We start from the raw sequence: 72,089 nt of genomic DNA, 5'->3' as shown, positions 1-72,089 counted from the left end.
CTCAATAACATAGAACTTTTACGTGGTTCAGTGATTAAAATCCACCTAGTCCATGAGTCTATATTATTGTTGTTTCTCTCTCTCTATTTTGGCAGAGTTTTGGTATTACAGAATAATGGTCCCTCTTCTTGTCCAATATTCCCAGTATTTATAAGGGAATTCCCTGGATAGGTTTAGGTAACCGCGTGAGTCAATCACATATTTACATAATTATTACATTTAATACAAATAATTCCCATTTATATTGGGATATGATTTGATCACAAGATAAATGTACTCCTAATATCTGGGATATTAAGTATGAAGGCTTGGTCATAAATATGCGTATAAATGGATCCCGAGTCTCTGGGGATCCGCAGATATGCAATATACTAGAACTACCATGAGCTAGATATCCCCTCCAAGCTCGTGCTTCAACAGTAATTTTAATATTCTGAGCTCGCACTTCACAGCCTTCGTGTTTGTAGCTCGAGTTAAACCCAGGATGCCTAATCACCATGCATGACCACATGACACTGGAGTTGCCCATGTGGATAATAAGCAAATATCATTCCCTTGGTTATTTCTCCGTATATTTATTTGCCAACTTTACCCGAGGTGAGTGGATGAACTAGGGGTCAAATTAGGGTACAACACCTAATGTTATCCCTGTTTCCTCCCTTCATTCGCGGCTCCACACATTGAGCCCATGGGCCACCCTGAAGGGACTTAAGGCCCAGATCGGGCCCAATAGATGAGGAAGGAGTGAGTCCCGACGACCCAAATATCAGTAAAGCCCAAACGTTATCTCAGAATGAAAGCCGGGACCATGAAGTTGGCATGTTTCATCTTCCCGGACCCCTCGTATGGTGTTTTCCAGGGTGCGATAAGAATATTGTTTCCTCCAAGTCTAAAAATGGACTGATACGATAGCAGATGAACCTAGATCCCAGTAAAAAAACCAGGGTCTTGGTAAGAAGGATGTTAGTAAATGAACCCGGACCAGGCAACCAGGTTGGGCGTGATAAGTCATCCCCGATACTGACATTGCCCCAAAAAATACGGAGTTTTGTCCCCATAACTAACTTGTAGAAGTGGTTACATACGGAATGTACATTGTTATTTCAAAACCGTACTGCCACTATTCTGATGGATCATGTCCCCCAGATCTCCTTTGAAGCCCACGCGAACCAGACTGAAGCTACGTATTGTTGTCAGTCTTATAGCGTGATTACGCTCAAACCGGCCCAATGGGCCCTAATTAGTGCATTTTATTTATTAAGATCCTTTGTATTAAGCCTCCATTAGTGAGCAAATAGCCTTATTGGGCCTAGATTAGTCCGACCCAAACCAGAGCACCCAATTGCCTATAAATATGAACAGTTGTGCACTGTGGAAAGGGTCAAATTTTTCTCTTGTATGCATACACTCTGCTCAAACTCGGAGAGAACTCCATTACTAAAGCTCCTTAAGCTCTAATACAACAGATTCGTGGACTAAGGCTATTTAACGCCCCAACCACATAAAATCCCTTGTGTGATTATTTCTAATCCTTTCGTTTTAAGCGCTCTTATCTTTTATAATTCTAGTTACTGAAAAACTTGGCAAACATTTTGGTGCTTTCATTGAGAGCCGAAGAAAGCTTTTTTAAAAAAAGAAAAGGAAGATATCAAATATATACAACGATGGCGAACATGATATATACTACGTTCGATCCTACTCACTAAGAACAAGGCAATGGAGAACCACTTCCTAATCAACCTTTCCCTCAAAACCAACCTGAGGATACACCCTATCAAATGCCCCAGCCTGAAGAGTCTCAGAACTATGAAGATGGGGCAGATTACCAGGAGGGTTACTATGAGGAAGATGAGGAAAATGAAGGGGGATACCATGATCACAAAGCTAAGGATCTTGCGATCCCTGAAGAAGAAGTAGACCGTGACCAGGAAGACCCAGAGGTGTGCAATAGATTAAACCAGATAGAATCACACAACCATTATTCATAATTTAAGTACAATCATAACTACTTCTAGATAATAGGACCGGTGCCCAACACATGCTGCAAGTGCCAATTTTCTTACCTTAAGTCTTGAGCAAATTAGCGAAGCGACCCTGAGTACGATCCCTTTCACCCGAGCTTTGCAGAAAACCCTAGTCACAACACCAATGGTACATTTATTAGGGCTAATTCGGATAATGGGCTCCAAGACCAAGCCCTAACTTTCGGGACGTCGGATTCCACTAAACGAGATAGCAGGATCATCCCCCGAGCCTCCCAAGATAACTCCTTGAAACCCTAAATAAAATGCACCCTAAACTACATTAGCATCGTGGCTCTAAAACTAAGCGAGAAGCCCCAATGTAAAACTCATGCATTTTGAGCTGCGGCGCTCCACCAAACAGAGAGCTTCCCTGTCATTTTTCTCCATTTAGGGCCGCAACGCTCTTCCCAAGCGCCGAGGCACTACTGCAAAAAAAAAAAAAAAAATCAGACCTGTGTTTTCCCCTGTGATAACCCAACACCGAAACTAACCCAAAGCTCTATTCTACTCTGACTAGCACAGAATTTTGACCTCAGATCACTAGTACCAACCACAAACAACATAGAAATATCCTCAAAACATACCAAATTCCACCAGAACCCTAAATTTGAAATTTACCAAGAACACCAAAGAAATAACTAATAGAACTTAAATCCTAAAACTTACCTCTCAAAATCAAATTCCCAACTGGTAAGGTAGCCTAGACAACTCCTATCTTCAAGAAGACTTCAAATCTTTACTAGGATTCCTCAAAATCCCGCAACCTTAGGCCTAGCTTGAATGTTTTGGTCTTGGAACCAGGAAGAGAGCAAGAGGGGGAGAGAGAGAGAAAGAAAGAAAGAAAGAAAGAGTGAGAGAGAGAGAACGAGAGTTGAACGTGAACTATGAGGCTGATTCCATACTTAGCCAAAAATCTACACCAATTGTTCAAATGACCAATCTACCCCTGGTTCCTTTTTAACCTCAAAAATATACCCGAAGGGCAAAATCATCATTTGCTTCTATTTTCCACTAAGCCTCAAATTATCCCCCATAATCTCCAAATTATTCAACTAATTCATCAAATACAATTTATTTCCCTATCAAATACTCTCGTTTAACAACCAATCCAAAAATGTGTAAAATTACCAAAATACCCCTTGGCTCACCTCAAGCCAGGTATTAATCCGCGTTGTGACTTTTCCGCTAAATTGTTAGAAAGGTTCGACTCGTGGAGAATATCATGAATATATCCACATAATAATGTGGTCTCAAGCACATAACATACTATATTACAGTTATACCTTCAATGGGACAAAATTATGAAAATTTCCCTTCTAAACCAAAACTGACCTATAAGCACATTTAATACACATAAACATGCATAGATAGTCATATCATAATATAACTTATGACTCATAATCACATATATATATATTCAATTAAAATCACCTAATTCACCAATAATCCCAATTATTCCCTCCTGACACACTAAAAAATGTACTAAACCTCATTAGGAGTTTTGGGACGCTACAAAGCAACTATTCTAGTACTGAAAGCAGACTAATAAGCACTGAATCCAATGGGAGCTGCTCCGTACCAGGTGGGAATTGCATTGTAGCAAACTTGCAGAGTAGTGAGATTGTACTGTGGAACACTCATTACACTCGTCTATGAGGGAGTGTATGGCGAGAAGTGGGAGTTTTGCATTGTAGCCGCTTAGATAGTAGGAGCTAGAATGGAGAATGGTCCTCTAAAAGCTCAAATATGGGTATCTTCCCAGTGTATGTATTCTTAGGCCCAACGAATGAAGTCATCAAGCATGTGCCATCATCGTCACCTAGTCGGATACTAGCCTGTAGAGCCATTAGCTGATGACCATCATCAGCCCTCTTGGTCCTCGCAACTTCATCCTCAAAGCGCTTAATGTACGCATGGAGGTTCTTGAGCAACCCTTGATTTATGTTAGCCAAGGCATTGACCTCAAAGCTAACCTTCTAGGCTTCTATAAACTGTCTCCGGAACTCAGAGGACAGTTAGGACCAGGAATGAATGAAACCTAATATGTGCTTCTTGAACAATTCGTTTACTGCTCCCGTCAAGGTTAACGGGAAGCAGTGACATCTCACATCCTCAAAAATGCGGTGCACTGACATCAACCAATTGAACTTGGACAGATTGTCAAATGGGTCTGTCATCCTGTTGTACGGGGTGATATCGAGAATTTTAAAGCCTCTGGGTAATGGGGCTTCGAATATGTGATGGTCACATGGCCATCCCTCTCCGTCCTCGGAGTCTAACTCATGGCTCTGTTTCTTAGCCACCTTAAGCATAATCTTTTTCAGACTCTCCAGCTCTACCTGGAGAGGGTCGTTGTTGGGCATTGCTTCTTTTCTCCGAGCATTCAGATTATCTCAGAGATCTAGTTGAGGGTATCTCCCATGGAGGTCCTCGGGCTCGACCCTAATCTTGCAAGCGTTGAAATGGTCTCGCAAGTCAGGTTGCGTGCATCTGTGGCAACCATCCTCGGAGAATCCAACTTCTTAGTCATTGTTTATCGAGATGATGATGTGGCATCCTCGGTCCATGGAGACTTCTCTCCTCTTGGCTCTCAGCCCTAGGTTTTCCTAAGGCTACTGGGGCATGATAGACTCTCTTTCCCAAGGCCTGACATGGTCTGTCGTGACACGCTTGGGCGGAATGCCTTGGGCTCCTCAAACATTGTGGGCCTGGGGTCTCCTCAAACTCTGTGGACCTCTTCCAGATTATGCACACTTCTTGGAATTTTGAGAGGCTCGAAATCTCATTGAGCTCTCTTCTTCTTGTGGGGAGCCTTAACTATTTCTCCCCCACATGAGCTGGGTGAACTGGTGTTACTCCAAATGGTGCATGGGTGGCACTCCAGCTGGCAGTTCTTGTGCCATGTCAGTGGGTCATGCATGTGGCACTTTGACTTGGGGGTCCACTTGCTGCCCTGGGGCTGCCAACTTGGCCCACATGGCATTTACCACCTCCTGCAAGGCGGTGATGTTGCTTCTCTATGCCTCCATTTCTCTTTGTTGGGAGGTGATTTGGTTCTTCAAAGTCACCACTTCTGAAGGTTGTTAGGACTGAGACGACTTTGAGAACTCATTGTCCCCGTCATATCCTTCATTGTCGGCCACCTCCAAAATTATTGTAGGAGGTGGGCAATGTTGGGGTTTTATGCCCTAATTAAAACCCAAATTCTTTGTAATCTCATTTTATTATCAATAAAAGAATAGAAATCATTTTTTGACTTGGTCAATCACTTTGCTCACATGTTTTATTTTCATGATTATTTATTTAATATAAACTTCTATTAAATCCCGAGCATATAGCTAATCTTATTTATAGTGACGTAATCACAGTGGAATATAAATATGATTATATGTTCAAAAATAAGTTAGTCCTAAGATTAGTCAGTGCACCGGATTTACACTGACTTGCCAATCTACGATATGATCTACTTACACATTACAGTGTTATGTTCTTTCCAGAACATTAGCAAAGTAGATAAGATCGGATGTATTTGTTACATCGGACATGACCGATATTGACAGTTGATAAGATAAGTAAACATACCGTTATTATCTATTCTAGTCATATCATATAGTTGACCATAGGTCAATTCAATCTCAATTCTGAGTGGTTAGTATTCTAACTGATTGTATTATTTGAGTTCTTTGACTTGTTCGTTACCAGCTTACCCTACGAACTAGCCCATACTTACATCTTGGGAACTTGGTAGTATAATTGAGTGGGAGTGTTAATCATAGATATGAACATCTATAGCTTCTGATGAAGAAGTGAAACGATGGTTTCCTTTTAGTTTGGTTCAAGGTGTTAAATGATAGAGATCTCATTTCAGTAATTAAATTAGTTTACTGAAATATCATTTACAAGGAACTAAGTGTTTTAAGGATAAAATACAATGAGGGGTAAAACGGTATTTTAGTCCTATCTCATTGTAGACCATCTATAGAGGATTGAGTGACAATCATGGTTGTAACAATGGATAATTAATAGCGTATCTATATTTGTTATAGAGCGTTCTATGAATTCAAGAGTGCAATTCCAAGTCTATAGTGGAGTCACGAGGAATTAATAAGTTAGTAAATTTATTTGTTAGATTTATGATAACTTATTGGAGCTTGATTTCATAGGCCCGTGGTCCCCATTGTACCTTGGATAAAATCATCTAGATAGTCTCAATTAATTGATTTAATCATCAATTAGAATTATCAAAGTTGACCAGGTCAATTTTGGATAGTTTCACAGAGTTGTGTAATTTTGAGAAGAAAAGAGAAATTATGGCAGATTTATTAATTAAGATAAATTGGTATCTAAATTAATAAATAAATTTAAATCAAGGTTCAAATTATAAATAATTAATTTGATAAAGGATTTAAATAATTATTTAATTAATTAAATCAATAGAAAATAATACAGGCCTTGATTTTAAGTCCAATGGGCTTATAATCAAATGGGAAATTTCACGGGCCTATAGCCCATGATAATTTCGACCTAGGGCTTCAAAATGGCTGTTATTTTATTGATTTTTTTAATTAAATTAAATTGCCTAATTGAGTCTATAAAAGGAGTGCTTAGAGAGAAGATTTTAAGAGACGGCAGATAAGTCATAAGTCAGATTTTCTGATAGTTTTATATTATCTCTAAACACAAGTCCTTTTCTAAGCCTCTTTGTATTTTCTCTTCTTCTCTCTATATCTATCTCATGTGTTGAGAATTGCCCACACTAGTCTAGGTGGTTCTAAGGATACATTGGAAGATCGTGAAGAAAATAGAAAATCGGTTCAGTTTCTTGATAATACTCTGCGACAGAAAGGATACAAGAGTTAGAGAAACTGAAGGAATGACTCTTAATTCCGCTGCGTATACTGTAAGTATTCTATTTTTGTTTCTCTTTGAATTCAATTTTAGAAACATGTTTTAGGCTATCTCGTATTAATTTGTTTAATATCAGATATACATGAAAATAAATAAAGATCCTGTATAAGCTTTTTCTAACAACTGGCCTCAGAGCCTTTGGTAATCTTTATTTTCATGCATGAACATGTTTAAAATTGGATTATTTGATATGTTTGAATAATTGGATGGTTTTTCATGTTTTTATGAACATATGGATTTTATGTGAATTTTAGCAATTTTTAGGTTATTTTGTTGTATTTTCTATGCTATTAATTTTTATATATGCTTTATTTTGTGTAAAACATGGTAAAAATTAATTAGAAAATCATTTTGGTTTGAAAAATTGCTCAAAAAAAATTTTGGAAATTTTTTGGCCTGGCTGCCCATGCGCGCGCGCACGCCCGCGCGCACCCCGCGCGCCACCCGCGCACGCCCGCGCGCCCCCCGCGCGCGCCCATGCACACCAGCACAATGAACAGTACCCGTGAACAGTACCACGGGTACTATTCATCCATTTTTTTTTTTTCAAAAATATTTTTTTTTAAATTAAAATTGTAGAAATTTATTATGTATAATCAAAACCAAAAATATCTTTTTTGTTTTATCATTTAAATTTTTTAAAATAAGATGTTTTGGTTAGTTGAGATTTAAATAATTAGATATTTTCTACAAAGATTCAAATTCAAATTTAAAATTAGACTAACAACTTAATTTTAAATCTTTTAATATATTAAAATATTAGAATTATGATATCAGATATTTAAGATATTTTCATTTAAATTCTTGATATTTTTATTAAATCTTTATTTGAAAATATAAATATCTTTTTATTATATAGTTTTTAATATTTAAATTATTTGAAATTTAATATTGTTAGTTAGATATTTTTATGGATATTTGAATTTTTTTAACTATTTGAGATATTTTAGGCTTGTTATAACTATTTGTATTTTATTATTTTTAAATGGTTAAAATATTAGATAATAGTTGTAACAACACAAGATATTTTTTGAAAATAGTTTAGATATTGATTTTAAAATTTAAAATTGGTTAAATTTTGAAAAATATCAATTTTTTTTTCAGCCAATTAATAAAAATATTTTTTAATAAATGGGATTTAAATTAACTTTGGTTAATTGTTGATAAATCCTATTTAAATTAAATTAATATTTTTTTTTATCAAATTAACCTAAAACCAAGTTGATTGTTGATAAATGAAATTTAAATTAACTATTGTTAATTGTTGATAAATTTCATTTAAATTGACTTATTTTTGTAAAAATTTAATTAATTTGAATTTTTTTTATAAATTCTAGATAATTAATTGTGGTATTTTTGCAAATGAAATAAATTGTGGTATTTTTGAATAAATTCATAGAATTGCTCATATAGTAACATGATTAGGCCCATCCAATTATAACATGTCTGTTTGCACTATATGTGGTATTTTTACAATTGGGCTTAGATACATATAGTGGCCCATATGTTTGTTAGATATATGGTATTTTTCCAAATAAAATATTCATAAAATGATAGGTTTTATTTGGGCCCATTAGAAAATGTAAAGTTTAAATTCCTCTCTTGTGGGTGATTCCACTTGTGAAGGCCCATTTGCTTTGCATGATTATAGTGGGCCTAATCAATTAATAACAATTAATAAAATGAAGGTTTAAATTCCTGTCTTTTGGACCTTGTATGGAAGATAGGAGGCCTTTGTAGTGGGAACGATATACTGGACCCAGCCCTCCTCCATACAAGCCCAATTGTTAAGGCCCATTTACCTGAGTTAGACTTAATTGTATAGGTTCATTATATTAGTTAAACCTAAATATTGATTAGCAACAAATTAATTCTAAATTAATTGAATTTGTTTCAATGTGACACTTTAGAATTAATAAGAAATTATAGGACTTTGGTTTTAAAAATTTTAATCTGTTTAATTTTTTTGGAAAACCATAGTCATTAATTTTCTAAAAATAAATAATAAAAATACTATTTTTAATTTTATAATGAGCTGATTTTAAGAATTTGATTCGATCTCCACCGTTGGTTTAACATAGTCAATAGCTTAATGGGGCCTCGAGGCGCTTTGATTCGTCCCCCTACGGAAGGTGTTCATTAGTTATTTTGACAATGTTAGATTTCGAAAGATAGATAATTATAGGTCAAATTCTACTAGACTCACCCCTACGGTGACTACTAGGACTAAATCTATGATTATTGAAACCGTGGGTCTAGCTCATAAAATAAGAGATTTTGTTTTCTTATTTTGATCGAATAGTAGGTTGTTAATAGTGGTGTCCATTATTAAATGAGTTTACAACTCTATTTAACTAGTGGTATTTTTTACTCTCGCCAACCGGGACAAGGGTATCATAGATTAGTTAAAAACCTAAAGAAATTGAGATATGATTGTTTTTGGTATTTTTTTTCATATCTTACATATTTTTGGTATATGTTGTGCTATTTCTTGAAATTTGTGTGAATAGAAGTTTTATTGAGCAAATGTGATTGATTTCTATTTTATTGATAATTTGTAGTTTTAAGTTAAGTAGTGTCTGTGTATACTCCTATCCTTTCTCAACTTTCGATGGAGAAACTCACTAGAAAAAACTTCCTCAATTGGAAGCAGAATATCAACATAGAGTTGATTGGTGACAACTCCGAGTTCGTCATGATTGAGAAATCCCTAGAACGAGCATCGTGTCCGCACATTAGTGATGGCACCGTCAATGCTCGTGATGGTACCGTAAATGCTTGGATAGCACTGTCTCCACACGTACGTGATGGCACCGTGAATTCTCGGATGGCATCGTGTCTTCACGTTCGTGCTCAACTCAACTATGGTCTGACGCACTCATGAACGAGCTTCATATTATTGAGCCTGTCATGGGTGGACCTAGTAAAGGAGGTGAAAATAAGACTACTGATGTTGCTGCTCATCTAGCTAAGGCTGAAGCTAACCAAGCTTCGTCTTCGAAAGCTGGAAACAAGAGGAAAGGTGGACAAATAAACAACCCCAAGCCTGCAAAGGCTGCAAAAACGAGTGCACAACCACGTGCACAGACGCCTAAGGGGAAGAACATGAAAAACAAGAAAGGTAAAGATAAATGTTTTCACTGCAAAGAGAAGGGGCATTGGAAACAAGATTGCCCTAAGTTTCTAGCAGATAAAAACAAAGGTAATGATTATAGTTCATTTATCTTAGAAACATGTGTTTTAGAGAATGATAACTCCGTTTGGATTATTGATTCTGGATCTACTAACCATGTTTGTAACTCTTTACAGCTTCTTGAATCGTGGGAGGAAGTGGACGAAGGCGGCTTAAAGCTTAGAGTTGGGAACGGAGCGTTCATTGCGGTCCAAGCTAGAGGAAGAGCTCGTCTGAAGTTCAGAAATAAATTTTTAATTTTAAAAGATGTATTTTTTATTCCGGATTTTAGTAGAAATTTAATTTCAGTTTCCATGTTGCAATTAGAACGATTTGTTATGACTTTCACAAGTTTTAATATATCTATTTCTTTCAATGGATCACAATTGTGTATTGCATGTTTGGAAAACGGGCTTTATATTCTGCGACCTAACGAACTCCTCGCTCTTAACAATGATTTATTCAAAGTAGCTAAACCTAGGACCAATAAACGTCAAAAGACCGATAACAATAATATGACGTATTTATGGCACTTGAGACTAGGTCACATTGGCTATGATAGGATTCAAAGACTTACAAAGGACGGACCTTTGAGGGAACTCACCTTAGGTGAATTTCCTGTATGTGAATCTTGTCTAGAAGGCAAACTGACCAAGCGTCCATTCTCTGCAAAGGGTGATAGGGCCAAAGAACCACTTGGTCTTGTGCATTCAGATGTTTGTGGACCTTTGAATATACAAGCCAGGGGTGGTTTTGAGTATTTCGTCACTTTCATTGATGATTACTCTAGATACTCATGTCTTTACCTAATGCATAGGAAATCATAAACATTTTCAAAGTTTCAGGAATTCCTAGCAATGGCTCAGAACCAATTAGGTAAAAGGTTAAAGATCTTGCGATCTGATAGGGGTGGAGAATATTTGGATATGCAGTTCCAAGATCATTTAACTGAACTTGGGATTTTATCACAACTTACTGCCCCAGGTACTCCGCAACAAAATGGTGTAGCGGAACGCCGAAACGGAACTTTATTGGAAATGGTTAGATGCATGCTTAGTTACTCAACTCTACCAACTTCGTTCTGGGGACATGCAATTGAAACCGCAAATGACATTCTCAATGTCGTGCCGTCAAAATCAATCCCCAAAACACCTTTAGAACGCTGGAATGGTCGTGAACCTAGTTTACGCCATTATAGAATCTGGGGGTGTCCCGCTCACGTCCTGAGGAAAAAGGAGGGAAAGCTAGAACCGCGAACTGAAGTTTGCATGTTTGTTGGCTATCCTAAAGGTACTCGGGGTGGACTTTTCTACAGTCATTCAGAAAAGAAAGTGTTTACTTCTACAAATGCTACTTTTCTGGAAAATGACTATGTCCAGAACTTTAAACCTCGCAGCAAAGTAGTTTTAGAGGAGATGGTTAAAGAATTGACTCCAACCAATGTTCCATCGTCATCAACGCGTGTTGATGATGAAATTCCCACTCTTCATGTACAACCGACGCAAGTCGATTTAAATGAAGAAAGTACCACTGTTCCTGAGCAAACAGTCACGAAGCCTCGTCATAGTGGGAGGGTTTCTAGAAACCCAGTTCGCTATGGTTTGGATGGTGAAACCAATATGGTTGTTGGTGACACTAATGATGATGATCCATTGTCTTTCAAACAGGCAATGGCTAGCCCTGAAAAGGAACTAAGGCTCGAAGCCATGAAACAGGAAATGGAGTCTATGTACTCAAATTCCGTCTGGGATCTTGTGGAAGCACCTAGTGACTTTAGGGCCATTGGGTGCAAGTGGATCTACAAGAAGAAATGAGGTGTTGATGGAAATATCGAGACTTATAAAGCTCGATTAGTGGCAAAGGGTTATACCCAAAGAAAAGGCGTGGACTATGAGGAAACTTTTAGTCCGGTAGCCATGCTCAAATCCATTCGCATCCTCCTATCCATAGCAGCCGCTCTCGACTATGAGATTTGGCAAATGGACGTCAAGACATCTTTTCTTAATGGAAAGCTTGACGAGGTCATTTATATGGATCAGCCAGAAGGATTTAAAGTATCTGGACAAGAAGGAAAAGTTTGTAAGTTAAATAGGTCCATCTATGGACTTAAGCAAGCTTCTCGTTCCTGGAATCTTAGGTTTGATGAAATAATCAAAACCTATGGCTTTGAACAAAATATTGATGAACCCTGTGTTTACCAACTGAAGGCAAATCAAATAGTGGTATTCCTGGTTCTTTATGTAGATGATATCTTACTCATTGGAAACAATGTTAAGAAATTATCAGATGTCAAGAATTGGCTGAACACTCAATTCCAGATGAAGGATTTGGGTGAAGCAAGTTATGTTCTAGGTATCCAGATCATCAGGGATAGAAAGAACAAACTTTTAGCTCTATCTCAAGCAGCTTACATTGATAAAGTGCTTGAACGTTTCTCAATGACAAATTCCAAGAAAGGGCGTCTACCGTCCCGCCGTGGAATTCATCTTTCAAAGAAGCAGTCTCCCCAAACTCCTGAAGAGGAAGATGCAATGAGAAAAGTTCCTTACGCATCTGCAGTTGGAAGTCTGATGTATGCCATGTTGTGTACTAGACCAGATATCTGCTATGCAGTGGGAGTAGTGAGCAGGTATCAGTCAAACCCAGGACCGGAACAATGGATAGCAGTTAAGCATATCCTGAAGTATTTGAGACGGACTAGGGATTATATGTTAGTCTACAAGGGTGGTGTTCTGAACCCTGTAGGCTACACCGATTCATATTTTCAGACTGATGTTGATGACAGAAAGTCTACCTCTGGAATGGTGTTTACTCTTGGGGGTGGAGCTGTGATTTGGAGAAGCATAAAGCAGTCTGCAATCTCAGATTCCACCATGGAGGCTGAGTACATAGCCGCGTCAGAAGCAGCTAAGGAAATAGTCTGGCTAAAGAAGTTCTATTCGGATCTTGGTGTTATTCCAGAAATGGATAAACCGCTTGTGTTGTTTTGTGACAATACAGGAGCGATAGCCAACTCAAAAGAACCTCGAAGTCACAAGAGGAGTAAGCATATAGAAAGGAAGTATCACATTATTCGAGAATATGTGGCCAGGGGAGATGTGAAGGTTATGAAGATTGCAACTGAAGACAATCTTGCGGATCCGTTTACAAAGACACTACCATAAGCTACATTTGATAAGCATATCAAGGAGATGGGATTAGTAGAATTAAGGCATTAGTTTCAATTAGTGCAAGTGGGAGTTTGTTGGGGTTTTATGCCCTAATTAAAACCCAAATTCTTTGTAATATCATTTTATTATCAATAAAAGAATAGAAATCATTTTTTGACTTGGTCAATCACTTTGCTCACATGTTTTATTTTCATGATTATTTATTTAATATAAACTTCTATTAAATCCCGAGCATATAGCTAATCTTATTTATAGTGACGTAATCACAGTGGAATATAAATATGATTATATGTTCAAAAATAAGTTAGTCCTAAGATTAGTCAGTGCACCGGATTTACACTGACTTGCCAATCTACGATATGATCTACTTACACATTACAGTGTTATGTTCTTTCCAGAACATTAGCAAAGTAGATAAGATCGGATGTATTTGTTACATCGGACATGACCGATATTGACAGTTGATAAGATAAGTAAACATACTGTTATTATCTATTCTAGTCATATCATATAGTTGACCATAGGTCAATTCAATCTCAATTCTGAGTGGTTAGTATTCTAACTGATTGTATTATTTGAGTTCTTTGACTTGTTCGTTACCAGCTTACCCTACGAACTAGCCCATACTTACATCTTGGGAACTTGGTAGTATAATTGAGTGGGAGTGTTAATCATAGATATGAACATCTATAGCTTCTGATGAAGAAGTGAAACGATGGTTTCCTTTTAGTTTGGTTCAAGGTGTTAAATGATAGAGATCTCATTTCAGTAATTAAATTAGTTTACTGAAATATCATTTACAAGGAACTAAGTGTTTTAAGGATAAAATACAATGAGGGGTAAAACGGTATTTTAGTCCTATCTCATTGTAGACCATCTATAGAGGATTGAGTGACAATCATGGTTGTAACAATGGATAATTAATAGCGTATCTATATTTGTTATAGAGCGTTCTATGAATTCAAGAGTGCAATTCCAAGTCTATAGTGGAGTCACGAGGAATTAATAAGTTAGTAAATTTATTTGTTAGATTTATGATAACTTATTGGAGCTTGATTTCATAGGCCCGTGGTCCCCATTGTACCTTGGATAAAATCATCTAGATAGTCTCAATTAATTGATTTAATCATCAATTAGAATTATCAAAGTTGACCAGGTCAATTTTGGATAGTTTTACAGAGTTGTGTAATTTTGAGAAGAAAAGAGAAATTATGGCAGATTTATTAATTAAGATAAATTGGTATCTAAATTAATAAATAAATTTAAATCAAGGTTCAAATTATAAATAATTAATTTGATAAAGGATTTAAATAATTATTTAATTAATTAAATCAATAGAAAATAATACAGGCCTTGATTTTAAGTCCAATGGGCTTATAATCAAATGGGAAATTTCACGGGCCTATAGCCCATGATAATTTCGACCTAGGGCTTCAAAATGGCTGTTATTTTATTGATTTTTTTAATTAAATTAAATGGCCTAATTGAGTCTATAAAAGGAGTGCTTAGAGAGAAGATTTTAAGAGACGGCAGATAAGTCATAAGTCAGATTTTCTGATAGTTTTATATTATCTCTAAACACAAGTCCTTTTCTAAGCCTCTTTGTAGTTTCTCTTCTTCTCTCTATATCTATCTCATGTGTTGAGAATTGCCCACACTAGTCTAGGTGGTTCTAAGGATACATTGGAAGATCGTGAAGAAAATAGAAAATCGGTTCAGTTTCTTGATAATACTCTGCGACAGAAAGGATACAAGAGTTAGAGAAACTGAAGGAAGGACTCTTAATTCCGCTGCGTATACTGTAAGTATTCTATTTTTGTTTCTCTTTGAATTCAATTTTAGAAACATGTTTTAGGCTATCTCGTATTAATTTGTTTAATATCAGATATACATGAAAATAAATAAAGATCCTGTATAAGCTTTTTCTAACAGGCAAACATGTTCTCCTCCTATCGCAGCGAGGAGATCTTCATCAAGGAGTGTTCTGCGAGTATTCAGTGTTGTTGAATCTCTACTTTCATCAAGCTCTCAATTAAATCACCAAAATGTTGACTAGTTTTTTTTGCTAGTCACTAAAATAATAGAAAAGCTTAAAGAAAATGACAGAAGAACCCAGATTTTATGTGGTTCAGGTTATTAATTAACTCTGGTCCACGAGTCACTTGTATTAGGATGATGAAGAACTTGTAAAGCTCAAGTTCTCTTGGGGTTTCCCGGAAACGTTTGGGGTCACTCTGAAAAACTAAGAATCTTAAAATTTACAATGTGTGTCCTAGCCCTATTTATAGGCAGCTGTGAAAATTAAGCTCATTAATTGGAGCTAATTACAATTATCATCTCTTAACAGAAGTTTGTTACAAAATAAATGGACATTCTGTATTATATAAGCTGGTGGGCCCCAGCATATCTCAGTGGGCCTAATACGAGGAAGTTCAACCCACAACTTCATTGGGGAAAATGCCCCTGACATTGTCATGGTGGTAGCTACACATTTTCTCATGTCAGGCAGCGTCGTGGGATATCCTTTTAACTGCTTGTACGGAGTCGACATCACGATCCATGTGACAGTAGGTGTCAGAAGGTAGCTTTAGCCCAAGGTCTCTTTGCTTAACACCTGACGATCTCCTCCTGGTTCGAAGAAGGGTTCTCGCGCGCCTAGAGGAATTGATCTCGTTATGAGACTTGGAGCAGTATCTTTTGACAAGGTCCTCCAGAAGCAGGGACGGAGGCAATAAGGCCAATGTGAGGGCTCAAGCCCCACCTCAAATTTTTTTATTTGAAATTTTAATTAAATATTTGAACATAAATAAAGAAAATAACATAAAAGCCCTCACTAAAACTCTAAATCTATTGAAAGCCCCACTTCTTGCCAAAGTCTGGCTCCATCACTGTCGAGAAGTAATGTTTTTCAGAGGATGTACTCCCCCGGTGATGGTGAACCGTGACAAGAACTGGACCTAACTCCCGTGAAGGCTTGAACAAATTCCGGGGAGCCTTAACTAGCTTCCGGGGAGTCATAATCAATCTTAATTTGTGTCACGTATCACTTGGTGAAAACATGGACAATAGTTATCTTGTTTGTTATTAAAATTTTATGACCTTTGTTGTATAAGTAATGTTGTATTGAGTCTTATCCACTTTTAGGGTTAAGGTTTTTTTATAATATTATTTATATTTTTATAATAAATATTTAAATTTTTACGAAATGAGTATATATCTTAACAAACATTATAATTTCAATATTAATTTTTTATTTTTAATATTATATTTTACCTTACAAAATCTACGTAATATAAATATACAATTAACTTTAAATACACGAGAATTACGTGCCTTAGGCTGGTTTCAATCAACTAGTTTCTCATTTTGTGTATTAATATAGTTATTTTCTTTTTTTAAGAAAATCCTTTATGTAGTGTGTTTTTTTCAACATGGCACAATTAATTTCTTCACTTTATTTAGTATAATTTAAAAGCCAGAATGACAAAAAATAACATCACACGTATTGTACTTTTCACAAGTCTCTTCCCTTCAACAGCACAACATTTAATATGCTATATTTTTATAATATATGATATTTACATATTCTCTTAGCAAGTGAGATAAAAAGTACTTCTTAATTTATTTACTTAAGGCTAATTCAATTGGTTGAATATATGTCAAAATTCAATTATAACTAAAACAAAATAAAATAATAAAATAGTATAAACTCTCTATTTAATATTGTGAGAAAAATATATCGTAATTAGATATAATATTTGAATAAATGCAATATGATAAAACAATATTTATATCTACTAAATTAAAGATACATAAATATTATAATTATAAATAACTATAATATAAATAGCAATTATAATTAATCTAGACAATAATTATAATGAACAATAATAACAACAAAATAAAAATCGATGGCTGTTTAGCACACAGTTTCCTTAAAACAGATTTGCTGCCTCCAGGAGGTTTTGACGTCTGTCTCCCAAAATACAACGAAAAGACAAGTAACTCAATTACTTCCCCGAACCAAAAAAAACTCTACCACACTAAGAATATAAAACTTTTAACTAAAAATCATAATATAAATATAATAATATATTTATATACCTTAAGCAAGGATTTTCTCCTATCTTTAACTACTCAGCCATGAACCCTTTATATAGGCTAAGTGAAAAGAGAAAATTCTCTTAAAACCAATGTGGGACAAAAATCCCATTTGGTTTTTCTATTCAACACAAAAAATTCTAACAATCCCCCACATGAATGAAAAACTGACTCAAAGAAAAACAATAAAAGAATTAGGCCTAGGTGATAGAGTTCAACGTTAGAAACCCGCATAGGATAGGTAGGTGTTATCCTTTGAACCTTCCCTTGTGTAAGTATATTCACTTTACCTGGCTGATCAATAGACGCGATGTCTTTGAACTGTTTTGTCATTCGTGTAAACGATGATATACCACACACAGGAATCTTTCCTAGCATATTTTGGTTCTCAATATTATGTTCGTTTTTGGCCCTGAACATTTTCCTGGTTCTGCAACAGATATTCCAGGAATTGAACCTTATTCAATTCCTATAGAAGCGACCCATCTTCTCTCTCACATAAGTAATTTTCTTAATTAAGAGTAACTCGTATTACTTTGCTCGACATTTCGACGCTTAAGAAATCATTAAAAGCATAGCTTAACTTTTTCCTTACAGTTATCACTGTTTCATCATAGGAATGGACAATGAGGATAACTCCCACAGTGATCCAACATATTCTTTACAGTTTTAGTTGTCCCTTTGAACCTAGATATTAGGATCTCCAATCAGCTAGGTTTGGTATCTACTGTATTGATTTTTCATTCATGGGCTTTAGTCTCATTCCCCTTGATGACAACCAACTCTCTATTTAACCATTTGGTTAGCGGATCCGCAATGTTATCCTTTGACTTCACATAGTCAATAAAGACTACGACGTATATGTCTAGACTTACCATTATACAAATTATTATGTGCCCTACCAATTGCTTGACTATCCCAATGTATGCCAATAGCTGGCACTGGTTTAGGCCATTTTGGAATATCTTCTAAAAATTGACGAAGTCATTCAGCTTCTTTGCCACACTTGTCTAAGGCAATAAACTCAGATTTCATCATGGATCTAGCTATTATCGTTTGTTTAGAAGATTTCCATGATACAGCTGCACCACCGAGTGTGAACACACATCCACTCGTAGATTTTGAGTCTTTCATATCAGATATCCAATTAGCATCACAATACCCTTCAAGTGCTGATTGATATTTAGCATAGTGCAGCCCATAGCTACGAGTAAATCGCAAGTACCTAAGTACTCTTGTTATTCCTTTCTAGTGGTCAGACCCTATATTACTCGTGTATCTACTCAGTTTACTAACTGCATAGGCTATATCAGGTCATGTACAACTCATTAAGTACAATAGACTTCCAATAATTCTAGAGTACTCTACCTGAGAGACATTCTCCCCTTTATTCTTGAAAAAATGTAGACTTGAATCTACAGGGGTTCTAGATACACCAGAATCTTCTTTGTTGAATTTCTCAAGAATTTTGTCCACATAATGTGACTGACTTAGAATGATCTTATCAGATGTCCTTTAGATTTGAATCCCCAAAATGACATATGCTAGACCCATATCTTTCATGTCAAATTTTGAGTTCAACATACTCTTGATAGATTGATCATCTTATCACTGTTTCCAACAATGAGCATGTCATCTACGTAAAGACACAAAATGACATAGTCATTATCTATTTCTTTAACATAAATACATTTGTTGCATTCATTGATTTTGAAGCCATTTGCCAACATTGTTTGGTCAAATTTCTCATGCTATTGTTTTGGTGCTTGCTTTAAATCATATAAAGATTTCACCAATTTACAAACTTTTCTTTCTTGTCCTAGGGAGGAAAAACCTTCAAGTTGTTCCATATAAATTTCTTTATTTAAGTCTCCATTTAGAAAAGCAGTTTTCACATCCATTTGATGTACTTCAAGATTGTGCAACGCAGCAATAGCAAGTATCATTCTAATGGAATGTATTCTCATCACAGGAGAATAAGTGTCAAAGTAATCAAGGCCTTCACGTTGCTTATAACCTTTAATTACAAGTCATGCCTTATACTTATCAATTGAACCATCAGCTTTCTTTTTCCTCTTGAAAATCCATTTGGCCCTTAAAGGCATACATCCTGGAGGAAGATCGACTAACTCCCAGGTGTGATTTTGAAGTATGGATTCAATCACACTATTAATAGCTTCTTTCCATAAAGAGCCTTCAGTGGAGTTCACAGCTTCATCAAAGCTTTGAGGTTCACCTTCTAGCAAATAGGTCAGAAAATCTGGACCAAAAGACTTTTCTATCTAATTCTTTTACTACGTCTAGGTTTATCTTCACACTCTTGATTTTGATCCTGACTATTTTCAACAATAGTCTCATGTGTTTGTTTTAACGAACTTGAATCTTCTTTTGATCTACATGGAAAGAAGCATTTCTGGATTCCATTATCGTGTTTTTGTGTATGTCAGATATTTTAGACTCATGCACCAGAAACCGATATGCGCTACTATTATGTGCATAACCAATGAAAATGCAATCAATAGTTTTTGGACTTATTTTTACCATTTTTGGTAAAGGTACAACCACTTTGGCAAGACACCCCCACACTCTTAAGTATTTGAAAGAAGGTTTTGTTCCTTTCCATAACTCATAATGGATCTTCTTTCTTTTTGGGTATTTTATTTAAAAGATGACTAGCTGACAAGACAACTTCTCCCCACGTGTTCTGAGGCAATCCAGAACTAATCAACATTACATTCATCATTTTTTTCAATGTACAATTTTTCCGTTCAGCAACACCATTTTGCTGAGGTGAATAAGGTGCAGTGGTTTCATGGATGATTCCATGTTTAGCACAAAATTCAAGAAATGGGGATTCATACTCACCACCTTGATCACTTCTCAACACCTTAATCTTTTGGTTAAGTTGATTCTCAACTTCGGTCTTATAGAGAACAAATTTCTCCATAGCCTCGTCTTTGCTTTTTAGCAAATACACATAGCAATATTTAGTGCTATCATCGACAAAAGTAATGAAATACTTATTGCCTCCCCTTGTTTGAACAAATTTTAAATCACATACATCGCTATGTATTAAATTTAGGGGTTCATTATTCCTTTAAAATCGTTTTGAATGATGACCTTGTTAGTTTTGTCTCAACACATGTTTCACATTTATGATTTGAATCAATATGAAATCTTGGTATTTGATTCAAGTTAATTAATCTCTGTAGAGTGTCATAATTAACATGTCCTAGTCTACCATGCCAAACATTAGAAGACTCAAGAAAATAAGTAGAAGAGTTATTAATTTTATTGATATTTGGTTTAACAACCATTACATTGAGTTTAAACAACCCATCAGTTACATAACCCCTTCCCACATACATTCCACTTTTAGACAGAACAACTTTTTCTAACTCAAATACAATACGAAATCCGTGTTTGTTCAGTAGTGAACCGTACACTAGGTTTTTATGGATCTCTGGTACGTACAACACGTTGTTCAGAGTCGGCTCATTTCTAGAAGTCATTTTCAGGATCACACTTCCTTGGCCCGCAATTTTAGATGTGGAAGAGTTTCCTGTGAAAAGCTTATCACCATTACCTACCTGTTCAAAAGATTTGAATAGACTCTTGTCTGAGCATACATGCCGAGTGGCACCAGTATCAATTCACCACTCCATTGGAATGGAATTGACTAAGTTTACCTCAGAAACCATGGCTGATAGATTTATTAGATCAACATCCTTGGAGATGTTATCCACCATATTAGCCTCATTATTTTGTTTCTTCTTTGGCAATCTACAATTTGTGGACTTGTGACCCAGCTTGTTGCAGTTAAAGCACTTGCCAAGAAACTTGAATGGCTTTTTGGAGATTCCTCCTTTCGGCCCAAACTTAAACCTTTTATCATTGGGCTTGTAGTTCTACTTTCCCCTGGAGTTTTGACCTTGCTCCATCAGATTGGCCTTAGCCACATCTTGTCTTGAACTCGTTTTTTCATAATTATTGTTGTCTTCTTCGATACAAAGTCTAACAATTAATTCTTCAATGCTCACCTGTTTTCGTTTGTGTTTTAGGTAGCTCTTGAACTTTCTCCAAGCAGGGGGTAGCTTTTCAATCAATGCAGCTACTTGAAAGGTCTTACTTAGGATCATACCCTCAGAGTGAATCTCATGCAAGATAATTTGGAATTCCTGAACTTGACTACTCACAGATTTGGAATCTACCATTTTATAGTCTAGGAACCTTCCAACCACAAATTTATTTGCACCAGCATCCTCAGATGTATATTTCTGATTTAAGGACTCCCACAGTTCTCTAGCTATTTTCTTTGTATCAAATACTCCACATAAAGAGTTTTCCAAACCATTCAAAATGTAGTTTCAACATAGAAATCATCATTTATCCTGTCTTTAGCTGTCTTAATGACATGGATATCTTTTTCATCTTCTTTGAGATTTTGTTCATCATCATTAACGAATCTCGCAAGATTCATCGTAGTCAGATAGAACAATATTTTTTGCTGCCACCTTTTAAAATTCTGTCCATTGAATTTTTCAAGTATTCCCCAGCTCTCTGTGGATGGTTTGTACCACAACAGAACCCCATTGGGTATGAGCTTGAACTGTCAAGGCTGGTGACTCAGCTATCACCTCATTATTCCTTGCATTTTGGTTTGCTTCAGTTGTCATTTTGTCTGAAATCACAAAACCAAAAGTGTTATTTTCCTTACAACGAAAAATTATACGGGTTCACTTAGATCAAACTTAAAGAAAATTCTCAAGTTAGCCTGGAAGGGTCAAAAACTCAACCATTCGTGGTCTAGCCTCTCGTAGAATATTTCTATTGAGTATTTATCAGGCCCCAAATACAAATATCTCTACTAGATAATTTCCAAAGAATACTAGGAGGGTCTAGCCCCTGCCTCAACAATCTAGAATCTTTAAAAATATTCAGTTCCCATAACAATATCTTTCAATATATAGATATAGAAATATCATTAATAGATATATTAAACATTATAATAATATAAAATATATCTAACATTCAAATATTATATTAAATGATAATATGTTTTAAGATTGTGGGAAAAATATAACGTAATTAGATATAATACTTGAATAAATGCAATATGATAAAACAATATTTATATCTACTATATTAAAGATACATAAATATTATAATTATAAATAACTATAATGTAAATAGCAATTATAATTAATCTAGAAAATAATTATAATGAACAATAATAACAACAAAATAAAACTGATTCGCCGCCTCCAAGAGGTTTCGACGTCTGTCTCCCAGGATACAACCGAACGACAAGTAACTTAATTACTTCGTTGAACCAAAAATGTCTGAACTCTACCACACTAAGAATATAAAACTTTTAACTAAAAATCATAATATAAATATAATAATATATTTATATACCTTAAGCAAGGATTTTTTTCCTATCTTTAACTACTCAGCCATGAACCATTTATTCAGGCTAAGTGAAAAGAGAAAATTCTCTTAAAACCAATGTGGGACAAAAATCTCATTTGGTTTTCCTATTCAACACAAAAAATTCTAACAAATACATCGTTTAAATAAAAAAATTTATACAATATAATAATAAAATAGTATAAACCATACTAAAAACCTCATTGAACTTATAAACTTATAAATATAACTTTATAAAACATTAGTTTTAAAAAAAAAAACAAAATAATATTAACAAGTGTGTGACTGCGCGTACCTATATAGTAGTATATATTATATATACTAGTTTTATATTCGTGTGGAACACTACTACAAAAACGGGCTTTCCCGAAAATTTTTAACTGTCGCTATTAAGCAACGACGACAGTCGACTAACTGTCGTATTTGCTTATGCTGGCGTAAGGGTAGCTACGCCGACAGTTAATATGTATCGCTGTTGCTGGCAACACCGATAGTTAATAGGTGTCGCTGTTGCTGGCAACGCCGATAGTTATTAGGTGTCGTCGTTACTGGCAACACCGACAGTTTCTAAGGGTCGTCATTGCTGGCAACGCCGACAGTTTTTAGATGTCGCCGTTACTGGCAACGCCGACAGTTATTAAGTGTCGTTATTGGCTCTCTATGGTGTAGTAAAATAATGCACATCAAAAATTAAATTAATTTAACATTAGTAACATTAAATTTATATTTGATTAGTTCTAACACTTTCTAATAAAAGAAATAAACTTATAAAAAAATTTATTCAACATTTTATAAATTTATTACAACAACATCAGTCAACAATCAAAAAATAAACCAAATTTACATATTACAAAGACAAAAATTACAAACTTAATCAAAATATATTTCATCAAAAAATAAACCAAATTTTCATATTACAAAGACAAAAATTACAAACTTAATCAAAATATATTTCATCAGATTGGTACAAATATAATCTCAGCTTATAAGTAATCAGTTTTGTGCAGCATGAACAATTTATAAGTATACTCGAGTATTTTTATATGAGTTGTTCAACTCTATCTTGTATTTTTTGAAGTAACTTGAGTGCAGCAGCTCTTTTGCTTTAGTTCGTGAAACACTAGAAGTTGTAGCTCTTTAGTTCCTTATGAAGAAGCTATGAAGTATAAGAAGCAACAAATAGAAAAAGTTATACATGTGAATGTTGATTCATTAATAAAATATGAAACTATAGTGCTGGTACAAACTCCAAACTCCAAACGATCACTCGGTATAAAAAAAAAACATACATAAAAAACAAATAATTTAATCAGATCTAAAATTACTCAATGAAATTAGTATCAAAAAAACAGATCTGAAAAGTAATTGGACACAGACAAAATAAAATCAAAGACTAGAAGAAAATACTCGAAACAAAAAATTAATCACAAAATAGAATCATGGATCAGATATCCTAAACATATTCAAACATTACAAAAGTTATAACAAAATAGATGAATGATCAGATTCACAACACTATACACAACCAGAGAAAATATAAAAAAAACAGATTCAAACACACATTTATATAAATATATATATTGTCAAACACATATTCAAATGTAAAAAATCTAAATAAAAAACTATACCCAAACCAGAAACAAATTACACAAGTATAATAATAATTGCATAATCATGGATATACATTAACAAGAGTTTGCAAGGTCTCTATATTCACAACCAACCACTGCAGTCTGTCACCAATAGCTCCAATCAACAAACAAAAGGTTTGTTTGGCATTGTTTTCTGTTTTTTAAGTTGTGTTATCAGAAATGAGAACAGAAAACTGTTTTTGTAATTTTCAAAAAACAAGAAGTGTTTAATTAATATTTTCTACAAATGATTTTATTGTTTTATTTTTTTTAAAACTTAAATATAATGTTAACAAATAAAGAAAAATATTTTAAATGTTTATAATAAATAATGAGATAAAATAATTTGAAAAAAAAATGATGAAAAATAATATGTGAGAAAGTAAGGAAAGAAAATTTGAAGAAATAAAAATTGAAAAGAGAGAAACTGATCCAAAAAAAAATAAGAGAGAATGTGATGAGAAAGAAAGTGAAGAGGAAGAAGTGAGTAGAGAGAAAATGATGAGAGTGGAAATGACGAGAGAGAAAAAATGATGAGAGAGAAAATGAAGATATATTAATTAATGAGAGAGAAAGTAATGTAAGAGAAACTGAAGAGAGAAACTGATAAGAGAAAAAATTATGTGACAATAAATGATGTTAGATAATAATAAATAAATAAATTATATGAGAAAAAAAAAGATAGACAAAAAAATTTTGAGAACAACAGAAAACAACTTTTTATTGTTCTCAAATTTTTTTTTTTTTTGTAACTTTATTTTTAAAAATTATTTTCTGAAAACAACTCCAGACACCTCAACTTGTTTTCAAAAAACAGATTTTAGCTTTTAAAAACAAAAAAATAGTTTTTTAGTTAAGGTGTCAAACACCCTCAAAGTCTCCACTTCGCCACCAAAAGGCGCAATCTGCCACTTAGCGCTCCACTCCAAGATATCCTGACATAGAGAAAAATTAAAGCTAAGAACACAAAAGGCAAAACAATAATACATCACAGCAAAGAGGATGAGCTATAAATAATGTAAAGCCACACACACCAATCCGAGAAACTCAAAGCCACAAAACAAACCACAAAGCCTTGGTTTTATAAAAACAACTCAAATGGAAATAATGTAACAAAAACAGAGAAAGATAAGCCATAAAATCTAAAAGCAAAATTGAGGTGGTTTCTACTGAATGATTATTTTTAAACCTTTTATGGTATGTAGTATACTAACAGATAATTATGGAAGAAAAATGCATCTATACAACTTCAAACCATAAAAAAAAAGTTTCAAAATTGATAGTAGAACAAAGTGATACTAATGTTGTCTCTCTAAAACAAAAAACAAAAAGCAAGAAAAGAAAAACAATAATAACATACATGGTTTCACATCCACCAAACTCATTAATTAAACTCATCAATATATAAACAAGATATGATAAAAGAAACAATCAAACCCTTCCTCTAGTATACAATCAGACATGCAATTAGATAATATCAAGAAACAATCAAACCCTTCCTCTAGTATACAATCAGACATGCAATTGGGTAATATAAGAAGTTAGACACCAAAACATATTTAAAGACTATGTAAAACAAAACATATGTGAAACTCACCCCAAAACATATAATGATGATTCTGAGAAAACAAATAGGCCTAATTAAATAATATATATATATAGGAACAATACTCTCATTAAAACCATGTAAATGATGAAATTAAACTGTAGAATCTGCAACTCAGATTTACTTAAATCGAACAAACGAAGGGACTTGACAGGGCCATAAAGCAAATAAAACGAAATATAGCATTAAAAACCATTACTCCTTTAACTAACAAGCAATTAATATTGAGAAAGAGGTACAATAAATCTTAACTGAATTGGACCCTTTTTTTTTTGTACATATAGAAATGATTACATACAATGTGTGTGTACATATAATCAAAAAATTCAAATTAATCAAAACAAACCAAAACAAGAAAGACAACCAAAAAATTCAAATAAAAAAGATAGAAAATCTTCAAGTCGGTTTAATCCAATAACCAAAACAAACCCATCTCCAAAAATATCCTCTTCCATAAAAGCATTACAACACTAGACCAAAATAGCATAAATCTTTGAATTTATTTTTATATTGTAATCAAATAACAATCTAATTAACAGTTATATATTAAATAATAAATTTTATCTAAAAATGAAAAACACAATCCAGCGTGAACAATATATTAAGCACAACATAAACGAGTGAAATTGGAAGAAGAAGGAGAAAAAAATTGTACCATTCTTGAGGTTTTGCTTCTGAGCTGAACTAATGAGCCACCACCCAAGCCACCGTCAAGCCTCCTAAGCTCAGCCACCATGAAACCTACCTACAAACAACAACCACAAGTGTAAACAAAAAAAACCCAGAAAAAACCCAGCCACAAAAACAGAAGAACTCACCCATGTGTTGGATTCGTCTGCTGTTCGTCCACCGCCATCTCCTCGTTCGTGAGCCCACCTTCGATCTCTACCCGTTCGTGACCGCCTATTCGACCTCTGCCCATTTGTGAGCCTCGTCTTTCATGCAAGTGAGACGAAGAAGGTGAAGAGATGGAGAGGCTGAGAGAGAAAAAAAGAGCGCGCGCGCAAGAGAGAGGGATGGAAATCGAGAGTGAAAGGGCAAGAGAGGGGGAGGCGGCTTCTAGTGATAGAGAAAGAGAGTTTTGAGTGAGGGTTAGTGTTAGGGTGAATAAGTAGTTTTTATTAGTTTAATAAATATATTATATATTTTGGTTTTGGTTAATAGATTTTTCAGTTAAAAAAATATTTATATATAAAACATATTTAATTAATTATATAATATAATAGATAATTTATTAATAGCTAATATTATATACTATTAATTAATAATTTTTTCTCTATTAAGCGTTTTTATTAAATTATAAAAATACAAAAAATAATAATAGTAAAAAATTATATGGCATTACAATAAAATAATGTAATGTTAACATATATAATTATTTTTAAAAGAGAATTATATATTGTTCACATATAAAGTATTTTTCAATGTTCTTTTTTACTAATTATTTCAAATATAATTAACTAATTTAAAAAAATAGAATATAATAATAAAAAAACTACAACTAATAAACTTGTAGAGTTTTTAAAAATTATTATAAAGTTTATCCAATTAATAAAGTAAAATATTTTATAAATATTGTAATTAATACATCATTTTTATAAATATATTTACATAATTTAATTTATTTTTAAAATTATATTATTCATTAATTATAATTTTAGATTTTTTATTTGAATTTTGGCGATAGTTTATACCTGTCGGTATTGAACTTTTGTTAACTGTCGGTGCTGGGGTCAATAGTGACAATTTTTAACTGTCAGTATTAGTCTTAAATTAATTGTCGGCGTTGGGGTCAACGGCGACAATTTTTAACTGTCGACAATGATCTCAAATTAACTGTCGACGTTGGGGTCAACGGCAACAGCTTTTAACTGTCGGCATTGGTCTCAAATTAACTGTCGGCGTTGGGGTCAATAGCGACAGTCAAAGGCAATGGTGACAATTATTAACCGTCGGCGTTGGTTTCTATGCCTACAGTTTTTAACTGTCGGCGTAGAGTCACGCCAAGCAATTACGACAGTCAGTCAACAGAGTTGACTGTCGTGGTTGGGTGTCGGGAAAGCCCAGTTTTGTAGTAGTGATCGGTGGGTATCCGTTCGGGGCTGGCAGAGAGCAAACGAGAGTAAAAGGGAGAAAAATAAGGAGATGATCGGTTATGGAGGGAAAGAGAAAGAGATTTGGGGATTATATTTTTTTATTTACTTATTTTATTAATAAAATTTGATTATATTCATATAAAACAAATTTGATTATAATGATTTTTAAATTATTTTTTCGTGACTCATTCATTAATTAATTGTTTTATTATTTAGGTATTTATTAAATTACAACATAATTTTTTGTTATTAATGTATTTAGAATAAATATTATTATTTTTATATTTTTAAATTAATTTATATTTTATTTTATAATTTTGAACTAATTTAAAATATAGTATAAGTATATCTTTATTTAATTTTAGAGTATAATCATACTTGTTAATTTTCTTAAAAAAACATGGATAATTTATATGGAAATCACAAAAAAAAAAGTATAGTGACAAAAATTAATAATTTTTTAAAATAAAACTAAGTAAATGTATATTGTATGTTTGCTTACACTTAGTATATATAATATAATGCGTATTTGTGATTTGTGATATAAATACATATATAATAATATAATATTATACATATTGATATTATATTATTATAGATGTTTAATTATTATTTTTTTATGATTTATTGTTTAGTTGTTTTGTCATTTAGGCATTTGTTAAATTTTACAATATATGTGTTATTTTTTATATTTTGTTTTGTTATTACAATATTTAGAATGAGCATTTTTTATTAATTTTATATTTTTGAATTAATTTATACTTTAGATTATTTTATAAATTTGGGTTAAATTAAAATAAAGTATAATTATTATTTTTTACTTGTAAAGTATAATTATATTTGAAAATATATAGATAAATATTAAAAAATTAAATGTATAGAGATAATTGTAAAGGCCCTATTTATTATAATATTATATTAAATCCTTTTTATTTTTTAAATGATTTTTAATTTTAATTTATTAAAGTATTGTTGTATTAGTTTTAAAAGAAGAAAAAAAGTAGTATTGATGAATTTTCACATAAAAATCTTTTTTTTATTAAATACATAATATAAATTTTATTATAAATACAAATGTTAATAATATGAAAAGTTTAGAAAAAAAAAATCTAGTTTTAATGGTTTTTAATAAATACCTAATTTTTATAAATATATATTTACATAATTTAGTTTATTTTTAAAATTATATTATTTATTAATTATATTTTTAGATTTTTTATTTGAATTTCAGCGACATTTTATAACTGTCGGTATTGAGTTTTTATTAACTGTCGGCGCTGGGGTCAATAGCGACACATTTTAACTGTCGTCATTGGTCTCGAATTAACTGTCGGCATTGAGGTCAATAGCGACACATTTTAACTGTCGGCATTGGTATCGAATTAACTGTCGGCGTTGAGGTCAATAGTGACACATTTTAACTGTCTGCACTGGTCTCGAATTAACTGTCGGCGTTGGGGTCAATAGCGACACTCAAAAGCAATAGTGACAGTTATTAGCTGTCGGCGTTGGTCTCTTTGCCTACAGTTTTTAACTGTCAGCGTAGAGTCCCAATAAATAATTACGACAATCAACAGAGTTGACTGTCGTGATTGGGTGTCAGGAAAGCTCAGTTTTGTGTAGTGGAAGGCACGAAACCCCTTAATAAATAATTTTATATTTTTTAATGTTTTTTTTAATACAAAATTAATATTATAAATTACGTACAATAATATTAAAAGTTTAAATTATAATTTATATTTAACTATACATTTTACAAATCCAAATATATAATAAAATAAATTCAAGAAATAAAAAGCACTTAAAATATACAATATTTGTTTAATTAAAATATAAAAATAAGAAAAAAAAAAACCAAAATAATGAAAAATTACACTACTACAAAACTAGGTTTTTCCGACACCCAACCACGACAGTCATTGACTGTCGTAATTACTCAGTGCATCTCTACGCCGATAGTTAAAAACTGTAGCCATAGAGATCAACGCTGACAATTAATAACTGTCACAATTGCTTCCAATAGTTAAAAGTTGTCACTATTGACTCCAACGTCAACAGTTCATTTCAGACCTATGCCAACAGTTAAAATCTGTCATCATTAACCCCAACAACAACAGTTCATTAGAGACCAACAGTTAATAAAACATCAATACCGACAGTTATAAACTGTCGCCAAAATTCGATTAAAGAAAACTAAAAATATAATCAATGAATAATATAATGTTAAAAATAAACTAAATTATGTAATAAATATATTTTTTAAAAATATGTATTAATGAAAAACTTTTCAAACTATATTTTGTTTTGTTTCTAAATTTTTAATATTATTAACTTTTGTATTTAAATAAAGAAATTAATACATAATTAACTTTTGTATTTTTAAAAAATCAACTTTTATTAAAAAGAAAATTATATTTTTCTAAATTAAGAAATTAAATTAAATAAATAAGTTTATTTTAAAATTGGTTCTATTTGGTGTTATTAAAAATGAAAAAAAATATACGTTGAAAACTCTATTTTTCTATTAACATTTTCGGTCTCTCTATCTCTCTCTCTCTTTCTCTTTCCCCAGCCCGCCTCATCCCTTCCCTCTCCTACTCATCTACGTCGCCACTGCCCAAACTAGATGGACCATTTGCAGCCACCCAACGGTGACACGCACGGCACCAAGACCTTCCCCAGTCCCCAAAACCCCTTACCTCAGAGCCTCGTCATCCCACTCGCCGACCTTCATCACAACAAGCCCCCCGAAGCTTTTCACCGCCGTGGTTTTAGAGCCTTTTTTCGATGGGCTCTTACATCGTATAGAAAAGTATATGGCATGGTTGAACTCGGGACAATGAGAGGAGCAAAACCCACCCAAGGATCAACCTCACTAGTTATCGGAAAAGAAAGATGGGTTCATCGGATTTCATGGAGGTCTGAACCTTCTAAGCCCAAACCAGGCCACCACAACTCGTTTCAAGATAAACCACCACTACTAGGACGTTCCTCGAGTCTTGGGCTTCGAAGATCAGTCATTTTTTCCCAAACCACCATCGTGGAATGTTGGCGTCGCTGTCGTTGCCAGATCTCCATCGTGGGTCTCGGTCAACGACCACTCAAAGTGAACGAATACTTGTTTTGAACTTTGAAAATCACATTCGGACTCTTAATGATGGCGCAAATGTTGGGTATAAATTTCTTAACCCAACTTTATTGATTCTTGAGATTTTGAAATTAATTGTGAGTTAGGAAACTATAACGCCCTACTACTCAATGATCACTACACTGTATTTTAAATAGTGCTAAACTCGCTAAATGAGTCATTTGGCCATAATCATGTAGCTAAACGTGATAAATGGTTTAGGGTTAAAAATTTTGGTCAAAAGGTACCACTGTTTCACTAAAAACGTTTACTTCCGTACATGGGATCCCAAACTATATTCAAAAAGGTTAATTACAATTAAAAAGTTAAAACCATCCAACCTAAGCAGCAAAATAGGGTTTGACCCTAGTTCCCATGAGAAACCCCGCTTGTGGTGGACGAGCAGCCGCATATGTGCACATTGTCACCTAAGCTCTCCAACTCAAAGATGGTACAACTTTCTTTTCCCCTTGCCTGCACCATATAGCCCCTATGAGCTAAGGCTCAGCAAGAAAACTTAAACATGATCATAAGCAATTAATGATATGTTACCAATCCATAATAAGCATTCCTAACAATAATAGTCCTGCTCATGCATGCATATCATTAATATAAATGACTACAACAACATATAGGGTTTGTTGCCATAATTAATTGACTAATAAGTCAAATCGAGGCTCAGTGCCCTAGGATATGGGAGTAATAAGTCACCCCGGGGCCCTTAGTTCTATCCTCTGTATAACCAGCTTTAGAGCTGGCCCAGCATACCTGACGCTGAATTTCTCCACAACCAATAGGTCGAAGAAGCGTATAATGTGCTCCTGATTAGGCATAACCATATCGACTGGTGCTTAGCACGCTATTGTCGCCCTTGACTTATAAGCCAATGCTTTCGACCCGCACTCTCTATGCTAATGTCGTTCTTGAATTATAAGTCAAGTCCGGGGCCCAGCCCTAGGATATGGGACTAATAAGTCACCCCGGGGCCTTTAGCCCTATCCTCTATATAACCAGCTTTGGAACTGGCCCAGCGTATTTGGCCCTAAATTTCTCCACGACCAATAGGTCAGACAAGAGTATAATGCGCTCTTGATTAGCCTAACTATAACGACCAACGCTCAGCGCTATTGTCGTCCTTGACTCATGAGTCAATGCTTTTCAACCAGCGCTCAGTGTTATTGTCAACCTTGACTCATAAGTCAATGCTTTTTTACCAACACATGATGCTATTGTCGACCTTGATTCATAATTCAATGTTTTTCGTGAAGTGCTCGGCGCTATTGTCGACCTTGACTCATAAGTCAATGCTATTCTCAATTATATAATGCTAATAGGCAATCATCATATAATAAATATCCAGATACAGAGCATTCAGCATGCTTAATCAATCATAATCATGCATATTCTCAGAGGCCCAAGCTCTGATCAAATCTATATTCAACATTCAGACCATGCCCTAATCACGTATGTCACGTATTGGGTGCAGTTTTCTTACCTTTAGTCCAACCACAGGAGACAAATAACGACCCTCAAGCACGATCTCGGTTCCGAGCCCTTAGCGATAACCTCTGATTATATTGTTTTATAGCTAAATTCCTGAGGTTGTTAAGTTTCTAATCTTCCCTATCGTTATGACTCTAACATTGCTTGAATCCGGGCCCTAAAACTCGAGTTTCCTTCAAAAATGCTAACGGCGTCAAATGAGCGAACGGGTGAGAGAGAGAGAGAATATTGAACGTATTTTGTTTCAGACAAATTACTTCGAGCTTAAGTAACCTTAAGCAAATTCCAAGGCTCAGGGTCCCCAAAAACTTCCCCGAGGGTAAAATAGTCAAAATCCCATAATTACCTCTTGATCTCACTAATTCCAAATATATCCTCAAATATTTATTCTCATTACCCAATAACCCGATAATGTACTAAATACCAAAAATACACATTGACTCACTGTAACGCCCCAAACTCCAGGGACCGTTACGGTGTGCCTTGTAAACAGTGCTAAACTCGCTAATCGAGTCATTTGGCCAAAATCGTGAACTAAGTATGATTAGCGGTTTAGGGATTAAGAACTTTGGTTAGGATGTAACGTTTCACTAGAACGTTTTGTTTATACATTGGGATCCCGAAAATATAATTTTCAGAGTTTATTACAGAAAATATTTACAACAGGCCGTTCTAAGCGGCAAAACAGGGTTCAACCCTAGTTCCACTTTAAAACCTCGGCCGTGGCGGACGAGCAGCTGCATATGTACACGTCATCACCAAAGCTCTCCAACTCAAGGATGGTCCAACTTCCTCTTGCCTTTACCTGCACCACGTAGCACCCGTGAGCCGAAGCCCAGCAAGAAAACACAGAATAACATGATATAATATCAACAATAACCATAGTAACCATTCAGGACTATCACTCCAAGCAAATAGGTGACAATAGCCAAAAGTCACAATAATGAGCATCGCTCCTTCTAGCCATGTGACGATAGGGTCACCAGGGCTTAGCTGATAAATGATCTTTTCATAAGTTTGATTAGGACAGGTGCATGGTGATTAGTCACCAACATAACCTTCCTCACGACTCTAGAGTCGAAACTATGGACAGCGTCCCTTAGCCATGTGACAAACGGTCACTGGGGTCATATACCTTGGCTATAATCATCTGGTCGTAGACCAGGCAAGTGCTTATGGTTCTCATTGACCTTCCGGTCGGTCCAGCATTAATACCCCATATGAGGCATTCAATGCCGACCTTGATTGGATCCAATCTTTATTTGGCCCGGCGTTCACAACGCATTGCCACTTCTGACCCTTGGGTCGGTAAAACGCGACCAGTGCTCAGTCCGTGGTGAACCTAACTGATAAGTCACAGCTTCACAGACGGATCTGGCACCATTGTCGATTCTGACTAATAAGTCAGCGCCAAACACAGGAAGCCATGCCACCAACATATACCACATGTCCAATATCCAATAACAAGTATTCAGCATGCTTACACAACATATATTAGTACAATTAGGACTATGCATTAACGCAGAGGCTCAAGCTCTGAACGGTATCACACCCAGTATACAAAGCATGTCCTAATCACATGTTTCTCATGCATCATATGCAATATATCCAGCAATCCAACATGCACCAATAACAGCCATGCATGTCACATTTAACAGTCAACCAACATGCATCAAGAATAGCCATGCATGTCATACATAATAATCAACCAACATGCATCAATAATAACCATGCATGTCCCATATACACAGGGTGCAGTTTTCTTACCTCAAAGCCGAGCTAGAACGATTAAAAGAACAACCCTTGAGAACGATCAACTTTTAGTCCTTTAGCAGTCACCTAGTCATAACCAAATATAAGGTATCATTAATAAAAATGATAACTGAAGGTTCCCAAACCAAAACTCAGCCCCCGAGACCTCAAATACTACCCAACCGGGTACTAAGTCCAACCCCGAGGCCTATGGTTTGAATCCCTAAGCTAAAAACCACTTTTTAGCAAATTTGGCCTTAAGGGCCGCGGCCCCCAAAAGCTGTGCCGCGGCACGCCCCAAACAGAGAGGCCCCCATCTGCCAGACGCGCATGGGCCGCGGCACGCAAAAGCTGTGCCGCGGCACCCAGCCCAGTTCAGCCTAAAACCAGCACGCGAACTCAAAATTTGCCCCTGCGTTTTCCCTTAGAACCAGCCCCTCAAATTAGCCCAAAACCCTTTCCAAACACTCATTCAAACCTCTAGACACCACCCATAACCTCCCCTCATCAAAACCCAATCTAATCACCTATCAAAACCCCTTTGAATCCAAACTTCCAACAAGAAATCAAAGCTGTAAAACCAAAGAAGAAAACAGAGTATCACCTGAGTTCAAAGACTAAAACTCACCTCAAACACAGCTTTGAATCCCCTTTGATGGTTGTTACAGGTTCCCTAGCTGCCACCTTTAATCCCCTAGCTCAACACTTCCATTTGAGCTCTCAAAATCCAAGGAAAGGTGAGGAAGGATGCTTGTACGGGATGGAAGGGAGAAAGAGAGGATATGCTCTGTTTTACTCTGCCTTCTACAGCCTACTAAACCTCATGTATATCCAAGCCAAATGACCTAAATGCCCCTAGGTCTTTTAAAGGCTTCTAAACACTCCCAAGGGTAAAATCGTCCTTTACAACCTACAGCGTTAATCATAATTAACGCTCTCCAATTCCCGCTATTCTCAATATTCTCAATCATCAATAAATCGTATCTCATTACCCTTTAATTCCCGGTAATGCTCTAATCATTAAATTCACCCCGAGACTCACCCCGAGCCCCGAACTTAAACCCGTTATGACTAGACCGAACGCTTACACCCCATGATCGTCTTATGTCGATAAGCTCGAACCAATCCACCTTATAATGTGGCTATACTAGTCAATCACAATCATGCACCCAAAATATACAATTACGCCCACAGTGGCCAAATTACCAAATTACCCTCATAATTAACATATGAGCCCATATGCATGCATTCACCATCATATAATAATATAATTCACGTAAACATACATATAATCATTAAATATTATAATAAATCAATTATGGCCCTCCCGGCCTCCTAATCAAGGTCCTAAACCTTATTAGGAAATTTGAGGCATTACAACTATCCCCTCCTTATAGAAATTTCGTCCTCGAAATTTACCCAACATCTCGGAACCGGAGTTCCACTCACTGGATACAAATTTCCTTAAGTCATTTCCTAACTTTAGTATTTCGATAACCTTACCTTAACCCAAGGTACATTCAGTAGAACCTCATTACTTATGTCATAATCTGAACTGGCTATTCCTTACCGGAATACTTAACCTAACTTTCAGATTCTTTATAATTCAACTCATAAGTTCTTTAACCCATGTCCACTGCATGGAAGTATACAATTCACTGCACACAACTACCAGTGCCAAAAGTAAAACTGAATCAAAGTCATCCTGTTCAAACCCATTCAAGATCCAACTGTTGAAACAAGTTAGGGCTTAACTTATCTCAATTCCTCACCCCTTCTACCATGGTGATACCTCAGAGAAGATACATTCTCCTACTTGGAATTCCATATTTCCACTACCCAGTTCAATAAAACTGCTCTGTCTACACTGAGACATGAGCAACTAAAATTCAAGCTCCAGCGATCTCATAACTTCCCTGAACCACCTCAGGACTCAGATATGTATATATATTTCCTCACTCATCTTATAAGATGTTCCTCCAATAATAATTAAATAACCCTCTCTCTCTGATTTACCACCAGTCTGAGAGTATTAATCTGTACTGAGTTCCATTATATACTCATCTCCTTCCTAACCCTTCCAAAACCTGGAAGTCACAATAAAGTCTTCATCTGATAAGATAGACCTTGAGTTCACGAAGGCTCTCTATCCTTACTGATAAAATAAACTCACTTGGACTACCAGTCCACAATGTCTTAATGCCAAATCATACCTATCCATCAACCTGGGAATCCCACCGCGAAATTCACCACGATGCTCTCTTATTCCCACTATAAAATACCCAAAGGTTGTAATGGCCTTGCTGTTTCCTGATATTCTGCCTCGATCTGCTAACAGGTTAAGAACTTTACACATGCCTTAATATATGTCCCTTCATCTCAGGCCATCACTATAAAGCTTTCACATCATGTAACCCTTTCACGATGCCTGAATGAAGCTAATAAAAGAATAGCGTGAGATTCATCCGGAGTCTCTCAGTTAATCTCAATGTCCATCGGATCCCAAATCCGATCTCTATACCACCATAAACTCATGTCTGTCACCAAACAACCTTTAGCTAATCCAGCTAAAGCTTTCCATTCAATCTTGCCCGTTTGTGGCTCACTTAACCATCTTTCCCTTTTACCTTTCTCGAGATAATAATCTTAAACAATAAACTGGCCACTTGGCCCACCAGAAACTCTACTCCAGTTCTGGTCAAATTCTCTAATCAACATGTCGCATAGAACATCACTTTTCTCTATCACTAGGATGTCATAACAATCCTCAAACTAATCCTGGTCTATAAAGACCTAGCACTTTCCTTCCCAAGGCACCTGCAATATCTTTACTATCCATGGACACTCCTGTCCCCAAGGCACCCTTCACTCTTGGCAATTCTCCGCAGAGAAAACACCACTATACCATCGTCCGAGACGTTCATAAATCCCATTCAAATCTACCCTTGAATGCGCTATACATCTTATTCACAAACACTTAGCATCAAACAATTCTCAAGATATGCTCAGCACTCGCAGTGCTCTAATCCGATACCAACACAACCCTTTACTTGATTTTCTCACTCTGATCTCTAACTGGTCTTAACCAGATCCAAGATCCACCTTAAAAGATTCCATCTTACTCAGCAACTAACTCTTTAATTCTTATAACCCCACTGAGCCACTCGAAACAATGTTTACATCTGATTCCATCTCTGGTAATAAACCAATCACCATTCTAATCTTCTTTTAATAAAAAGAAGGCCTGGCAGACCACCTGGAAACACATTTAAAAACACACAGACTAATCCAGTCTGTCCTGATCTCACTAACACAATCTAGGTGGTATCCACCACACTGGCTAAGAGTTCCATGTACCTCCCTGCACAAACTCCAGCCCTCACATCCGGTATCTTAAACATATCAAATCCATGCACAGTGTCAATTGTCACAAAACTTTCCGCTTTCAAGCTCAAGAATTGCTGCACTTTCCTTGCCATTCAAGACCACTCTTTAATTACTTAACCAATCCATACCTGGGTCAAACCAAAGCCAGTCATAACTAACTCAGGGAAACCACTAATGAGTCCCTTTCATAACCCAACTCATCTCTTAGATTACCGGTACCGTCTTCCATTTCCCATCACAACATAACCATGTGATCTACATATATCATCAATATACCCTTCTCTATATACATACCAACAAAAGAATAGCATGACGCTAAAGCCGAACAACATAATTCAAAACTCAGAACTAGAAGACTGAACTGTCGTCCCCGAGGAACTGGTCTTAGTCCCTGACTCTGATTGCCCTGGAATAAACACTCGAGTTGGAATCGAGCTGTCTATCCCCCTTTGCTCAACCTTCTTCCGCACTGGGCAATTCTTCTTACGATGTCCAAACATTCTGCAAAAGAAGCAGGCCTTTACTCGGCACACTCCAAGGTGATGCCTCTTGCACCGAGTGCATACCGGATATGTCTTCCGGCCTTCCCTGTTACTTGCTCCAATAAGTGGAGGTACCACTATCTGAGCTCCATACTCTCCAGCAAGAGCCTTCTCTACCACCTGAGCATAGGTAGAGACTTCACACACTGGGGCAACCCTAATGCCCTGAGCTATTCCAGGATTCAACACCTGAATAAACCTTTCCTTCCGAGCTATGTCTGTGGGTACCATGTCTAAGGCGAACTTGGCCAACTCATCAAATTCAGTAACATACTCGGTCACTGATGTACTGCCCTGAACAAGATTCAGAAACTCATTCATCTTGGCAGTCTTAGCTACATCACAGTAATACCTCTCATTAAACAGCTGCCTAAATTCTTTCCAGTCCATCACAGCTGTATCACGTGTCTGGGATACTACCTCCCACCATGTCCGGGCATCATCCCGCAATACACATGTAGCACAGATCACCCTATCATGACCCACCAGTCCCATACTATCAAGAATGGAGCTGATCATGCTCATCCATTGCTCAACTCTGAATGGATCTAGGCCTCCCTCAAAGATTGGAGGATAAAACTTCAGGATTCTTCCACAGAGAAATTCCCATCTATTCTCAACCCTAGGCTGAGCTGAAACTGATGCCACCCCTGGCATAGCAAAGGAAGAGGTACCACCCAACAGACTCCGTTGTTGCTTCAAATACCTGATCTCTTCCTCCTGCCTCTGCAATCTTAATTGCAAGTCTGTAAGCGTCTGCTGAACATTCAGAGATGCAGACGAAGAACTAATACCCTGGCTGTAACTCTTAGCCCTTGTATAGCTATCACCAGGCCTCATAATCTGCCTTGAATATAAACCTGCTGGTTCAATCTGCAATAACTTGACCCATTAATCATAATAACCATGTCAAGGGCTTTCTCCCACGGGATAAACCTTACCACACCACAATCATAAACCACTTGTAGTGCTGCAAACATGCCCATGGCATTCATACATTATTCATAATCCCTGCTCTTCCAATACTCAAACCATGCCTCAACTCCAGCATGCAAATAACACAATTATATATATATATATATATTCACAGAGCAGGTAATCATATGATGACAGTCATATATATATTCACGGAGCATATAATCACATAGTCAAGAGCCAGCCTCTATCAGAATCTCATGCTCCCTAATACAATGTGCAGGTAAATCATTCACATTTTATTTAAACAACTATACACATAGCTACAGAAATAGTTACCATTCCTTGAGTGAAGCTATCTTCAGTGATGCGTGTACATGCCCAGCTTGTCTTCAGGAACCATAAACCTTGGCTCGCTCTGATACCAACTTGTAACGCCCCAAACTCCAGGGACCGTTACGGTGTGCCTTGTAAACAGTGCTAAACTCGCTAATCGAGTCATTTGGCCAAAATCGTGAACTAAGTATGATTAGTGGTTTAGGGATTAAGAACTTTGGTTAGGATGTAACGTTTCACTAGAACGTTTTGTTTATACATTGGGATCCCGAAAATATAATTTTCAGAGTTTATTACAGAAAATATTTACAACAGGCCGTTCTAAGCGGCAAAACAGGGTTCAACCCTAGTTCCACTTTAAAACCTCGGCCGTGGCGGACGAGCAGCTGCATATGTACACGTCATCACCAAAGCTCTCCAACTCAAGGATGGTCCAACTTCCTCTTGCCTTTACCTGCACCACGTAGCACCCGTGAGCCGAAGCCCAGCAAGAAAACACAGAATAACATGATATAATATCAACAATAACCATAGTAACCATTCAGGACTATCACTCCAAGCAAATAGGTGACAATAGCCAAAAGTCACAATAATGAGCATCGCTCCTTCTAGCCATGTGACGATAGGGTCACCAGGGCTTAGCTGATAAATGATCTTTTCATAAGTTTGATTAGGACAGGTGCATGGTGATTAGTCACCAACATAACCTTCCTCACGACTCTAGAGTCGAAACTATGGACAGCGTCCCTTAGCCATGTGACAAACGGTCACTGGGGTCATATACCTTGGCTATAATCATCTGGTCGTAGACCAGGCAAGTGCTTATGGTTCTCATTGACCTTCCGGTCGGTCCAGCATTAATACCCCATATGAGGCATTCAATGCCGACCTTGATTGGATCCAATCTTTATTTGGCCCGGCGTTCACAACGCATTGCCACTTCTGACCCTTGGGTCGGTAAAACGCGACCAGTGCTCAGTCCGTGGTGAACCTAACTGATAAGTCACAGCTTCACAGACGGATCTGGCACCATTGTCGATTCTGACTAATAAGTCAGCGCCAAACACAGGTAAGCCATGCCACCAACATATACCACATGTCCAATATCCAATAACAAGTATTCAGCATGCTTACACAACATATATTAGTACAATTAGGACTATGCATTAACGCAGAGGCTCAAGCTCTGAACGGTATCACACCCAGTATACAAAGCATGTCCTAATCACATGTTTCTCATGCATCATATGCAATATATCCAGCAATCCAACATGCACCAATAACAGCCATGCATGTCACATTTAACAGTCAACCAACATGCATCAAGAATAGCCATGCATGTCATACATAATAATCAACCAACATGCATCAATAATAACCATGCATGTCCCATATACACAGGGTGCAGTTTTCTTACCTCAAAGCCGAGCTAGAACGATTAAAAGAACAACCCTTGAGAACGATCAACTTTTAGTCCTTTAGCAGTCACCTAGTCATAACCAAATATAAGGTATCATTAATAAAAATGATAACTGAAGGTTCCCAAACCAAAACCCAGCCCCCGAGACCTCAAATACTACCCAACCGGGTACTAGGTCCAACCCCGAGGCCTATGGTTTGAATCCCTAAGCTAAAAACCACTTTTTAGCAAATTTGGCCTTAAGGGCCGCGGCCCCCAAAAGCTGTGCCGCGGCACGCCCCCAAACAGAGAGGCCCCCATCTGCCAGACGCGCATGGGCCGCGGCACGAAAAAGCTGTGTCGCGGCACCCAGCCCAGTTCAGCCTAAAACCAGCACGCGAACTCAGAATTTGCCCCTGCGTTTTCCCTTAGAACCAGCCCCTCAAATTAGCCCAAAACCCTTTCCAAACACTCATTCAAACCTCTAGACACCACCCATAACCTCCCCTCATCAAAACCCAATCTAATCACCCATCAAAACCCCTTTGAATCCAAACTTCCAACAAGAAATCAAAGCTGTAAAACCAAAGAAGAAAACAGAGTATCACCTGCGTTCAAAGACTAAAACTCACCTCAAACACAGCTTTGAATCCCCTTTGATGGTTGTTACAGGCTCCCTAGCTGCCACCTTTAATCCCCTAGCTCAACACCTCCATTTGAGCTCTCAAAATCCAAGGAAAGGTGAGGAAGGATGCTTGTACGGGATGGAAGGGAGAAAGAGAGGATATGCTCTGTTTTACTCAGCCTTCTACAGCCTACTAAACCTCATGTATATCCAAGCCAAATGACCTAAATGCCCCTAGGTCTTTTAAAGGCTTCTAAACACTCCCAAGGGTAAAATCGTCCTTTACAACCTACAGCGTTAATCATAATTAACGCTCTCCAATTCCCGCTATTCTCAATATTCTCAATCATCAATAAATCGTATCTCATTACCCTTTAATTCCCGGTAATGCTCTAATCATTAAATTCACCCCGAGACTCACCCCGAGCCCCGAACTTAAACCCGTTATGACTAGACCGAACGCTTACACCCCATGATCGTCTTATGTCGATAAGCTCGAACCAATCCACCTTATAATGTGGCTATACTATTCAATCACAATCATGCACCCAAAATATACAATTACGCCCACAGTGGCCAAATTACCAAATTACCCTCATAATTAACATATGAGCCCATATGCATGCATTCACCATCATATAATAATATAATTCACGTAAACATACATATAATCATTAAATATTATAATAAATCAATTATGGCCCTCCCGGCCTCCTAATCAAGGTCCTAAACCTTATTAGGAAATTTGAGGCATTACACTCACCCCGAGTCAAGTGTTGGTCTCGTTGTGACTTTCCTGCTAGCTTGCTCCTTAGGATCGCCTCGTGCCGAGTAACCCAAATATATTCACATAATGATGTGGTCCTACACATGTATCACATATATGCAAAATATACCCATAGCAGGCCAAATTACAAAAAAAAAAAATTGCCATTTTAACCAGAAACAAGCCCACGTGCATATTTAATACACCTAACACATGCATATCAAGTCATATTATAATATAACTCACATAATCATATAATTTCCATAATTTTCTATCATCGCCCCCTAATCAAGGCCCTAAGCCTTATTAGGTAATTTGGGATGTTACAACTATCCCCTCCTTACTGGAATTTTGTCCTCGAAATTTTATTTGAACAGCTCGGGATACTAATCCAGCATATCTGATTCCAATTCCCAGGTCGCTCCCCTAACCTTGATTTTCCTTTTAATACCTTAACTAAAGGTATGATTTTTTTCCTTAGGACCTTGTCTTTTTGTTTAAAATTTGAACTGGATGCTCCTCAGAGGATAATTCTGCCTCCAGTTCCAGATCCTCATAACTCAACACATGAGTCTCATCTAATACATGTTTCCGCCAATCTATAGGCCACCTATCTGATCCTCTCCAAGATTTCAAACGGTCCTACAAATCTAGGGCTCAACTTTCCCTTTTTCCCAAATTTCTTCACCCATTCCCATGGTGAAACTTTAAGGAAGACATAGTCTCCCACTTAAAAATCCACGTTCCTACATTTCATATCAACATAACTCTTCTGTCTACTTTGAGAAGCGATCATCCGAGCTCTAATATTTTCAATGGCCTCAGTGGTCCTCTAAATTGTCTCAGGACTCAAATGTTTCCTTGCACCCATCTCATCCTAGTAAATGGGAGATCTACACTTCCTACTATACAACATCTCATAAGTTGTCACTCTAATAATCAACTTGTAGCTGTCAATTATAGAAAGAAAAAAAAACCCTATTAAAGGAAAATATTCATTCCAAGACCCTTCAAAGTCCAATATACATGCTCTTAGCATGTCCTCCAATATCAGGATAATCCTCTCTGATTTACCATCAGTCTGAGGAGATAAGCAGTACTGAACTTCTGTTGTACTCATCGCCTTCAATAAGTTTCCCCAAAACTTGGAAGTAAAGACAGGGTCCCTATCCTATAGGATAGACCTCGAAGTCCCATGAAGGCGTACTATCTCTCTCACATAGATATATGCATACTAGTCAACTGTATCATTCATTCTCACTGATAAAAAGTGAACTGACTTCGTATATCGGTCCATGACCTAAACTAAATCATGTTGGCCCACTATCCTGGGCAATCCCACACGAAATCCATCGTGATGTCCTCCTACTTCCACTATGGAATACTCAAAGCCTGTAATGGCCTTACTGGTTTATGATATTCTAGCTTGACCTGCTAACACGTCAGACACTTTGCCACGTACTTAGTTATGTCCCTCTCCATCCGAGGCCACCAGTATAAAACTTTCAGATCTTGGTACATCTTCATGGTGCCTAGATGTAGAGAATAAAGGGGTAGTATGAGATCCATCTAGAATCTCTCATCTGATCCCACTATCCATCGGAACACAAATCTGATCCTTATACCTCAATAAATCCATGCCTGACACTGTATAGTCCTTAGCTATTCCAGCTAGGACATCCCCTCCAATCCTTCCCATATGTGGGTCACTCAACTGTTTTTCTTTGATCCTCTCTAAAAGAGTAAACTTAAGCGTAATGTTGGCCAACTAGCCCACCATTAACTCTACTCTAGCTCTGGTCATATCCTTCAACTGACGTGATGCATAGGCAAACACCTTTTCTGTTTGCATAAGAACACAACCCAAATTCACTCTCGAGGCGTCACAATAAACCATAAACTTGTTCTAATCTATAGAAAGACTCAGAACTGGAGTTGTACTCAATCACTGCTTCTGTTCTTGGGAGTTGTTCTCACACTTATCTGACCATGCAAACTTCTGATTTTGCGTGTCAATTCTGTCAATGAGATAGCAATCCTTGAGAATCCTTCCACAAAACACATGTAATGCCCTGCCAATCCAAGGAAACTTTTAACCTCTGAGGTGTTCCTTGTCCTTGGCCAATCTTTGTCTAAGAATATACCAAAATATCATTGGTAAAGACGATCATAAACCAATTTAGATACTCTTTGAACACCCTGTTCATTTGATCCATAAAAGCAAGTGGGACATTAGTCAAACCACAAGACATGACTAAGCACTCTTAATGCCCATATCTGATACGAAAGGCAGTCTTCTGCATCACCCTTCTCCTCGATCCTCAGCGGGTGATAACTAAATTGAAGATCTATCTTGGAGAATACCATCTTACCATGTAACTGAACCTTTAGTTCCTTCAGCTCTGCTAGAGCCATTCAATACGGTGCCCTAGATACTGGTTCTATCCCTAGCACCAAGTGAATCACATCTCTATCTCCTTGTGCAGAGGTAACCCTGTCAGATCCTCTGGAAACACATCCAGAATCTCTCAAACTAATCTAGTCTCCTCTAGTTCCACTGGCACGGCCTAAGTGGTATCTACCACACTGGCTAGGAATCATATGCAACCACCTTGCAATAGATCTCTAGCCCTCAATACTCATAGGTATATGGGGTCCATGCATAGTGCCAACAAATACAAAGGGATCCTCACCCTCAGGCCCAAGGGTTACCATCTTTTTTTTTTGCAATCTATCATTGTCTCATACATGGCTAACCTATCAATATCCAAGATCATATCAAAGTCAGTCATAACCAACTCTATCACATCGATTGATGACTCTATTCCCACAATAATCTAACCCATCTCTTAAGAGATACCGGTACGGTACCAAATTCTCATCACAACATAACCACGTAATCCACATACCAAGTCTATGCCTCTACTAGATACAACAAAACAAGGAACCACATGGCACCAAAACCAATCAGCATAATATAGAATCAGAACTAGGAAGCTAACCTATCACTACTGAGGAACCAGCCTCAGTCTCTAACTGCGTCAGAGTGAACACTCGAGATGAAGTCAAGCTATCTGCCCCCTTTTGTTCATCTACATAAGAAACATGCCTTTGCTCGACATTCTCCCAGATGGCACCTCTTGCACTGAGTGCATTCCAAGTAGAGTTTCTAGTACTTATCCTTGCCCTAATGGCCTATCTGCATATTTCGAAAACCCCTTTTCTAGTCCAGGGGTACTAAAAATGTTGCTAACTTTTCTTTCCTTATCACTGGGGCCTCCGCCCCTACCTGATCCAATAAATAGAGGTATCATTGCCTGAGCTCTGTGCTATTCAGCACCCTCCCTCTATATCTCATTTCATGTGCTCTCAACAACAAGAGCCCTCCCTACCACCTGAGCATAGGTAGAGATCTCATGTGGTGGGGCGATTCTAACGCCCTGAGCTATCCAAGAATTCAATCCCTGGATAAATCACTATTTCCGAGTCACATTTGTGGGTGCCATATCAAAAGCAAACTTGGCCAACCCATCGAATTTGTTAACATACTCTGTTACTGTCATATTTCCATGAACCAGGCTTTGAAATTCATTCGTCTACGCAGTCTTAACTGCATCACAATAATATCTCTCATTAAACAACTGCCTAAATTTCTTCCAATTCATTGCAGTTGTATCTCGTGTCTAGGATACCACTTCCCACCGAGTCTGGGCATCTTCCCATAACACATATGTAGCATAAATCACTCTCTCGAGACCCACCAACCCCATACTGTCGAGGATGGAACTGATCATGCCCATCCATTACTCAGCTCTAAATAGATCTAGGCCTCCCTCAAAAAATGGAGGGTAATATTCCTGAAATCTCTCATATAGTAATTCCCACCTGTTCTCAACCCTAGGTTGAGCCAAAATTGGTGTCACTCCTGACATAACAAAGGAAGAGGTGTTCCCTAACATAACCTACTATTTTAAACACTTAATCTCTTCCTCTTGCCTCTGCAACTTTGCTTGCATATCTATAAACACCTGCTGCCAATTCTAAGGGGAAGGTGGAGGGCTCAAGCTCTGGCTATAATTTCCAGCCTCAACATAAACACCACTGGTTCATAATAATTGCCTTGGGTACATAACCTCTGAATTTTTCTGCAGTCAATAACTTGACCCATTAAGCATGATGATCACATTAAAAAGCATTCCCCACGGGAAAGTGAAACAACACCACATTCACCTACCACTGTAGTACTAAAATACATGCCCATAAAATTCATGCATCAATCAATAAGCCCTGTTCTTCCCGACATAAATATCATGCTCTCAACTCTAGCACACAGATAACACATTCATATATCAATCGAGCAGGTAATCGCATAATCATATCAACAGTCAAGGGCCCGACCCTATCAGAATATCTCATGCTTCCTAATAAGGCAGGCAGATAAGGCATTTAAATCCTATTTAAGCAGTTAAATACATAACCACATTAATATTCACCATATCCTAAGTGGAGCTTGTCTTTAGTGACGAGTATACATGCCCAACTTATCTTCAGGAACCATTAACCTTGGCACGCTCTGATACCAAGTAGTAATGCCAACTACTCAGGGATTGTTACACTGTGTATTTTAAATAGTGCTAAACTCAATAAAAGAGCCATTTGGCCATAACTGTGTAGCTAAACGTGATTAATGGTTTAGGGTTAAATTTTTTGGTCAAACGGTACAACCGTTTCACTAAAAACGTTTACTTCCGTACATGGGATCCCAAACTACATTCAAAAAGGTTAATTACAATTAAAAAGTTACAACCAGCTGACCTAAGCGGCATAATAGGGTTTGACCCTAGTTTCTCAGAGAAACCCCACCCGTGGTGGTCGAGCAGCCGCATATGTACACATCGTCACCGAAGCTCTCCAACTCAAGGATTGTCCAACTTTCTTTTCTCCTTACCTGCACCATATAGCACCCATGAGCCAAGGCTCAGCAAGAAAACTTAAACATGCTCATAAACAGTTAATGATACGTTACCAATGCATAATAAGCATGCCTAGCAATAATAACCCTACTCATGCATGCATGTCATTCATATAAATGACTACAACATCATATTGGATTGGTTTCCATAATTAACTAACTAATAAGTCAAACTGAGGCCCAGTGCCCTAGGATATGGGACTAATAAGTCACCCCGGGGCCCCTAGCCTTATCCTCTATATAACAAGCTTTGGAGCTGGCCCAACGTACCTGGCACTGAATTTCTTCACTACCAATAGGTCGGACAAGCGTATAATGCGCTCCTGATTAGGCATAACCATGCCGACTAGCGCTCAGCACGCTATTGTCGCCCTTGACTTATAAGTCAATGCTTTCAGCTCGCACACAACGTGCTAATGCTGTTCTTGACTTATAAGTCAAGTCTGAGGCCCAGCCCTATGGGACTAATAAGTCACCCCAGGGCCCTTAGCCCTATCCTCTATATAACTAGCTTTGGAGCTCGCCTAGCATACCTAGCGCTAAATTTCTCCATGACCAATAGGTCAGACAAGCATATAATGCGCTCCTGATTAGCCTAACCAAAACAACCAGCCCTCAGCGCACTATTGTTGTCCTTGACTCATAAGTCAATGCTTCTCGACTAGTGCTCAACGCTATTGTCAACATTGATTCATAAGCCAATGCTTTTCGACCAGCACTCGACCCTATTGTCGACCTTGACACATAAGTCAATGCTTTTCGATCAGCGCTCGACGCTATTGTCTACCTTGACTCATAATTCAATGCTTTTCTCAATTATATAATGCTAACAACCATTCATCATATAATAAATATCCAGATACAGAGCATTCAACATGCTTAATCAATCATTCACAACATAATCATAATCATGCGCATTCTCAGAGGCCCAAGCTCTGATCAAATCTATTTTCAACATTCAGACCATGCCTTAATCACGTACATCACATATTGGGTGTAGTTTTTTTTTTTACCTTTAGTCCAAGCACAAGTTACAAATGAACGACCCTCGAGCACGATCCCAGTTCTGAGCCCCTAGCGATAACCTCTGATTATGTTGTTTTCCAGCTAAATTCCTTAGGCTGTTAAGCTTCTAATCTTCCTTAGAATCGTTATGACTCTAACCTTGCTTGAATCTGAGCCCTAAAACTCGAGTTTCCTTCGAAAATGCTGACGACGTCAAATGAGCGAATGGGAGAGAGAGTACTGAACATATTTTGTTTCTGATAGGTTACTTCGAGCTTAAGTAACCTTAAGCAAATCCCAAGGCTTAGGGTACCCTAAAAACATCCTCGATGGTAAAATAGTCAAAATCCTCATAATTCCCTCCTGATCTCACTAATTCCAAACATATCCTCAAATATTTATTCTCATTACCCAATAACCCAGTAATGTACTACATACCCAAAATACCCCTTGACTCACCCCGGGTCAAGAATTGATTCCGTTGTGACTTTCCCGCTAGCTTGCTCCCTAGGATCGCCTCGTGCTGAGTAACCCAAATACATCTACATAATGATGTGGTCCCACACATATATCACATATATGCCAAATATACCCATAACGGGCCAAATTACAAAAATTGCCATTTTAACCAGAAACGGACCCACATGCATATTTAATACACCCAAACATGCATATCAATTCATATTATAATATAACTCACATAATCATATAATTTCCATAATTTGTCATCTTGGCCCCCTAATCAAGGCCCTAAGCCTTATTAGGTAATTTGGGACGTTACAGAAACTATGATGCAATTATGTATGTTCTAAATGTATTAAGAGTTAATTAATATACTGGATTGAACTGTGATATATCTGTCTACTCTGGGACTATTTATGTGTTATGTTTGCAGGTTTTAAATATTTGGGGATGTCCAATTTGCAGTTGTTATGCTGGCCGATTTTATAAAAAAATTAGTGAACTTGTGTTGAGTTAAATTTATAAAATCACATGTTATTCTAGGATCGATTAGAATAGCGATTTCTAAAGATTAGCGAATTTTGAATATGAATTTTAAGTTGTATTATAATAACACTCGAGGCTAGAGTGATACTTTATTAAGAACTATTATAAGCGGCATAGTATTATAAGTCATTGGTGTGACTTTCATAATAGTGTCAAGTTAATATCCAAGGAAAACAATGGTTTTGGATTTTAAAAGAGAAGGCAACTTATGATTTTAATATTAGTGACGAAATTTTCATAATAAGTTGGCTATTTTATAAAGAAAACTTAGTAGATCTAACTGCAATTATTTGACATAAAAAAGTCTCACTTTTGTAAAAGTATGGAAAATGACATCATGCTGATTTCTTATTAGTTATTTTGGAATATAGTTCTCATTTCATGTAGAATGTTAAATTTTTGGAGGAGTCGGGGAGTGATGTTGCACATTAAGTTCATGATGCCAAATTTCTACAAGAACTTGTGTTTTTTAGATCTTTTGTCAAGTTGTACTATTTTTTCTCTTCTTTTTTTTCATACTTGTACACACTTTTATTTTAGGGAATATATTCATTATCTTTTACTCATAATATATGATTAAGTATTCTATGTTTACACATAATTTGTTTTTTAATATAAATGATTGAGGTTAAGGATTACCTTTGTTATATATATATATATATATATATATATTGCATTTATGTTATGATATTGAAGCTAAGGATTACTTAATAGTGTGGAGGTATTTTAAGCAATTTTTAAAAAAAAATTGGTATGATTTTCAACGACATTTAATAACTGTCAGCAATGACGACAGTTAGCCGATTGTCGTTGTTGCTCAATAACGATAGTTTTTAACTGTCGCAAAATCCCAATTTTTTAGTAGTGTTAAACTAACTAAACATTTTTTTTAACTCAATACTCATTTTATAATAATTTAATATACTATTTCTTTCCTTTTAATAAATGAAAGAATTGAAAATGTGTAAAAATAATTAATTACCACGTTGAAATATTCTGGATTAAATAATAATAATAAACACCATACATCAAATAACTTTGCCATGCCATTATTTACACACAAAAAACTAACTATAAACAAATAAAAGCGATTTAACAAAATACAAAAATTGACTATTAAAAAAATACAGAAAACGACAAAAAAATTTGGAAGAGATTGAAATATAGGATAAATATGAGTATTTTTCATTATTAAATATAGCAGAGTAAAAAATACAAAAGACAAGGTAAAGATTAAAATGAAGGAAAGAGTGAGGAATTTATCTACAATATAATATAGTCATGATAAAAACCACAAAAGAAGGAATAACTAAGGAAATTTATTCACAATTGTGTATGTAGTATAGATATATAAGTAGTACTTTTGTAAATTTCACGAAAATATTTATGAATAAATTGGTCCATTGGTATATAACTGAAATACCACTTAATTATATATTTCTCTTCTAAAGGGTCACTATTTATGGCTCCTAAAAATGTCATCAAAAATATATATTATTTTTATGTTATAACTAAATGCTTGATGTAATTACTATATGCTAAAAGTTGTGATATTAACCTAATAATTATCAAAACAAAACAATAATATTAATATTGATTAAATTACAATTATAATAAAATCTTAGTGAGAACATATATTTAGGGAGGGTCTATGGTATGGTAGTCATTTTTACTCTACTAGTATGATGTGCTCATTATATAGACACATGAGGGTTTTGACTCAAGTATTTTTTTTTATGATGATGTTCATTGTAGTTATAATAAATCTCCTGTAAGTTTTTAAAAATTTCTAAATAATATAAAGTATCGAAAATGAAGTTCAAAATAACTATTTTTACACTAGTATACAGAAAAAATACAAGTGCAATAAACTATTTAAACTTTATTTTCAGAATAATAAATTATTTAAAATTTCTCAAAAACTTGTGGTAGATTCATTACAAGAACAATAATCACGTCATGAAAAAAGAACTAGAATAAAGAGACCCTTATGTGTTTAAAGAGAGAGTGTGTCGTACATGCATAATAATAACGACAACGTATAACATAACTCCCCATATATTTATTTATAACTATAAATTAATAATTATTTAAATATTACTAATTATTTTCATAAAATGAAATTAAGAATAGAAACAAATTATCTGGCAGGGGTTTTTGGCTGTATGCTTTGGCTGCATGGGCGGGACCATGGCGGCGGGCTTATAGCTGCGCACCCTTTCCGACCGGTTAGGAAAGTTCGGTAGAGTGTAGGGTAATGAGACATGTGTGGGGAAGCTCATCTTTGGATGTACTTTTCTTTTATTTGGCTTTTGTTAGGTGTTTACGTTTTTTATTTTTTTAGTGGAGTTTGTATTCATTCAATAAACTTGGAAAATGTTACAGAGTCCACTTTAATCACGCAAGATCTTGAATTTGTTGAATTATTAAAATAAAATCAAACACGTGCATACTCAAGATCTCACATTCCTTTAAATTTTCAAAGATATATATTTTTTAAAATAAATAGACTTTAAGTTAAATTAATGAGACCTTATTATCCTATTTGAATTTGATTGATTGTAGGAATTCTAGTCTTAAAAGATAGGGTTTACATTATTTTAGATCTCTCTTTTAACCATGATCATCTAAATCTGAACTTAGTCTATTATAAAAGAACTTTACAAAATAAAAATAAATGTGTATATGCTAAATATTGATAATCTCGGGATAATTCAGTTTTTAATATTACAACAATGTAAGTAAAAAATTTAATGAAAAATTAATTTAATTTATAAAATTATTAAATATTTTTAAAATGTCATGAAAATATATATTTTTCAATGTCATGTTTGATATTATCATAATTTAAGTAGTCTAAATTTTTAAAAAATGATTCACCATTTTTTTTGTATTTTTTTATGTATTTAAAACAATAAATAAATAAATAAAAAGATCATTTAGAGACCTAAATGATATGATTTGGAAAGATTGGGGATCTAACTGATACAAAATCAATTTTTGGGACCTAAGTATTACAAAGTGTAAAAAATTGAGACTACAGCTGAAAAAAAATTATTTTATTAATTAATTAATATAAAATACATTAAAATTGTAAAATAAAAAATAAAATTTTAATTAATGAAATAAATAAATTATAAATGGAAACAAAAAAATTAGAGAAAGAACAAAACATCAAAGTATCGATTTAAAAGGATTTGAGGTTCTATGCTTGCTTAATCAGGACTTTAATAGAAAAAATACACTTCATGCTTCCGTTATCTAAAAAATATGCTTGTGATTCAATTTTGGACAAAAATACCCATTTGTTGAAAATTCCCCCCTTTTTACTTACCACCAAACACTCACTAGCAGCCCCTCTCTCTCTAAACAATACACCACCCATGCATCCACTTTTTCAATCACAACGGTTTCTCATCGTTCTATTTTTCTTTCTCTAATTTTGTCCCAACCAAATCTTTCATTTTCTGAAATTTCGACAAAGGCGTCTACTAGTTTCAACGTTGAATCGACACGCCTCAACTATGCCTCGATTCCATCTTGATAAAATTCGATGTTTTTTCAGTGAAATATTTTTATTTTTAATTGATTCGATGCACTTTTGATGCAATTCAATGTCATTTTGTTGTATTGTGAATGTTGAACTGAATTCTGATTCCATCTTGATGGAGTTCGATATGTGTTCAATTAATTATGTTTGTGATTCAATTTAATTCAATGCATTTTCCATGCGATTTATTTTTGATACCATCTTGATGTGAGTCGATAAAAACTAGATGATTTATTTTATAAGCTTGTTAATTCGATGAGTTCTTGATGTCTTTCAATGATTATTTAATACATTAATATTAAGTTAATATTTAATGTATTTTGAGACTATTCTATGATTTTTGTATGAGATAAATGTTGTGTAAATTTAGTACGCAAGTATATGTATCACATACAAGTAATAATAGAGATAAGTAAAGATTGTTCCCACAATGATTGATTACCAATTTCCAATAATTCATTTTCTACTTCTGTTTGGCTAACAAAATTTTAATTTCAAAAATAACAAGAACACAAATAACTAAAATTAACAAATGAAAAATAAAAGAAGCAAATAACAATTAATTCAATGGATGAAAAACTAGGTATTTATTTAATATAGCTATTAAAAAAGTTGAGGTTTGGTTTGTTTCTCTCCCATGGCGAAGAGGAAGAAGCCAATTCGTAAGCTAGATCAACGGGTAGGAGAGCAAGGTGAACAGCTGAGTTTGGTAGAGAAATCTCCAATTCATGATTTGGACAATGATCGGATGTCGGACGGCCAATTTTCTAGAGTAGGTAAAGAAGATGAAACGTGTGATGCAGTTTTGCCTCACCAATTTGAGGAGATCTCTGGATCGGGAGAGAAAGATGATGATTCGACTCAACCGATGGACTCATGGGAAGATAAAGTAGATGAAGAAGATTATCGAGCTATAACTCAAAAACAATGGCAAAACTTCACGACTAGTAAGTTGTCCTTTTCGGACCAGCAACTTGAATTCACTGAGCCATTATACAAGGAGGGACGGAAACTTGCAAGAATTGATGCTGAAGAGGTTAAAATACAATCTGTTAATTGGAGCTCGGCAGTCATTTGCATGGTGCTAGGTGCTAACCCACCAATGGTTGCTTTTGAAGGGTTCATAAAGAGGGTTTGGGGCCATCTAGGGATAGTTCAGATTTCAAGAATGACTATGGATCTGATTATGGTCAAGTTCAATGATGATGCAACCAGAGATCATGTGTTAGAAAATGGCATTCTTCACTTTGATAGGAAGCCTGTTATTGTTCGGCCATGGACGACAGATCTGAATGTTATTCGTCTTGTGCAATCTGTACCTCTTTGGATTCATCTACAAGATTTGGGACTTCAATATTGGGGTAGTAAATGTCTCAGCGCCCTAGTGAGTACAATTGGTAAGCCAATTATGGTGGATAAATATACAAGGGAACGATCTCGTATTCAATATGCCAGAATTTTGGTAGAAATGGAAGTTACTGAGAATCCTCCTAAAAATATACAATATATTAATGAGCATGGCCAAATTATGGAGCAGGGGGTTGATTATGAATGGTTACCGATTAAGTGTAAGACTTGTGCGGGTTATGGTCACTCCATGGCAGATTGTAGGAAGGCCCAGAATACTCAATGGGTTGTGAAGGAGTCTATAACTAAAACGGAGACACAGGGTATGAGCTCTGAGGGAATACAGGAAGGAGTGAAGGAGAAGCCTGCAAATCAGACCAGGTTTGATGATGGTAAGGCTCAGGACAATCTAGTCGAACCCACTCAGCCTCCAAGTGAGATATCGGTTAATAGTGATAAAGGTACTCAGGCTAGCCAACCCTAGTGTACCCCGAAAAGAATTGCTGCACCAGCCAAGGAAGGAAAGAGTTCAGGTTTAGCTGCTAACAATTCTGGTCAAAAGAATAGGAAGTCTAATAAGTTTGGGGTGCTACAAGAGCACATGGTCAGTGATAAAGAAGGTAACACTATTTCTGTCTCCTCATATGGATAATTGTAATAATTTGAGTTGGAATGTTAGAGGGCTTAATGGTTCTAATAAGCATAGCCTTGTTAGTGATCTTAATAACAGAAATAAAGTTGGAGTAGGTGGTCTTTTAGAGACTAAAATGAAGGGAAACAAAATAAGGAGGTTCATGGAACATCATTTCCTGAACTGGGATTTTTATACCAGCTTAGTCATAGAAGGCCGTCTGTTGATTATCTGGAGAAAGATATTTGCACAGGTCAATATCATTGAGGAATCTAATCAATATGTTCATTGTGTGGTGAAGTTGGCTGGTTTGCAACAAGTTTTTTGTGTCACTTTTGTTTATGTTGTTAATTCGATTGAAGGGAGGAGAACTCTCTGGGAAGGGTTGTAAAGGCCAGCTCTTATAGACAAAGCATGGCTAGTTTTAGGGGACTTTAATGCCCTTTTTTCAGGTCAAGATAGATCAGGTGGTAAGCCTGTTTCTGATCTAGAACTGGTTGATTATATTCAATGGCTTGTAGATACTCATGTTGAACCTCTAAGAAGAATTGGCTCGTTTTTTACTTGGACCAATAACCAACATGGTGCAGGTCGAATTTACTCGAAAATAGATCATGCTCTTACGAACGAAAAATGGATTGATATGTTTCCTCAGTCTAGTGCACTGTTCAGCTGGGAACCTATATCAGACCATTGTTCCTGTATTATGAGATTGCAGCCATTATTGAAGATGGGGTTAAAAATTTTTAGGTTCTATAATTACTGGACAGAGCATCATGAGTTCCGTGACCTGGTTATAGATAGCTGGAGGTCTCCTCTTAGAGCCACTAGTATCAAAGCAATATTTTTTAAGATGCTGAGACTTAAAATTGTTTGAAAGTTTTTAACAGGGATAAAATAGGTGATCTGAAGGCTGCCTTTTACCAGGCTAAAGAGGCTTATCAAGAAGCTCAATTGCAGGCTCAAACCCACCCTCAAGTGTTTAGCTATCAGGAAGATGAGAGAAAAGCTGTTGCTAATTTTTCGGTTCAGGAAAAACATTATCACAGTTTTTTAATTCAGAGGAGCAAGATCTCATGGCTGAGACAGGGTGATATAAACACTTCTTTCTTTCATGCTTTTTTAAAGAACCGTAAATCTGAAAATGGTATCGTCTCTTTCATCTCAGAAGAAGGAAAAGTTGTGGATAATTTCTCAGAAGCTGTCTCTCATTTATGAGTCATTTCAGATGCTTTTAGGTAGTCCTAGTTCGGCTACAGGCAGAATTAATATTCAGAATGTTGAGATGGGCTCTAAGCTTTCTATTGAGCAGCAACTGAAGCTTCTCAAACCTTTTTCAAAGAAGGAGATCAGGGACTCATTGTTTAGCATTCCTTTTACCAAATCTCCAGGGCTGATGGATTTGGGTCTGGCTTTTTTAAAGCTAGTTGGCAAGACATAGGGGATGAGGTTTGTTCATCAATATCTCAGTGTTTTGAGTCAAGTTATTTCCAATCAGAACTTCATGAAACAACTTTGTCTCTTATTCCTAAGGTTGCTAACCCCTCCCGGGTGGTTGACTATAGACCCATTGCTTGCTGCTCTACATTGTACAAGTGTATGGATAAACTGATATGTAATAGACTGGCCTTAGTTCTCCCTGATCTTGTACAACCAAATCAGGGAGCATTTGTTAAAGGTCGCTCTATAGCCCATAATATAATGATTTTTCAAGATCTCATAAAAAACTATGGGAGAATTTCCACTTCATCGAGATGTGCCATCAAGATTGATTTGAGTAAGGCCTATGACACTGTTGATTGGGATTTTCTTGAGGACTTGTTAAAAGCTCTAAATTTTCCTCAGAAATTCATAGGATGGGTTATGTCTTGCATTTGGAATACATCTTATTTTCTTTTGATGAATGGCAGAGTTCAAGGTAAATTTAAAGGTAAAAAAGGGCTGAGACAAGGTGACCCCATGTCACCTCTGTTGTTTGTTCTTATAATGGAATATTTGACTAGAAGTCTTCAGCTTGCTACGATTAATTCTCCCTTTAGATATCACCCTATGTGTCAAAGTCTCAAGCTAATTAATATATGCTTTGCAGATGATTTGCTTTTATTTTGTAAGGGTTCTATCTCAGCTGTTAAAAGTGTCAAGGAGGTTCTTGATGAGTTTGCTGCTGCCACAGGGCTTTCAATCAACTCTCATAAGTCTCATATTTTTTTTGGTGGAGTTTCTAGCCTTGACAGATCTCGGATTGCCCAAGAAGTACAGCTGACTGAAGGTACTTTTCCTCTTAAGTACCTTGGGGTTCCCATGAGGCCTACCAAATGGAGACATGAAGATTGTGAGGTTATCCTTCAGAAATTTCGTTTAAAAATTCAGAACTGGGCGAGTAGACATCTTTCCTTTGCTGGTCGCATACAACTGATACATTCTGTTTTGCTGGGGCTTCGAAACTACTGGATGACAGTTTTTGTCTTGCCTCAAAGCATTATCAAGGAAATTGATAAACTTTGTAGGGGCTTTCTGTGGGGCACTTCTGGGCAGAGAAGCAAGCTTCACATTCCTTCTTGGCAGAAGGTTTGCCTCCCCAAAGCCTATGGAGGTTTGGGATTCAGAGATGGTTCAATATGGAATCGTGCTATTTTAGCTAAGTATGTCTGGGATTTATCAGCTAAACCTGATCTGTTATGGGTCAAATGGATTAATTCCATTTACCTGAAAGGAGTTAATATTTGGAGCTATGATCTGAAGGCTAATTGCAGCTAGTATTGGAGAAAGCTTTGCAATCTTAGAGATCATTTTACTCCAGCTGCAATCCTCTCTGCTGGTGCGCACAGGAAGTTCAAGTCAGCAAGATTATATAACAGCATTCTTGACCAGCAAAGGGCTGATTATTATAGGACTGTTTGGAGCAAAATTATTCTTCCTAAACACAGATTCATGCTTTGGCAAGTGATTAACTCGCAGCTTCTAACTAGGGACAATCTCAACAGGCTGCATATTCAACTGAATTCCTTGGTCTGTCCGGTCTGTGAGAGCTTTCCTGAAAGTCATTGTCATCTTTTCTTTGACTATTATCTCTCTAAGTTGGTGGTTAAAAGTATTTTTGGCTGGTTGGGGTATGCTTCTTGGCCTACTGATTTTAAAAGCTGGCAAGTTTGGCTGGCTAGAGCCAGAGATGGTGTTCCTGCTGCTATACTGAATTTGGTGTGTGCTGCTGTTATATACAACATTTGGATGAATAGAAATAGGTGCCTTCATGATGGTTATTCTTTGACTGTTGTGAAACTAGTTCAGGAAGTTAAATACATAACTAAATATAGGCTATACATAGTGACTAATAGGCAACTATCTGATAGAGATCAAATGTATATTCGGTCCCTTCATTGTAATTAGTTGAGGTCTTTTAGTGGTTTGTTTCTGACAGGTTTTCCTGTTTGTTTTTGAGTCTTTGACTCTCAATTGTATTGTTCATTGATTAATGAAGTTCATTCTTCTTCTTGATCAAAAAAAAAAAAAAAACTAGGTATTTAATTTCATCATCTATCGAGTCTATTATGTCATCAATACAATTTTTACTATTCATATTCTTCTTATGATAGCAGGCTTACAAAAGCAATGTATATTCTTACTAGCATATATAAATCTCAAGCTATATGCAAGCTTTCTACATCTCTGTGATAAGTTTTAATATACAGCAGGCATGAAGAACAAAAACCTAAAGACTATACAAATCATACAGGTGCTCTCGTTCAATATCAAAATTTGTGTCTAAACAATTATAGCATAATAACTCTCACTTCTCAGATTTTGAATTAAAAATATTTAAATCATACAAATGGTTGTCAAGCATTCACAAGAATTAAACACAAATTAAATAGATCACAATTATAAAGAAGAAATCATAAAACTTGCATTGAATAATAATAGAGTATCAAAAGACTACATTAAGACCCTATAAAATAAAATTAGTTCATGATCATAGTGTTGGGGATTTATGGCTTACATTTTCTAAACCAACAATGAATAATGAGACTCAATTCAATAATTCAAACACTGGAGACTAATTAAGAACCATATTCTAAGTATGAATGCAAATCTTGATAAGTAAATAAACATATTCTAAGTATGAATGCAAATCTTGATAATCAAGGATTAAACAATTAATTAATTATAACATGAATTTAGAAACACTTAATCACAATATAACCATGGATTTAATGTAAGAATAACATAAATTAGATCAAGAGAAAGAATATGCATTTGTGGAGAGAAAACCAAGCTACATAAAATCATAAGTCTATGATTTTATGTGAATCACAAAATGTAACAAGGCTTGGCACAAATGAAGATTTGTTGTCCAAAAATATATATTCCTAGCCTCCTCCTTGAGAATGCTTGAAGCTACTGCAATGGAATGAGATTGAGATTTACAAACCTTGAATCTTCATGCAAGTCAAGCTTTCTTGATGAAGATCTTGGAGAAAACTAGTAATCTTGAGAGCTAGAGGAAAGGTTTTAGAGAGAGAGAGAGAGAGAGAGAAATGTGAGTGATCAATTCACCAATTAACTCAAATAAACCCTTTAAATAGTATAAGAACCCCATTAGACTCAACCAATGAGATTAGAGAATTTTAATTTGAATTTTGGATCCAAAACACGTCACTATACGAATCTATACGGACGGCCCAAGCGACACGTTGCCTGGCACCAGGCAATGCATTGCATGAGTGCTCTTTTCAAAGGTGAGCGACGTGTCTCATTGGTGCTCCAAACATCCCCAACTATTCTCAAACTTTTTGAGTACTCTTATATACTTCAAAGAAACACTTTGGACCCAAAAATATGATTTATAAATGCCTATACCACAAGTCAACTCTATACCGTTATGGTTTTAGCACATCTTTGTGTCTAACAAATTTCACTATTGTTGACCACAGATTTGACCAACGACGAGTAGACGTCAAAACTACACTAAACCTTCAAGAGAAAAAATGACACTGATGATTTTTATAGTGGTTCAGCTCCAATGTGTTGGTAATAGCCTAGTCCACTTAGAGTTACAATTTATAGATCTACACTAAAGATCAGATGAACCTGAGTCAACTGAGTTTCTTCAGTGTAAATGAAAAAAATGTAATACTTCTCTCAAAATACAAATACTCTCTTAGGAAAATCAGAATCCGACCTTCTAAATGATGCCATGAGCTCTGTATTTATAGGCCCATGGTCGTACAAACCGAAATCCCTCATAATCGAGATCTTTCTATTACTCTCACAATATTTAGTTAATAATAATATTTAAAATACAATAATACACGACTTCTTTGGGATAATCTGAGAGATTCCCGCGTAGGCACGATTGATTCTAGTCTAAGCCATTGCTAGAATTTTGCTTGCATAACAATAATTTGTTCAGTAAGTCGACTCGAATCCTTGGAGAAAAACTGGTCGGTCAAAACACTTGACTGGTCGGCCATGCACTCCACCGGTCGGCCAAACACCTCACTGGTCGTCCAAGCACTTCACTGGTCAGCCAAGCACTCCTCCGGTCGGCCAAGCACCCCTCCGGTCAGTCAAGCACCTCACTGGTCGGTCAAGCACCTCACTGGTCAGCCGTAGCAGGTAACTGATCAGTCAAGTATCTCTTGCCACTTGTCACTTTTATTGCCACATCATCATTTTCAAATTTTGGGGATAACATTTGCCCCCCAAGTTTATTATATGATATTCTCACATAATAAACTTTTTTCTCCACTGCTAACGGCATAAGAAAAACTAACTTTACACATTTTCCCGCCTCTGCAACAAACCATGACGTCTTACCAAACCACAATCACTGTAATTAACTGCTCCCAATTGTGGGGGAGAGAATATACCCAAGAGAATTCCAAGCGTCTAAGAATAAGTGACAATTTCCATTTTTCCCTTTAAATAGACCCATAAGTGTGCTCATAACTCACAAGCAAAAATAAAACCAAAAAGGCTCCCAAACCTCTTCATTTCCCCTTGGCCGTGACTTCCCAAAGCTCCTCCCCCCTTGGCCGAAAACCTCCAAGAACTCCAAGAAGGGCTCCAATTTTCTTCAAGCAAATCCAAGGGTTCCTCAAGAAATCAACACATTTGGGTAAGCTCTTCTTCCTCATCTCCATTTATGGTTTTTTTTTCATAAAGCTAAAGAAAACTTGTAGGCCGAAACCCCCATTTAAAATACACCCATGAATTTTTGTTTGAACCTTTGATGAATGATGCATATTGTGGATGTTTTGATGTAGTTTAGGCTATGGGTAAATCAATTTTGTCTTCAGTTTCATGAAAATTTGAAGAAAAACTAATTTTTCACCCCAAATTGCATATTTGGGTTCATGGGTATTTGATGAGTTACCAAGATCCTTAGAACTTTATAAACCTTTCAAATCCCACACTTTGATCTTGTTGTAGTGTGCTTTGAGTGAGAAAAATGTGTTTGTGTATATGCCTTTTGGGATTTGGGTCTTCTCGAAAATGGTCTATTAAGAAGCATACCCATGACCGATCGGTCATATTCCTCCCTGCTCGGATGCAAGGAGACCCACTCAGAGATGCCCATGACTGCTCGGACACTGATCCTGGCTGCTGGGACACGATAGAAATCACTCGGGGGAACACTGCATCTACTCGAATTATCCCCAGCCGATCGGGGGACTCATTGACTGTTCGAAAGATACACCCAGCTGCCCATCTTCTCGGATGACACGCCCAGCCAATCGGGTGCACACATCCCCTCGGATGATACGCCAGCTGCCTGGACGTGCACGTGCCATCCGATCGGCATCACTCGGCCATGCCGCGCTATCTACCTAGACACCACGCGGACTACTCGGGCATCATGGCACCCGCTCGGCCATACCATGCCACTTACTCAGGCACTACACGGTCCATTTGGAAGGCTCACTCATCCGCTTGGGCACCCTGCGGATTGCTTAAAGGACACACGCACACCATCTGCCCAGCTTCACGCGGACCACTTGGAGGCACGCCCATCCGCTTGGGCACACACTCATCTAATCGGTCATTTTGCATGCATTCGTTCGGACACACGAATGCCCCCAAGAATTTGGGCTTGCAAACTTTCTTTTTCCTTTGTACACTTTTGTTTTGGGGAGTAGAACATATTTTTACTACCCAGAAAAATATTTTTCGAACAGTAAATAAATGTTTTTCCTTTGCACTGATTAATTTATGTTTGTTTGGTTACTCACCTCCCCATACTTTCTTTTTTTGTAGATGAATCGCTTCGACTATAGGGGAGGTGACAACCATACAAACTCTGACACTTCAATTTCGCAATCAAGCGACACTCATCAAAGTAGCGACTCTTCATCCAAGTCTCCTAGCAGTCGCACCCCCGAAGATCGCCTTCGCCGCCTTTAAAAGATCCTTCCCCGGTCAGACTTATATTTCCTTCACGAAGAATAGTTTCTCAACCAACAGGCTGAACATCCAGAAATGAGGGTGAAGAAATCCAACCGACTTCCTCAGGACCAAGACCCTCAAGTGGCTCGTAGAGCGGCATAGAAGTTAGTGGAACGTAGTGAAGTTCAAACTGCGGCTTCTTCAAGACCGCCTCGCTAGAACCAAAAACCCAGCAAACCTCAAAGAAAAATCATTCAGAAATTTACCACCGAGATTCAAGAATTAGTTGTTCAAAAACCAAGAAAAGACGGAGATGAAACACCCTCTTGGTTCACAGCCAAACCTTCCAAACTTAACCTCTGCATGTTTGACAAACACATTCAAGCTTCGGGCCTGACAGGGGTTAACGTGATATGCCCGTGTCCTCATCAAAGAGCCAACAAGCCTGGTGGACCTTACTGTGCCTGGTCTAGGTACCATGTATTCGCAGGAGCTACTAGTCCGCTACACCTTTTCTTTCGGTCAGTAGCGGACTACTTCAATGTCTCTCCTTTCCAAATTGCTCCCAATGGAATTCAAGCATTGTCTGCTTTATACATTCTATACTTCTTGCAAGGTTGGGATCCACCCACACCTCATGAAGTGCACTACCTCTTCGACTTTAGGACCAACCCAAGCCACAAGAATACAGGTTTTTTCCACCTATTCCACAGGCACAAAGGGATCAAATACCTCCACGGTATTGCTCATAAATCAAATCCCGCTATACAGAATATTTTCTGACTTCAGATATTAAGGCCAACAACTTAGCCTTCACACATGCGGGTCCGTTTCACCAGCCTCTGCCTGCCAAGGAAATGTGTTCCCGAGCAGAAGAATTGGCCAACTTGTCCACCGAGGAGAAGAATGTAAAAGAGTTGGTCAACGTGGACAATCTTCAGATGGTGGGGCTATTACCAAGCAACCAAAACATCATAGGGGAAAGTACTACTGAGGAAGCAAATGCAACTGACCAGTCCAACGCTGACACTGAAGTAGTGACCGATCAGTTCTCTCCTGAACCATCTCCCTACTCTCGTAGACCAGGCGACCTTATTATTAGGGAACCCCTTCTAGAGGACCAGCGTAGACGTGTCACTCCTACCCAGCCTGGGAAAGGAAAGACCATTGAGCTCCATAGGGACTTGAGCTCATCATCTAAAGAAGAGGACGACTTTCTTGATCAAATCCTAAACTCAGGTTCAATAGCCATAGTTTAATGTTTGGTTATAAGTAATTTTCCTCGAGCATGGTTGTATGGAATCTATAGGTTGTCTGGTAATAGTAAAATTTTTATTTATCTATATATTGCTCCAATTTTTACTAACAAATCTTGTGCTTCACTCTTTTGTAGATTCAGATATGTTCAAGCAATTCAACACTACCCTTGCCCAAAAGAGGAAACCTGGGGAGGGAAGTAGCTCAAATCCTCCAAAAAAAGTTCCAAGGACAATATCGACCAGCCAGGGAAGATAACCCGAGCAGCCCATCACGATCCCGCAGCTGACTCCCTCATCAATTTTTCCCTCTGCGAGTTTAACCCCCACTCGCTCAACTGGCTTAAGTGAGCCCCTTCACATCGCTGGCAACATTGGGAAGGAATTGCTTGAGCAAACTCTTCACGATGCTTCAACAATTCAAAGCTTTGAATCTCTGCCTCGGCTCAGTGTTGAAGTCGTCCTGCAAAGGGGGCTTGCCCAACTGATGAATGTAAGTATTTTATCATAAGACATCCTAGTTTGTTATTATTTGCTTTTACTTGTAGTAACTTTCTGTTTTCAACTGCAGTCCCTTATTACAATCAGCCATGCTCAGCACCGAGCAGTAGACTACAAGGAGTTGATCAAGGTCTTGAATGATCAGCTGATGGAAGCCCAAACCAAAGTAGAAACTCTAACTTCCTCTGAAAAGGATCTCAGATCCAAGGTTGAGCAGGTGGAGAAGACCATTGCCGAGCGGGATGGATCTCTTAGGGAGCTGGCTGATGAAAACCAAAAACAAATTCAAATTAACAAGATGTTGACTGATCAGCTGGAAAAACTGACTTGTGAGAACGAGGAGCTGAAGCGAGAGAAGGAAGTCGATCTCGCCCGCTATGAAGAGATTTGTTTCAACTGCTTCTACCAGGTATGGAAGTTGAACAAGCCACTCAACCTCGACTTTCTCACAGAAGAGGCCAAGGCAGAAGAACTTTCCAAGTGTGAGGCAAAGGACGCTGAGGAGGCAGCCAATCCTGCTGGTGTTACACCTTTTTCTCCTACGTTATCGTTCTGACTGGAGGAAGTCACTGATGCTGAGGATGGTGTTGATCAACCTGAGTGACAATCCGACCAGGGAGTCCCATAGCCGACCAGTGAGCCTTTAGCTGACCAGCGAACTCCTTATCCAACTAATAGACATTTATTTTATATCTTGTTATTATACTTTGCTCGTATGGCCGAGCTGTTGGCATGAACACTTTACTTTTTTAGACTTGAGTCATTTTAAAAGTTTTATTATGATAGATGCCTTATATTTTCATATGAGTACTTAGTTTTCTAACTTAGAAATTCTAAACATTTCATAAGTCACTACTAAGTATGCTTTCTCACATTCTTATTGCTCTAACATTTTATGAGCATAGCGTTTTGTTTACACACGAATAGTTGTTCTTAACTTAAAATTTTGAAAAAATTCCAAGTTACTTAAGCTTTGCGAAATAAGTTAGCTTAACGGCCTTTTTTGACATAAAAAATTTACAAGTCAGCCTAAAAACAAATATCTTTGCTCGTGTTCTTATTGCTTGTGTTGAATTATATACCAGTATACCCTATGTGCCCCCTAAGTGATTGAGGGTTGAAAAATCCTTGATCACTTGCTACTTGACCGAATTTTTCCGAGCAGTTATTACTCGTGAAACACATTGAATATAAAGAGGATATTTCAGCAGTTAAACACTGCAAAAACATTCAACCATTTAAACACTGGCCATTTATCTGATGGATATCAACCAGTTGAACACTGTTCGATTTTTTCCTCTCAGAAAACCTTTCTTGTTTTAAAATGCACTGACAGTTGAACACTGCCAAAGTAAGAATAATCAACACATATGCAAAATTTGTAGCAAGATTCGACCCCGCTGTGCGTGATCTCTTTTATTACTCGTAAAAATAAAAACTAAGGACAAAGCGTGTCTAATTACGAGTCTCAAACAAAATAAAATTGTTCAAAAATAAAATGACCGATTAGCAAATAGCCAATTCACAAACAAACTTAAATAACAAGTTAAACACTTGAAACTAAGCTATTGCTCTGTAAGCAGTATTTATTGATAATATTTCCTTAAGTGCTCGCCATTCCAATAGTTCCTGATAAGCTCTCCATTTAATCAAGAAAGTTTGTAAGTGCTGGGTGGTAGGGCTTGCTCAATCTGATACGGTCCCTCCCAATTTGGTCCTAGCACTCCAGCCGCTGGGTCTTTGATGAACACCTTTCTGAGGACCAAATCTCCGACCTGGAACTTTTGATTTCGAACTCTGGAATTAAAATAGCGGGCCACCTTTTGCTGATGGGCATCAACTCTCAAGCTTGCTTTTTCTCGTCTCTCTTCAACAAAATCCAAAGATTCAGCTAACAATCGGTGATTCTCCTCCTGGTCATACGTGGTTCTCCGATGAGATGGTGGGTCTACTTCGACAGGCAACATGGCTTCATATCCATATGCCAAGGAAAAAGGGGTATGACTAGTTGTTGTCCGGGCAGTAGCCCTGTATGACCAAAGGACCTCTAGCAATTTTTTCCCCCAAGCACCCTTAGTTCGTTCTAGACGATTTTTTAGAGTATCCTTCAAAGTCTTATTTACGGCTTCAACCTGCCCGTTGGCTTGCGGATGAGCTACCGAGGAGAAACTTTTCGTAATACCATGTCTAGTACAGAAATCGGTAAACAAGTCACTATCGAACTGAGTGTCGTTGTCAGAGACTATCTTCTTGGGCAGACCATAGCGACATATTATATTTTTAACTATAAAATCTAACACTTTCTTTGAGGTGATCGTTGCTAGTGGTTCGGCTTCGGTCCACTTGGTGAAATAATCCACAGCAACTACTGCAAACTGTACTCCTCCTTTTCCTTGGGGCAGTTTCCCGATCAGATTAATTCCCCATACTGCAAAAGGCCATGGACTCTGCATCTGCTTCAAGACATTTTGAGGTGCCCTGGGTACTTTAGAAAATCTCTGGGATTTATCACACTTCTTCACATACTCCATGGAATCCTCATTCATTGTAGGCTAGAAAAATCCTTGCCGCAAAATCTTTTTAGATAGACTCTGCCCCCCAGCATGATCTCCGCAGAACCCCTCGTGCACTTGGGTCAGTAAGTTTTTCGACTGGTCGGGTGCTATGCATCTTAGCAGTGGCATAGAGTACCCTCTTCTATACAATACCCCATCCATCATAATATACCTAGTAGCTTGCCTCATAATCTTCTTGGCTTCATTACGATTATCTGGTAGGACTCCTTGCTCAAGGTAAGTAATAATGGGTGTCATCCAAGTGTCAGCTATTGTGATGGGCATGGCTTCTCGTTCATTAATACTCGGTTTTGCCAAGCATTCCACTGGTACTATATTCAAAGTTTCAACATCTTTTGCAATAACTGATTTTGCTAGAGTGTCTGCATTAGACTTCTGCTCCTGTGGTACCAGCTTAATAGTATACTCTTCAAATTGTGCTAGCAGATCCTTGGTTTTATTCAAGTATGCCATCATGCGCAAGCCCCTTGCTTGATATTCCCCTAAGACTTGGTAGACCACCAATTGGGAATCACTGTTTACTTCAACCGACCGGGCACGAACATCTCTAGCCAGGCGCAAGCCTGCTAGGAGGGCTTCATACTCCGCCTCATTATTAGAAGCGTTAAACCCGAACCTCAGCGCGCAATGAATTCGGTGCTTCTCCGGCGTGATCAATATAATTCTTACTCCTAAATGATGTTCGTTTGATGACCCATCAACAAAAAGTTGCCAAGTAGGAAAATCCTCTCTCTGCCCAGTCACATGCTCTTGCTGGTCGGGAATATCAGGAATCCCAGTACATTCAGCAATAAAATCCGCCAAGGCCTGTCCCTTAATAGCAGACCTTGGTTGATATTTGATTTCGAATTGGCCCAATTCAACCGCCCATTTAAGTAAACGACCAGATGACTCTGGCTTCTGTAAGACTTGGCGTAGGGGCTGGTTGGTAAGTACTTTAATGGGATGTGCCTGGAAGTACGGTCGCAATTTGCGAAATGCAAGTACCAAGCAATAGGCCAACTTATCGATCACGAGATACCTTGACTCTGCTTTATCAGCCGCTTGCTAACGTAGTACACCGGATGCTGCACTTTATCTTCTTCTCGTACTAGAGCAGCACTGACAGCATGCTCTGTGACTGCTAAGTAAAAAAAAAGGTCCTCCCCATCAACTGGCTTTGAAAGAACAAGAGGTTGAGCCAAGTTTTCCTTTATGGCTTGAAAAGCTTGCTCACATTCTTCCATCCATTCAAATTTTTTGCTTCCTCTAAGCAAGTTAAAAAACAGGACACAATTGTCTGTTGATTTAGAAATGAACCTGCTTAGAGCAGCAATCCGCCCAGTCAAGCTTTGCATATCCTTAATCCTGGCTGGAGACTTCATTCCCGCGAGCACCTTTATCTTCTCTGGATTTTCTTCTATTCCTCGCGAGTTAACAATAAACCCAAGAAATTTTCCAGAACTTACTCCGAACGAGCATTTGAGGGGATTCAACTTAATGCTGTACCTTCTCAGTACTGCAAAGCATTCCTCCAAATCTCATACATGTCTTTCAGCTTCCTTTGAATTTACCAACATATTGTCTACATACACCTCCATGTTTTTTCCAATTAAGTCACAGAACATGCCATTCACTAAACACTGGTAGGTGGCTCCCGCGTTCTTCAAGCCGAATGACATGACCTTATAACAGTACAACCCTATGTCTGTTCAGAAATTGGTATGCTCCTCATCGGGAGGGTGCATACTAATCTGATTATACCCTGATTAAGCGTCCATAAAAGACTAAGTTTCATGACCAGAGGTCGCGTCAACCAACTGGTCTATTCTTGGCAAAGGAAAACAGTCCTTAGGACATGCTTTGTTCAGATCGGAAAAGTCCACACAAGTCCTCCACTTTCCATTGGACTTGGGCACTAATAATGGGTTTGAAACCCAGGCGGGGTAATAAGCCTCCCTTATAAACCCGTTTCCCTTTAGTCGCCCCACCTCCTCCTTGAGAGCCTTTGCCCGATCCTTGTCAAGCAATCTTCTCTTTTGCTACACTGCTGAATAGCTTTCATCCACGTTGAGCATGTGGCTGATCACAGTTGGTGAGATACCCACCATATCCTTGTGAGACCAGGCGAAGACATCTTGATTCCTCCGCAAAAATTCTACTAGTTGTGCTTTTACTTCTAACTTCAACTTTTTTCCAACCTTGACCCCTCTGGTCGGGTCATTCTTATCTATTGGGACCTCCTCTAATTCTTCCGTAGGTCCCACCTCACTATCATAATCCCCAAAGCGAGGATCAAAGTCCATTCCCTCGCTTTGGGCAACGCCCTATTTGGTGAATTCATCATCGGATGGGGCTTGTTGCTCACTGAAACCAAGAGTGCTTTCTTGGCCAACCTTTTCTAACATTCTTTCCTGATCAGCTATGACTGTAATGCTTTGTCGGTTGACATCCATCTCCTCTACCTCTTCTCTTTTTGCACATACAATCATATTGTTTTCCTTAGCCCCTTTTCGCGCTTTAGCTACCGAGGCATTATAGCACTCTCTAGCTTCTCTCTGGTCTCCTCGAACACAACCTATGCCTGCACTGGTCGGGAACTTCATAGAAAGGTGCCATATAGAGACTGCCGCATGCAAGGTTGTGAGTAGTGGTCGACCAATAACCACATTATAAGCTGACGAACAGTCAACTATCAATAACTCCGTCATAACTGTCTCGTGCTTGGGAGCATCTCCTGTTGTGACTGGTAACTTAATCGTTCCGACCGGTGACAACCCTTCTCCAGTAAATCCATAAATGACTTGAGAGCATGGATTCAAGTCATTAATGGATAGTTTCATCCTTTCAAAGGATGATTTGTAAATGATGTTCACAGAGCTCCCCATGTCGACTAGACATCTCTTTGGACTATCATGACGAGGGGGTCATTATGAGTATATCTCACATGTCGTGCATCATCTTCAGTGAAAGTGAGGGACTCACTTTCATACCGTGGGCTCTTCGGAGGTCGCTCTTCTACAGTCATGACCTCGGACGTCAATGCTGCGTCCAACTCATGTCGGAGTGTTCGAGCATATCTCTCTCTTGCCTTGTTGTTATCCCCAGCCAGATGTGGACCTCCACATATAGTGTCTAGAGTGAAGTCCACAGGCTAGGGTTGCAAGGGTGGAGACCGCTATCACTTAAACCCAGGATTATTGTTACTTCCCTCTCCCTAGGTCTTCTCTGCTCGATACTTTTTTAATTTCCCTGACCGGAGGAGAAACTCTATCTCATCTTTGAGATGATTACATTCATTTGTGTCGTGACCATAGTCTCCATGGAAACGACATAACTTATTTAAGTCTCTCTTACTCATCTCCTTCCTGATGGGTGGGGGTTTTCGGTAGGGAACCTCTTGATGACTCGCGAGATATATCTCTACTCGGCTGGTCGAAAGAGTGGTGTAATTGGTGAACCGAGGCTCATACTTAGTTGGCTTGTCGTTTGGTCCCGACTTAGCCTTCTTTTCCTCATGGTGGTCAGACCCGTTATTTCCACGTTTCTTTCCACCACTTTGTCCATTTCCACCATTCTTAGGAGAATCAGTTGATCCGCCCGGATTGTTTAGGCCTTTCTCTCCCTTCTCAATCGCGTCATCCAATTTCATATATTTGTCCGCCCGGTCAAGAAATTGTTGTAATGTTGAAATTGGATTGTGCTGAATACTGTCCCATAAAGGACTCCGATAGATTATTCCAGAAGAAATGGCAACCATCTTCCCCTCATATCCAACCGCAGTTGCTCAGTTGGCTTCTCTCATGAACCTCTGTATGTAGTTCTTGAGAGATTCATCTTTCCCTTGTTTAATATCTGCCAAGTGATTGGCATAAACCAGAGGGGTCCGAGCAGCATTGAATTGCCTACAAAATTCTCTCCTAAAACTCTCCCAAGAAGTAATGGAGTTCGGCTTAAATTTCCAATACCACTCTTGGGCAGTATCGGATAATGTAGTGGGGAAAACTCTGCAGCGATAGTCATCGCTCACTCCGAGTAGCTCCATTTGGTCTTCAAAATTCCCCACATGCCTTATCGAATCTGCCTTTTCTATATAAACTGGCAGTACCGGTGCTTTATACTTCGCTGGCGGCTGGGCTGCTCTAATTCGAGCACAGAATGGGCTACCACTCCTGTGGTCTACCGGATCGATTGCAGAAGGTCGTTTCGACAGACCTTGAACTGCTACCGTTAGCGCATCAAGCTGGGCTTGGATGCCCGGGGCCACTGCTGGGGGCTCAAGGTCTGGACCGCTTGGTTGGGCGCTCCTATCTGGCGTACCATCATCAAGTATTTCTACTTGACTAGTAGGTCAATTCAGATCTCGCCGTCGATCGGGACAGTCCTTCTCTTGTCGACAATGACATCTCTTAAATCTTTCTGAGAGGTATGCCTCCCTAATCGATCGAACACTGTGCTCCAAGTTTTTTCGGAAGGCTTACTGCGTGGGACATGCCCCTTGCCACTGCGCTGCTGGTTGGGATGCAGTGGTGGCCTTCCTGTCTGTGTCGGGCGGTCTTTTCCTCCTCGCTAGTTTTTGTCATCCTTTTCCTTCGACTGGTCGGTGTGATGAATATCAGCTTCATCACGACCATGCCCATCTTTGAAGTGCGAAGTTTCTTTACCTCGAGGAGTTCTGTTTTGTTCCTGCCCTGGTGGAGTCTTCTTATTGCCTGATCTGTGACTTCTGGATCTGGAAGTTTCTGATCGGTGGGTCCTATAGGGGGCTCTAGAGTTCCCCTTTGGGTTGAGGCAGTGCCAGATCGAATCCTATCCTCTTCCCTACCAGGAGGCTTACTCCTGCTTCTGTTCGGTCCTCGATAATTGGGCCTGTCAGTAGTTTTTCAACCAGCATTTGTGGTCCTTGCTCCTTGGGTAGCTGCTCCTCGCGCTGCAGCTTAGGCATTGGCTTGGGTTAACTGAGTAGCCGCCTCCAGACCGAGTGCAGCCTCACGGTGTCGCCTATCGGCCTCCTCCTACCGTCGCCTGATCTCTTCGCTCCTGGTGTTCATCTCCCGTCTTTGCTGCTCAAACGCAGCCTTTTGTCTAACCATCTCCTCCTGGAAGGCCCCCATGGCTTCCTGGAGTTGTTCAACCTCTGGAGTCATGTCCTCGAGCAAGACTCTAGGCTCAGTCTCCTGGACTTGAGGGCTAGGACCTTCTGATCTAGCAGGCTCTTTAGAGGAACCTGGCTTCTTGGAGGCTGCATTGGTGTTCTTAGGCGCCATAATGCTACTGTAATTGTCTGTTTTTCTCTTCAGGCTCTCAATGAAAGCACTAAAATGTTGACCACAGATTTGGCCAATGACGAGTAGACGTCAAAACTACACTAAACCTTCAAGAGAAAAA

The 72,089-nt window shown here is 37.3% G+C and overlaps 2 long non-coding RNA genes across 3 annotated transcripts; one reads left to right on the top strand and one right to left on the bottom strand.

Annotated features, from left to right (window-relative positions):
- Nucleotides 1-23,732: 23,732 nt before the first annotated feature.
- Nucleotides 23,733-27,141, bottom strand: LOC133822714 (uncharacterized). Of its 2 annotated transcripts, XR_009887978.1 has the most exons (4): nt 26,861-27,141; nt 26,698-26,787; nt 24,490-25,371; nt 23,733-23,961 (listed from the first exon to the last, which is right to left on the bottom strand). It is a non-coding gene; the product is annotated as an uncharacterized LOC133822714 (long non-coding RNA). The 2 variants fall into 2 exon arrangements; XR_009887976.1 differs by lacking the exon at nt 23,733-23,961 and having other exon boundaries at nt 24,345-25,371; nt 26,861-27,132.
- Nucleotides 27,142-30,657: 3,516 nt separating this feature from the next.
- On the top strand, nt 30,658-49,604 carry LOC133822713 (uncharacterized). Its single transcript, XR_009887975.1, has 2 exons — nt 30,658-31,311; nt 49,363-49,604. It is a non-coding gene; the product is annotated as an uncharacterized LOC133822713 (long non-coding RNA).
- Nucleotides 49,605-72,089: the final 22,485 nt, after the last annotated feature.

Source organism: Humulus lupulus, chromosome 3 (genome assembly GCF_963169125.1).
Source record: "Humulus lupulus chromosome 3, drHumLupu1.1, whole genome shotgun sequence".
Lineage (NCBI taxonomy): Eukaryota > Viridiplantae > Streptophyta > Magnoliopsida > Rosales > Cannabaceae > Humulus > Humulus lupulus.
This window is presented reverse-complemented; position numbering and strand designations above follow the sequence as displayed.